We start from the raw sequence: 72,089 nt of genomic DNA, 5'->3' as shown, positions 1-72,089 counted from the left end.
TGACCTAAATGCCATACAGATTCTGTATAATCTTGCTTGGGGCTTGTAGAGAATGGACTTCTCTTTATGCTATAAACCAATGAATATCTTGTTTTTGTAGCGTATTGTGTATTTTTAATTTTTAAATTTCCACTCTAGATTGGTATGCATAAAGAGTTGTGAATCAGATTAGTTAACATAAAATGCTCATAAAAAGGTTGTTTATTGTAACCCATTTGGTGGAGTTCAATGCCAATAAATGAATTATAATGCAAATGTTGTAATCTTAGACAATAGGCTACAGATAATGGAACAAAAATGATTTAGAAAAATATTTATCTTAATAGGTACATTAGCTGGTGCAAAGAGGAACAACTGAAGGACTACAATGATACAGATCATCTTTAAAAGATTTAAATAAGCTTACATTTTAACCTAATCATAATTCGAATGTCGTGAATGTAGTCTTTCAATTTATTTCTACCTCAATTAAATCATCGTCGCCCTCTGGTGTCTGAGTCAGAGAATATCTATAAACTGTTTCAGGTACGAATCATGAATGAAGCGAATGTGTGCGTGTGTTCACATCCATGTACAATGTCTTACTGCCACCTTGTGGAGACTGAACATTATGTCCCCTTTCTACATAGTCTACCTACGAGTTAACTACAAAGACGAACATTTTTTAGAGCACTGTAAAATAGTAAATATAGTGATGTAGATGATGCTTTTAAACAATCTGGATACAACCTACTACGTTTTAAAGCTCCTCTTGAGCAGATTTCCAGATTGCTCTACTCAGCACAAACGGTGATAATTTATCAGTCAGCACTTGTGGAGTAATTAAGCATTTAGTCTTTTTAACATAAAACTGCTGTTATTATTTATCACTTTATCAAGCATTAAAATATCACAAATATGTAGGCCTAATTAAAAAAAAAGGTAACTTTTATATCATTAAATATTTGGCTTTTTTCAGGAACATATTACTAGCACATCAAAACTAGAAATACACTAATATTAACTACCCAGTTGACAAACTGTTGCTATTTAGGAAGGGGTGTGCTTCTCAGTTTTCATTGGGCAAACCCGATCCAGAGGTTTTTCACGAGGGCACAGTGGGAGGAGAGACTACAGCAGCGCTGGATATCAAAAATAAACCTCTCATTTCTCAGAAAGTATAAATACCAGCGCCTCAATCCGTGAGACAGTCCTGGACTTTACAGCTCACGCTCCTATTTAACTTAAATTCAATTTGTGTACCTAGTGATAGCCTGTTTGCATTAAATAATTACTTATTCAGTTTCAAACTAGATTTAAGCTAATGAATGCATGTGCTGGATAGTGATTTTAAACATTTATGATATTAACATTTTTCAGACAAGGAATGGACCATTGATTCAACCCAGTTTCTGAAAGTTTATCATTAGCCTATAGTTATCAATTCGTTATATTCATTATTTTCTATTTGGAATAGCAGCATTTTAATAAAATGTGGTCGTGTTTAGTCATATCTACTTTAATTGTTTGCCTCTTCGCTGAAACATCTGCCCACTCATTTGAGACTGAGGAGATTATACCTGTACGGCTGACTGGAAGAACCGGTGGACGAGTGGCAAAGAGGAGTGAAGAACATCCCAGCTTTAGACTCACGGCTTTCGGCAGGAATTTCACACTTAATTTGACACCGGACAGCACCTTTATGTCGCCAGCACTGAAGGTATATCGCATCAAAGTCAATCCACAAGAAAGACTCGAGTCAACCAGCAACCTGACAGATCTTTATAAGTCCTTGAATCAAACTGAAGAGACTGGAGCTGAATTATTAAAAGGTTGTTTTTACACCGGCTCTGTTGACTCCAATGAGGACTCTATTGTTTCTGTCAGCTTATGTCGTGGGATTTTAGGATCATTCATCACAGATGGTAAAGAATATACAGTCGAACCTAAACTTTTCGGCTTGGGAACATATGGAAAGTTAACCGAGCAGCTGCATGTCATTAAAAGAAGACGTCTTACAAAGTCCCCGCAGGTTTCTAAACAGCTGTCAGATATCAGGGATGATAATCGAAATTCGATGGTCCAGATGCCGTCTAGGCGCAGGCGCTTTGTCTCTACGCCCAGGTTTATTGAGACTTTGGTGGTCGGTGACGCTTCCCTGACACATTTCTATGGAGACGAGATCAAGGTAAGGGCTCACACGTGTAGATAAAGATATGTTTAGTTTTAGCAATTTTGACAGCTGAAAAATCTAGATGAAGTAGCTGGTCTAAGATGTTTAATAGATGGTGCAAGATGATCCAACCGGGTCATTTGCTGGTTGACCAGCTATCATCTTACAAAAACCACTTTCAGATGGCATGCCCAACTGGTAGCTGGGGTTTGCTGGTCTAAGATGGTCAAAATGTCTTTTTAATAAAAGACAAATAGCTTAAGCTAAAAATAGCTTAAGTTTTGACTTGCTGGTCTTCTCTGTTTTAAGGTGGTCTTATCTAGTTTAAGATGGTCTTCCAGCTTGTGTTTAACTGGTTTAGCAGGTCAGAAAGCTGGTCTTCCACTCTAGCTAATTGAAATTTGCCCAAAACCCTGCTAAAACCAGTCAACAGGCAAGACAGACTATTCCGGGAGTCCATCTTTGGTTTACAAATACTAATTCATATTATAGGCTACCCCACCCTTTTAAGTCAAATACTTGTTTTAATATCGAAAGAAGGATACAATTTTGAACAGTAAGAGCTATTTAGTGTACCTTGAGGGACATGTTAACATGTACATACCATAGACTGTACAAGAATGAGTCACAGTTCATATGAACTGTACTTTACTGATCTTCACACCCACTTATGATCCACCACCCCCTGAAATTCTCCTTCATCGAGTCATCGAAAACAAATGATTGGAAAAGCCTAGAGTTTGAAAAAAATGCACTGTCCGGGTCAGTATCATGAGGCAGATAGCAATCCAGATGTTGATTTTGGGATCCAAATTTGCAGCTGGAAACACAATGCCTCGTAAAGAAATCCATGGACAACCAGCTGCTTTACTGCTGACGTCAGGGCTTTTCAACAAACAAACAAACCACATATTGATGAAAAAAATCTCCAGAATAATCTCTAGTGTTTGGCTCTATCAGACAATAATTCCCCCATTTAAAGAATATTGAATGAGGTATTATATACTGTAAATGGGCAATCAGTACAGGTACACATTTTGATAAACCTGCTAACAGTAATCAATAATCCTGTCTCCTTTATCAAAATATTAACTTTTTTTCCACTATGCATTGTCTATTGCAGTGTACTGCATTTGAAAAAGCTGGAGATATTATTGTCCACAATAACTTGGAAAAATATGCAGAGTAAAAGCCGTTCCATTCCAGCAGTTCTGGACTGTCCTGCCAATGATGTCATGCTTTTACACTTAAAGGTGCAGTAAGCAATTTCTGAGAATCTTTGTTGAACACTGTTGATATTTGAAATCAACCCAAACAAACACACCCCTCCCTTCATTGCTCCGCCCCCAAAATGCATGAACATGCAGTGCAAGAGTGGATGTCTCTTTATCATAGCTGAAGCGAAGCAAAATAAGAAGATGACAAATGAACGATGAGAAAACACAAAAAATGAATATACAGTATACAAATATATACAAGCAAGAGTTCATTGTTAGTCGCCAGCAGCACACACTCAAAACCAAAGTTACTCGTGTATGGAGCAGAAATAACGCAACCTCTGCATTCGTTTTCAGGCCTTCTCGCTTAGGTCTCTCCAGTGCTGGAAAGCTTTTCTAATATTAACACAGGCCCTAAAGCTCTTTCCTGATCATAACCCTTTTTCTTTTTCCAGTGATATTCCTTGTTTGTAATGTCTCTCAGCCATCTCTCTTTCTACAGTCTCTCTCTCTCCTCCCCCATCATGAGTGTATACGCCCCCTACTGCCGATTTGCTACAAGTTTGTTGTGGTGCTCGGTCCAATCGACTTTCAACAGCGTTTCTCAGAAATCGCTTACTACACCTTTAACATTCTGCTGCACAGTTGTCGAATAGCAAGCTGTTGGTTTTCTCTCTTTAGCACTACATGCTGACCTTGATGTCAGTGGCTGCTCAGATTTACAAACATCCCAGCATTAAGAACTCCATCAACATAGTGCTTGTGAAGATGCTGATCGTGGAGGACGAAGAGGTTGGGCCGTCAGTCTCCAGCAATGGAGGCGTCGCTCTGCGCAACTTCTGTGCCTGGCAACAGCTCTTCAACCCGCCCAGTCACAGGCATCCGGAGCACTATGATACTGCCATACTTTTTACTAGAGAGGTGAGCAGTGATTTATTATGTATTTTATGGGATCATGATGAAGTGAGATTCTTGACCGTAGCTGAATTTAGAATCCCTTGTGAAAAAGAATACTTTTTTTTAATGGTGAAGTTGCAATTTATTACAATTAAACATACATTAAACTACATTTAAAATTATAGCTTTAGCATGTTAGTCAAAACATCAAAATAAGTGTATTAATAAATAAGTTTATTAAAACATAATGATTTAAAGGGTTAGTTCACCCAAAAATGAAAATTCTGTAATTTATTACTCACTCTCATGTTGTTCCAAACCCGTAAGACTTTCGTTCATCATCGGAACACAAATTAAGATCTTTTTGATGAAATCTGAGAGCTTCCATTGACAGCCTATGCAACTACCACTTTCAAGCGCCAGAAAGGTAGTAAAGACATCATAAAAGTACTCCATGTGACTCAGTGGTTTAACCTCAATTTTATGAAGCGATGCGAGTGCTTTGTTTGCGCAAAAAATTTTAATTTACGATTTTATTTACAAAATATAAACAAAGCACTCGTGTCGCTTCATAAAATTGAGGTTAAACCACTGGAGTCACATGGATTACTTTAATGATGTCTTTAATACCTTTCTGGGCCTTGAATATGGTAGTAGTGTAAGCTGTCAGTGGAGGGACAGAAAGATTTCAGATTTCATTAAATAGATCGTCATTTGTGTTTCGAAGATGAACGAAAGTCTTATGGGTTTGGAACAACATGAGGGTAAGTAATAAATGCCAAAATTTTCATTTTTGTGTGAACTAACCCTTTAAAATGTACTTTAATGCAATTTTTTTTCATTTGGCTTTATCGCAAATTGCACTTTTTAAAAGTCTGTTAAGAAACAGACTCGCTTTAAGTACAATATATTTAAGTTGCATTTATTTCATCAATAAAATACACTTTTAAGATTTGAAATACACTACAAGTGCACATTCAATACAGTTAAGCACAGTTCTTTTTTTTTTTTTACAAGGGGTTGCTTTTATTATACCACTAAAAATTGTGCATATGACCGGGTTCAGCAGCTTAAGTATGAGCTTGACCTGTCAAAAAAGTGCATTGAAAAGTGTCAAAAAGTTTATGGTGCATAACTCATTACTAGAGCAGACGTTATGGCATATTGAAACTGAAAAGGAGACTTAAAAGACAGACTACAGACAGCAGCTCCTCTGAAAGGTGAACACATGTGAGACCGGCTCTCGCATTGTGCCAAGGCCAGATGTGCCTTGAATCATGTGTGTTTTGTGGTCTTTTGCTTTGGAAACATTTGTCTCCGTCTCAGATATCTGGGCAAAGGATGGAAAAGACTCCAGTCATGTTTTTGAGATACATTTTCAGACGCCACATAGTTACATTTTCTCACTTCATAGGTCTGCTGTCTGCCAAAACTATTTATTTGCTTGGTTTTATGATGGAAACACTGGCAATATGTTTTTTGCTCTTACTATTAACCAGAACCCTGGAACAGCAATAAGAATTCTGTTTTTTTTTTTTTTTTTTTTATCCTAAACTGCCTTTCAGGACATCTGTGGACATCAGAGTTGTGACACATTGGGTGTAGCTGATGTCGGAACCATGTGCGACACCAAAAGGAGCTGTTCTGTTATTGAAGACAACGGCCTTCAGGCAGCTTACACGACTGCCCATGAGCTAGGTGTGGATGTCCTCTGGTAAACACTAAGCAATTGTTTAGTTGATTTGACCTTTCATAATGTGATTTTGTTCTTATTTCAGGCCATGTTTTGAGTATGCCGCATGATGACACTAAGAACTGTGAGCAGCTTTTTGGACATCTAGGCGAGCACCATATCATGGCCCCTGTTTACACTCAGCTCAATAAGACCTCGCCTTGGTCTCCCTGCAGTGCTTTGTACGTCACAGATTTTTTCGACAATGGACATGGTATGTGCACAAAATTTTAGCTGGGTCAATGACGTGACGTTATTTTTTTTTTCTTCAGATCCATTAATGGTAACAATTTATTTTAGGGTTCAATTCTCACTTTTAACTAGTTGCCTATTCGCTTGCATATTACTAGGATATTGGCTGTTTATTAGCACTTATAAAGCACATATTAATATTCTGCATGACCATATTCTACACCCCAGTCCAATGTGGAAATTTTAGCGGCATCAAGCAGATAGGTTGCGAACTGCAAGCAACGGCAGCTCACCCCTCCCTTTCGAAGCAAAATAGAGAAGCTACAGTGGCCGTCTGGCCGACACAAGTCAAAGATGTCATCGTCTGAGACAGCAGAGAGTATGTTAGCCAATCAAGCAATGACGTTTCTTCTTACTTCTAACAAAGAATGGATGCTGCTTCTAATAAACCAGACGACTACTACTACTTCTTCTTTGTGCGTATTCAACATAGTGACGATGCAAGCTGCCTCTAAAAACACAAACGATTTAGATGAACAACAACATAGTGATAAAACACGCTCTGTAGAGTGTTTGTCCGTTTAGTCCATTCTAAGGTAATAAAAACATAACTGTTCATTATGTACACCATTGAAAACATAGTTATGTATATTATATTGCATTTCTGTCAATAGATCCTCCCAAATTTTACACATTGCACCTTTACACCTTACTAACTATTAATAAGCAGTAAATTAGAAGTTTGTTGAGGCAGAATTTGTAGTTAATAGTGAATATGTGTTCCCCATACTGAAGTGTTAACCTACAGTGAATAGCATATATACTTGAATACATTTATGCTATGATGAACGTGTTTTTAATTTATGAATTAAAATTAATTTGACTATTTTGTGGGTTATAAAGTCAAAAATGTCTGATATCGTAATTAAGGAAAAATAATTAAAAGAATGATATTCATGAAAATAAGTAATTAACTTGGCATAATTTTATTAGAAAATGTATTTATTTATGATTATTATATATTATAGAATATTTATTATTTATTACAAAATTAATATTTAACAAAACATAAAACAAATTATATCATAGAGATATTATTAATGTTATATTAATGCAGACCCTCAAGATTACGGAAGAGGATTAGGGCCAAGCAATAATAAAAAAATAAAACCATCTCAAGATTAAAGTTGTTAAATTTCGAGAAAAATGCCGTTAAATTATGAGAACAAATTTGTAATTTAATGAGTTTTTCTCATAATTTAATGAGTTTATTCTCAACATTTTATCTCGACTTTTTTCTAGAAATTTAACAACATTTTTCTCATAATTTAACGAATTTGTTCTCGTAATTTAACAACTTTTTTCTTGTAATTTAATGAGTTTATTCTCAACATTTTATCTCGACTTTTTCTTGAAATTTAATGAGTTTTTTCTTGAAATTTAACGAGTTTTTCCTTGAAATTTAACGAGTTTTTCTCGTAATTTAATGTTTATTCTCAACATTTTATCTCGACTTTTTTCTCAAAATTTAATGAGTTTTTTCTCGTAATTTAACGAGTTTATTCTCAACATTTTATCTCGACCTTTTTCTCGAAATGTAACGAGTTTTTTCTCAAAATTTAACAACTTTAATCTCAAGATGGTTTTATTTTTGTATTATTGCTTGGCCCTAATCCTCTTCTGTACACGATTGTGAGTCAGGGTCAATACATTTTCTATACTATTATTTGATTATTATAAAATAACTAGGTTAGTATGATGTCATGTGGTGCGACTCTAAAATGTAATGATATTTATGAATTAATAACACAAAAAAATACTATTTGTCTTGAAAAGTACATATATAACCTATTTGAAAATAATGATTAAGATGTCTACATGTGTTAAAGGTGTAAGTAAAATATATATATGGTTACACCACATTACATTTTTAGAGTCATTAAATTGAAACGTTTCTTGAAAATCTCAGCAATGTTTTTTTTAAAACCAGCAAGGAGTACATTTGTAAGAATTTCGATCCCAATCCCGATTTTTCCTTTTCTTCATCATGGATACTCTTATTAGTTAGTCCCCCAGTTTCAGTAAGTGCAAATTTACAAAAGCACAGGAAACAGATTCTCGTGAATGCCATTAAAAAGTCAGCCTAACTTATGCAGAGAGCTTCGGGGGTTCCCCTCGTTTATAGTCAAACACTTTTACATCATCTTTTGCTTGTTATAATGTAGATTCATAATTTTCAGTTCCTTTCCATTGAGTCAGAACGAATGCATTCCTGTCACTTCACTCCAACTCATAAAAAGGGAATGTAACAAATGTTTTCTTTCCACCGGGCCACGTCTCTTTAGTATTGGTCTCGCACATTTCCTTTTTAACTGCTGTATCATTTGAAGTGGGCAGTGGCCCATGTTCCCCACGTGCATTTCTGCTCACTCGTGTTCCTCCTCACGGCTCACTCCCCCAGATGTGCATTCCTGCAAGTCTCCCTAAATGTCAGCTCCAGAAGCCTAATGTTCCCACTGTTACACAATCCTTTGATTTCAGGATTTACTACCCTCTAACTCTTCCTCTGGATAATAACAGGAGACTGTTTACTGGACACCCCTGAGACGATAGTGGCCTTACCCACTGAGCTACCAGGCATAACTTACAGCCTGGACCGCCAGTGCCAACAGATATTTGGAGAGGAGTTTTCGCATTGTCCCAACACTTCAGCCAGTGAGGTGTGCGGACAGCTCTGGTGCCAGCAAGAAGGCCAGTCTCTGTGCACAACCAGGAACGGGAGCCTTCCCTGGGCGGACGGCACAAGCTGCGGCCCCAACAGGACCTGCCTGAACAGTGTATGCATGTCCTCTGAGGAAGTCATGAGACCTAAGGTATTTGAAGCTACTCTTGCGTAACCAAATATAAGATATATTATTTTATCAGTATAGGGACACAAAAGATTATAAAGGACATTAAATTGATCAAAAATACAGTATAACAGTAATATAATGAAACATTATTACAATTTATATATTATTACAATAAAGCTCTTTCTGATTTAAAACAACTGTTTTCTATTAGAATATATCTTCGGTGTCACATGATCCTTCATAAATCGTTCTTATATGTGGATTTGGTGCTCAAGAAACATTTTTTATTATTATCAATGTCAAAAACAGTTGTGCTGCTAAATATTTTTGTGGAAACCAACATTTTTCCAGGATTCTTTTCTTTATCATGAATGTCAGTTGGGTGACATTAAAATCACACGCTCAGTAGTCTAGGAGATTCATTTGGTTGTGTGGTTCTTCTGGTTCAGCCGGCTGTGGATGGAGGCTGGGGTGAGTGGGGACCATGGCAACCGTGTTCCAGATCATGCGGAGGCGGAGTGATGTTCTCCTACCGAGAGTGTAGCCGGCCATCTCCTGAAAACGGTGGAAAATACTGTGTGGGCCAGAGAGTGAATTACCAGTCCTGCAACAAACAGGCCTGTGAGAATAACCAAGGTGAGTTGTTCTCTTCATTGTCAGTCATTTCATATTGTGTTATTATACTAGGTAACAATTCTTTACAATTGCAGGAAAAAGTTTCAGAGAGGAACAATGTGAGAAGTACAACAATCCCAATCACTTTGATGTGCATGGAAATGTGAAGCAGTGGATACCAAAATACGCTGGAGTGTCGCTACGGGATAGATGTAAACTCTTTTGCAGAGCACGAGGCAGCAGTGAATTCAGAGTATTTGCAACTAAAGTAAGTTGCACATTATTTTTGAAATCTACAATGTGAGCACACTTAAATTTGCATTTATACATTTGGCAGATGCTTTTATCCAAGGCAGTTTACATTGCATTCACAGCAGGGCTTGACATTAACTTTTTTGCTCACTATCCACTGTGGCGAGTGGTTTTCTAAAGTGAAGCATTTTCACTGGCCACAATTTTGACATTGATAGCATGGGAAAAAACTGCCATATAGATATTTTTAATATCTCATAATTTGGCAGCAGGTATATTAGGCTGCTGTCACTTTAAGAGCTGACGCACAGATCCATTATACTGTTATACGTGTTTTCTTTCTCAACTGTTTACGTTCACTTAAAACATAACTGATTGTGTTTATGTGAATACTCGCCAAGACCGGCATTTTAATATTATTTTGTGTGTATTTGACTGTTTAAGCGCAATAAACAGCGAAAAAGAACTCAATTTAGTACTGAGAGCGAGGTGGCTTTATGTGCGCGAGCATTGGGTGTGAGCACAAAATCTGCGGAAATTAGTAAAATTATGTGCAATACGTGCAATCCCACGCTGAAATTCAAGCCCTGTAACACCAAGAATATACATCTGGAGCAAATGAGATGAGTGAGTGAAGGGAGGCGGGTTTGTGTGTCATCTCGCTATCGGAGAAATTAGAGAGCGAGGAAACGCAGCTGTATCGCTTATCTATTCTGCGGAAAATAAGTATTGGAAGTTTCAGATATTTCAGAATCGATATGTATTGAAATATCTACACTTCATTGCACCTAGTTTATTATTCCAGATGCCTTTGGGAAAATTGAAATATATATTATACTGTATATAAAATTCAACCCACCAAACTGCGTTACACGCCACTGCTGTAATCCATTTTTTTTTTTTTTTTTAATTTTACACACAAATACAAAACACCATCATAGTTACACACATCATTAAAATAATGCAATAAACGTTAATTTAACAACTTAATACGTAACACAAAACCCTAATGTACACAACAGATTAGAAAAAAATAATAAACAGTTATTTCAATTAAAAAACATAAAATGTGAGCTGTTATTCTAGGAATGTCAATTTATGTTTTTTCAGTTTAAATTATGAGATGAGTTGTTCTTTTTCACTTCCAAAAATGTATATTTAACAGTATTTAAAGGATTAGTTCACTTTCAAATAAATTTTCCTGATAATTTATTCACCCCCATGTCATCCAAGATGTTCATGTCTTTCTTTCTTCAGTTGAAAAGAAAGGTTTTTGATGAAAACATTCCAGGATTATTCTCCTTATAGTGGACTTCAATGGCCTCCAGACGGTAGAAGGTCAAAATTACAGTTTCAGTGCAGCTTCAAAGGGCTTTAAACGATACCAGATGAGGAATAAGGGTCTTATCTAGAGAAACCATCGCTCATTTTAGAAAAAAATGTAAATGTGTAATCGCTGTATGTCCTACACCTTCCTTATTCAACTTACGGAACGAACGCAGCGCCAGTTCCATTTTTTCCGTAAGTAGAATAGGGAAGGCGTAGGACATACAGCGTAAGCTTTGTGAAGAATACGAAAGTGCGGTTTTGGCGGAACCACTTGAAAGGCGATCATTTGTTTATATAAAGCATATACGTTTACATTTTTTTTCGAAAATGACCGATCATTTCGAAAAATTTATTTGAAAGTGAACTAATACTTTAACTGTAAAATTACTTTAAATGTCCCATTAGATTAATTACAGTTTTTCAGCATGTAGAGTGAGGGAACTTAGCGCTAACCAATTAACAGGTCTTTTACTGTTAAAATGATAAATATTTTACATTGTTTTAATCTCAGGTAATTGATGGAACCCCGTGCGGTCCAGATACCACATCATTCTGTGTGCAAGGCCAGTGTATCAAAGCTGGTTGCGACCTGGAGATCGATTCGAATAAGAAGCTCGACAAATGTGGCGTGTGTGGCGGGAACGGTCAGAGCTGCAGGATGATATCTGGCTCATTCAATAAAGTCGTGTAAGAACATCTCACTGCTGGTTTTAATGAAAAAAGTTTGTTAATTTTGGCCACATTAATTTAAATCTCTCCTGTTTTTCTAGCCATGGATATAAGGACGTTGTGACGATTCCAAGTGGAGCCACTAACATAAACATCAAACAGCAGAGCCATGGAAGTATACCACACGATGGCCATTACTTGGCTGTACGGAGAGAAAATGGTGATTATATCTTGAATGGCAACTTCTCGGTCTCCACAGTGGAGCAGTATATTCCAGTGCTCGGGGCTGTGCTCAAGTACAGTGGCTCGTCCACCACACTAGAGAGACTTCAGAGCTTCCGCCAGCTACAGGAACCAATCACAATACAGCTGCTCTACACCGCTGGGGAATCCATCCCACCGAAGGTCAAATACACCTTCTACATTCCTAAAACCATGTCTTTCAGCAAACCTAAAGACAAAAAGATTGCTGGCAAACTGATCCATCCCTTTGGAGTGCCACAGTGGGTCTCGGGCGAGTGGTCTGAATGCTCCAAAACGTGTGGTTCAGGATGGTCCAGGAGAAATGTGGAATGTAAAGACAATGCTGGCTTCTATTCAAACCACTGCAATAAAGATCTCAGACCTTCTGATATCAGGCCCTGCGCAGACCTGCCATGTCCCATGTGGCAAATAGGACCTTGGTCTTCATGCTCACAAACTTGTGGCCACGGTGAACGCCAGCGTAGGATGCTCTGCATCGATTACACTGGGAAGGTTGTGGAACTGGAGAATTGTGACCCTGCCAAGATGCCTCAATCAGTATCTGAAAAGTGTTTCTACCAAGAGTGTTGAGGACATTATGCAGGCTTTCAAATTTTTCAGAGGTGATAAGACGTTCCTGTGAAACAATATACAGATTATCATTTAGACCGTGCTTCAAGTTGGAGCATAAAATATTCAGCCTTAGATGGAAAAACGGTTGAGCTGTGTCGAGTGATCTTGGTCATGAATGTTGCACGGACTGATCACTTGGGCTTTGGTTTTCCAAATATATATTAATAACCACTATTGAAGATTTATCCAATAGATATCTACCTCAGCAAGCAATGCTGTTTCCCTAACTTCTGTCTCCTATTTGCTTTTTCAGATCATTCCATATCAGTTATTTTTCATAATACACCAATCAGCTAAGCTTTCACATTCATCTCAGGCTGAATTTTTAAAATAAGGACAAAAATCATTTATTTCCAAACATTCAAAGCTTCTAAAAATTCAGATTTGAAAGGAATTTGGAATTATTTTAACTTGTAATCTGAAAATGTTACTAGGAACTGTCACTCGCTAAGCCACTATGAAGGTGCTATCATTTTTTATTGATTTACTTTGTGATTTGGTCAATAATTATTGATTTTACTTTTTTTTTAATTTATGGCTTGCATGTATCGGAGGTTATTTTCACTTTCAGAGTTGAAGTGTAGCAAGAACACTTGATTAAAGCATGATCATATAAATCTATTAGTTCATGTATATAGAAAACTGTATCAGAGGAACACAGTGGTTGAGCCTAATTTATTTTCTGGAACATTAATAATTACAATTAAATGTTAGATCTAGTTTAGAAACTACTTTTGAAAATTCCTCAACAAACATAATGTTTGTGTCCATTCAGAGGGTTATACAATGGTTATGTAATGTACCATTTACTATCGCTGTTCTTGTATTAAACACTGTTTTATTTCAAAAGTGCACATAGCAAATTGTTGTGAATTGCTACGTGAATGAAAACATGGAGGTTTGGAAAGATCAGACCTTCCAGTGTTTTCATGCTTCTTGAGTAGATATGTCTGCTGAAGTTTTGAAAGAGCTGTGTAGTTGAACGTTATTGAGAAGAAAAAACAGTACAGCATAAAACTAAACTGAAAATAGGTTATGCTCCTTTATAATGATTGTATATGAATGTTAATATGGTTTTGGCAATTCCAGTTGTGTATATTTCATATATTAGTCATATTAAAATGCGGCAAAACATATTATCCCTTCAGTGAAGGATTGTACTTGTTACTTCTTCATTGTAAAGCTATTTATTTTTGTAAATTTTTATTGTATAAAATAGATACAAATAATGCATTGTTTTCCAGATGCTGCTTTCTTTTTGTTTTGTAACTTATCAATGAAATGTCTGATAATAAAAATGCCTAAACATTACAAAATCTTCTTTTTGGATGAATGTATTTAATTAAGGCTACCAGAAAGATAAGTGCAAAACATAAAGCATCAGATATTTAAATTTAAAGGATTAGTTCACTTTCAAATAAAATTTTCCTGATAATTTACTCACCCCCATGTGGACTTCAATGGCCTCCAAATGGTTGAAGGTCAAAATTACAGTTTCAGTGCAGCTTCAAAGGGCTTTAAACGATACCAGACGAGGAATAAGGGTCATATCTAGAGAAACGATCGGTCATTTTCGAAAAAAAAATGCAAATGTATATGCTTTATATAAACAAATGATCGCCTTCCAAGTGCATCCGCCAAAACCACACTTTCGTATTCTTCAAAAAGCTTACGCTGTATGTCCTACGCCTTCCCTATTCTACTTACGCTGCGTTCGTTCCGTAGGTAGAATAGGGAAGGCGTGTTTGGAGTCCATTGAAGTCCGCTATAAGGAGAATAATCCTGGAATTTTTTCATCAAAAACCTTCATTTCTTTTCGACTGAAGAAAGAAAGACATGAACATCTTGGATGACATGGGGGTGAGTAAATTATCAGGAAAATTTTATTTGAAAGTGAACTAATCCTTTAACATGAATGACTACAAAAGTGCATAGACCAGCATGACACAAAGGCTCTAATTTTCTTGATATTACAGAGAACGGATCTGCATGCTAAGATGTGGTTTGTAAAGTTCAGCTGGATGTCAAATACGATAAGATTCCTGGCTAGCTATAGTGTTGTTGACCTCAGTAAGGTTGAGCTAGAGGCGGCATTCCTTCATCAAGTACAAAATGTCAAAGATTTCCTGAGATATATGCTGAGATTGTGAGGTTGTTGGACCGGAATAACTGTGTATCATCTGCACAGCAGTAATAGGAAAATCATGAGACTTTATAACAGGGCGCAAAAATGTTACAGGGCGAGAAAAAGAGAGGGCTAAGCACCGAACCCTGAGGTTCGCCAGCGGTAAGCTGGAGTGATTCAGACACCTCTCCACTGTACAAAGCCTTGAAGGATAGGTCTAACAGACAGATACTTAAAGGTTTAGTTCACTTTCAAATTAAAATTTCCTGATAATTTACTCACCCCCATGTCATCCAAGATGTTCATGTCCTTCTCTCTTCAGTCAAAAAGAAATTAAGGTTTTTGATGAAAACATTCCAGGATTTTTCTCCATATAGTGGACTTCAATGGCCTCCAGACGGTTGAAGGTCAAAATTACGATCCCAGATGAGGAATAGGTCTTATCTAGAGAAACCATCGCTCATTTTCTAAAAAAATGAAAAATTATATACATTTTAACCATAAATGCTCATCTTGAACTAGCTTTTTTCTTCTTCTTCTCTATTAGAATTCTGGCAGTGTAGACACTGCTAAGTGTATTAACCCTTAAATGCATACCTCGGGTCTTTAGTGACCCGGGACGTCATTCACTACCCTCCTCCTCGTTCATTTTTTAAAGTTAGACATCAACCTTCTTGGTATTTCTCAATCAATTCATTATAAAGAATATAACAAGAAAAAAATCATAAAATTGTAAAAGAATGCCTATTTTTGTATTCATTTTTTGTAAAAATTGTATAGGGTCGCAAACGACCCGAGGTGTGTATGAGTGTACATATATTTTTTTCTGCACGACAATAATTGAATCTTAGATGACAGAATAAGTGCAATTCATCTTTATTCCACAAGGTGGCAATGTCTGATACACAATGCTGAAGTGATGACTCATTCAGACAGAAACCGAAATAATAAGAGAAACATGAAATGGCTCAGCGATTTACTGCAGAGCAAGTACTGAACGCAATCAAATGACTGTAACTGTTACTGGATGGATCTGGTGAAGCTGTTAGCGATCGGAATATTGATTTTGAAGATGTTGAAAATTATATAGTTCTGAAAATATGTTTGAGATCGCAAATGGGCTCATATCCATGACCTCAAACATAAAACTAGCCCATTATTTGCTGAATTTACTGGGAAATGAGCTCTGACGAGGACAGTAATGATGGCATAAAACATCTGCTCAAACGGAGCCCTTTCAAGCTCCAAAAGGTAACAAAATAAGATTTATTTTATTCTTCTGTAATTGTTATTCTAATATCAGAGGAGTTTTATATTATCACGACAGGTAGAGATCCTTTCGTGTTAGATATAGATCCGGGTCGATAAAGACCCGAATATGTAAGAATGATTGGCGAAACAGTCGTGCATTTAAGGGTTAAAACGCTTTGAAGCTGCACTGAAACTAATTTTGACGTTCAACCGCTTGGAGGCCATTGAAGTCCCCTATAAGGAGAAAAATTCTGGAATGTTTTCATCAAAAACCTTAATTTCTTTTCGACTGAAGAAAGAAAGACATGAACATCTTGGATGACATGGAGGTGAGTAAATTATCAGGAAATTTGAATTTGAAAGTGAACTAATCCTTTAAAGCATCTGCTTGTGGTTTTTGATGAAAACATTCCAGGATTTTTCTCCATATAGTGGACTTCAATGGCCTCCAGACGGTTGAAGGTCAAAATTACGATCCCAGATGAGGAATAAGGGTCTTATCTAGAGAAACCATCGCTCATTTTCTAAAAAAATGAAAAATTATATACATTTTAACCATAAATGCTCATCTTGAACTAGCTTTTTTCTTCTTCTTCTCTATTAGAATTCTGGCAGTGTAGACACTGCTAAGTGTATTAACCCTTAAATGCATACCTCGGGTCTTTAGTGACCCGGGACGTCATTCACTACCCTCCTCCTCGTTCATTTTTTAAAGTTAGACATCAACCTTCTTGGTATTTCTCAATCAATTCATTATAAAGAATATAACAAGAAAAAAATCATAAAATTGTAAAAGAATGCCTATTTTTGTATTAATTTTTTGTAAAAATTGTATAGGGTCGCAAACGACCCGAGGTGTGTATGAGTGTACATATATTTTTTTCTGCACGACAATAATTGAATCTTAGATGACAGAATAAGTGCAATTCATCTTTATTCCACAAGGTGGCAATGTCTGATACACAATGCTGAAGTGATGACTCATTCAGACAGAAACCGAAATAATAAGAGAAACATGAAATGGCTCAGCAATTTACTGCAGAGCAAGTACTGAACGCAATCAAATATGACTGTAACTGTTACTGGATGGATCTGGTGAAGCTGTTAGCGATCGGAATATTGATTTTGAAGATGTTGAAAATTATATAGTTCTGAGAATATGTTTGAGATCGCGAATGGGCTCATATCCATGACCTCAAACATAAAACTAGCCCATTATTTGCTGAATTTACTGGGAAATGAGCTCTGACGAGGACAGTGATGATGGCATAAAACATCTGCTCAAACGGAGCCCTTTCAAGCTCCAAAAGGTAACAAAATACGATTTATTTTATTCTTCTGTAATTGTTATTCTAATATCAGAGGAGTTTTATATTATCACGACAGGTAGAGATCCTTCCGTGTTAGATATAGATCCGGGTCGATAAAGACCCGAATATGTAAGAATGATTGGCGAAACAGTCGTGCATTTAAGGGTTAAAACGCTTTGAAGCTGCACTGAAACTAATTTTGACGTTCAACCGCTTGGAGGCCATTGAAGTCCACTATAAGGAGAAAAATTCTGGAATGTTTTCATCAAAAACCTTAATTTCTTTTCGACTGAAGAAAGAAAGACATGAACATCTTGGATGACATGGAGGTGAGTAAATTATCAGGAAATTTGAATTTGAAAGTGAACTAATCCTTTAAAGCATCTGCTTGTGGCAATATGGATATCTAAGAAAGGTTAAACTGAGAGCCAGGAAAGGTTTGAAACATTTGACCTAAACTCCTTACAGACCTTCAGCATTCAACAGGCTATAGTGTCTCAAATGAAAAATTGAAATCATGACTGCTAAAAGTGCCTCTGAAACCCATCACTGCCAAAGAAACCTGATGGTCTACTAACACTAACACTGTGGCCCTAATGTGCGACTTGGAGTTGTAAGAAACACATTTTGGCACGGCATTCAACTAGTAACAACAACTCCAAACTTTGGTCTCTAATCAGATTGGATTTTATTGGGCCAACATAGCCTCTGAGATTTTTCCCTAATTTTGAAGAGGTACTCTTTCCTAAAAGAGGGCCCCTTTGAGAGAATGTTTGTTTGATGGAAAATCCTATTCCTCAGAGAAAGCACATGTCTGAGAGGCAGCTGCTCTCTATCTCTTAGAAAGGGTTTTGCATGAGTTTGGCTCAGAATGAGATGCATCTGCTACAATTGTTACATAAATTCGCACTATATCTTCTGTCTAGCTCTTCCTTTCCACTGATAAAATGAACAGAACTGCACTTTTAAAACAAACCGTCATCTCTAATAGTTTCACATATTGTCAAACTTGACTAGTAAAGCGCTGTTGTACTGTCTGCTTAATTTGTAATTATTCATAGAAGTATATACTTTCATATGGGCTGAACGCTTTTATACCAACATGATAGCGTAAACAAACTTTTTCGTGAACTGTTAATTGTTTCTCAAGACATCATGTTCTCATAAACTGCTGCATTAGAACAGGCTGCATATGTTGTGCAAATCTACCTTAAGGATGTGGAACAGAACTTTCAACCACAACTCAGCCCAAAAACACAGAGCAAAAAAACACACACATTGTTCTAATATGTGGGTGTTATTTACAGGTTACTATTTAGCCAGCACTTTTTATCCAAATTGAATTATCCAGATTATGTGCCTGACTTAGTAAAACTCGCACAGTTGAGAAAATGAATCAGTGGAAATGTTCAGAAACCAGGCCAATACAAACCCATTGTGTCTCACTGTGAGCCAATGGAAATGGCCATCAATAAAAGAAGATTCATTTATTTTCACCTGTTGTTATCCAGCAGACATCATTCTCTAGGGTGCACGTCTTCGGAAAGTGTTCCTTTTTAATTACATTAGTTGTTACAAGCTGTTCTAACATGCTTATGTGATTACTGGCTGTTGTTTACCAAGCACTTTTTTTTTAATCAAAAGTGAATTACGATGCTCTGCTTATGTGCCTTGCTCAAAGGCTCAATGGTGAAGATTTGTATTGTGAGCTCAGAAAAACTCTCACTAATTGCTACTTTCATGTAGACCCTTGAGTGTAAAGATTCCACACACACCCTTATTTGTTTCTAAACAAGGCCACACATTGAGCTAATGCAAACTGCATACAGAAATATATAAATCTGGCCATTTTTAAGGGCTAGGCAAACAGCATGAGAAAAGTTTATTTTTGCTATCCAGTGAGGTTTAGAAAGCTGTTTGCACTCCCATTCATCTCAGTGGCACTTTCTGAAGTAGTAGTTTATTTAGCGTTCAGTTCTGTTGCCAGGAGCCAATCACCTGAACCTAAATGCCATGTGATTAATGACTCCAGGGCTGCAGGAAAATGACATCATGACAATGCTGATTGCCTGATGGCAACCCTTCACTTTGACTATGCTGGGCTGTGATGCCAAAGGCAGTAGACAGGGAAAAATATGTCAGTCTTCCAGAAATATTTTTACTTTTTCTATTTATATACAGTATTATTTAAACGCTGCTTCCCGAAAATGATATTTTTGAATGGCTGTCAATGAAGAAAGATGCTCTATGCAGCCAGATAGTGGGCTAATGACAGCTCTGGGCTGTCTGAAATGAAGTAACAACAATGCAAAAGAAAGGTCAGCGCAGGTCTTCTTGTGTCTTTTCTGAGCCAGAGGAAATTACCATCTATCTATACACAGGGGTTGGGCAATGAAACTGAAACACCTGGTTTTAGACCACAATAATGTATTAGTATGGTATAAGGCCTCCTTCTGCAGCCAATGCAGCATCAATTCGTCTTGGAAATGGCAGATACAAGTCCTGCACAGTGCCCAGAGGGATTTTGATCCATTCCTCTTTCAGAACAGTGTCCAGGTCATGTTGTGATGCTGGTGGAGGAAAATGTGTTTTTTGGCTTGTTCCTCCAAAATACCCCCAAGTGGCTCTAAAATATTTAGATCTGGTGGCTGTGCAGGCCATTCATGTTCATCAAACCATTCTGTCACAAGTCTTGCGTTATGTATTGGTGCACTATCAATGCTGATATGACACCCCTTCAGGGTACAATGTTTGAACCATTAGGTGCACATGGTCCTCCAGAATGGTTCGATAGTCCTTGGCAGTGACGCGCCCATCAAGCGCAGTAGGGAACGCCATGATATTGCAGCCCAAACCATCACTGATCCACCCTGTGCTTCACTCTGAGCAGCAACAGTCCAGGCTCTTTGGTTCTTCTCCACAGTGTAAATCCCACAGATGTGGGAAAGACGGTGAGAACAATACATGGTTCACAATGTCCATAGCCCAAGAATTGCATTGTTGGCACCAATGAAACCGACATTTGGCACTGGCACGACTGACCAAATGTTTGGCTATAGTAGCCTGGCCATGAATATTGACTCTGTGGAGCTCCAGACAAACAGTTTGGTGGAAACAGGAGAGTCAAGGTGCGTATTTAATTCTGCAGTGAGTTGCTCTTGTAGCTGTGGTTTTATGTTTTTTGGATACAATTTGGGTTAGTACCTGGACATCCCTTTCAGACAGCTTCCTGTCCTGGTCACAGATGAGCCACAAAAACAGATTCAGTATTCCTCAAAATGAATAAAAACAGTGAAATGCAAACACAAACCTGGGTAACACTTTATTTTACAGTGTCATTGTTACATGTTACATGTAGTTACTGTAGTAATAACTATAAATTATGAATAATTGCATTCAATTAACCCTAAACCAAACCCTCGTCCTAAACCTAACACTATAAAAAGTACATGTAGTTAATTATTATTACTCAGTACTTAAATGTATAATTACGTTGTAACAAGGACACCTTAAAATAAAGTGTAACCCAAACCTGCAATAGGCTAATTAAATATGTTAAATAACACAAATATTTAATCTCACTTTATTAACCAATGTCTTTGCTGCTGACCTTCGATGATCCAATTCAACCATACTAATAAGCAAAAAATTATTTATTTTTTTATTGCTGAAGTAAGAAAACATTATTCTCTTGTGTCCTATTCTTCTGCAATCCAAAATGGCAGCACTGCTGAAAGGTTTGAGCTGCGCCCTCTACTGTACAGGTGTGAATTTGCATTTCCTTCAGCCTGAGGCTTATTCATTTCACTTTCCCCCGGATTCACAGACAAATTATGAAAAATTACAGTAATTCACATTTTTTTTTACAGAAAATGTATTGTATTTTTATACAGTATTTTTTTCTGTTTTCTTAAATTACAAACAAATGTATGTAAAATGACAAAAATAATCAGTAATTAAACAGTAACAAAACAATTAAAGGATAAAACGGTCAAAACCCATAGAATTAAAGTAAAATATCCTAATTTAAATAAACCGAAAAACACTTATTTTACAGGTATTTCCTGATTTGATTCAAATGACTGAACAGAACATCAAACACTAACAGATCTCTCAAGATCTCTGCATCTTCACTTATTACAGTCCAGACTTTGTTTCTTTTATACAAAGGTTCTTACTGAAATTAACAGATTTAGATGTTGATGTCTTATTGCTTTAGTTGGGCTCTTGACCCTTGACTTATTCATGTTAGTTTTTCTCTGACTGCTTTAACTGTGTGTTTCTATTGTATGTTTGTTATAGTAAAAATGCAGGAGAAACTCTGATCAGATGATTTTGGGTGCTTGTTGATGATATAGTTATCATGAAGTGGCCTGATTCACTGATATCACATAAAGTCAAATTTCTGAGTATATTAACTGTTAATTTCATATGATTTACTGTAACCTTGTGATATTGTGGAATCATATTACGATAACCTGGTATTCTGATTTTTAAGTCACTTTGCAGAAAAAGTTTTCAATTCAGAAGGGAGGCAGTGAAGAAGGCTTACCATCAGCTAATGCTGGCAGGCAGACCAATGCTGATGAAAGGTAAGCTAGGCCGTTGAGTTTCCCATTATAACTCTGGTTAATCCCAGGAAAAGGGAGTATGGAAAATCAATTGAATCAGAGCACCTCTCCACAAGTTCAATATCAAAGGAGCATTTTAATACTCAGCATTTGAAATGTTCTAGCTAATCAGTACAACAAATATATTTTAGGTAAAACAAAATGTACAATACTATTTCTTCTACCCAATCTGTTACCCAAAAAGTAGACAAATTACAAAATAAATTTGCTTTCATATAACAAATGAAGCACATAAAAAGCTGCAGTGTTTTGTAGAGTACAGTGGACTGCATCATGCATGTAATATTAACAGATTATAAATCAACCATTGTTTAGATCCTGTTTATACTTGTGCAACTGATATGACTCTTTAAAGATGTGCTGGCCTTAGTAAAGTTAACAACTGTCTCTGTGGCCAGATTCGACTTTTGGTGGAAATATACCTTGGAATTACTTCTGCAAACCTTGCGGCAATAACTTTAACAGCTCAATCAGTTTAATTAACTTTCAAGCTGTTGTTATCTGAAAGTGTGGCTTTCTCATTGACCAACAGCCTTTATAATTTACAACACCGTCTGTGTGTCTTAAAGAGACAGTGCCAAATTTGCATTAAAAATTCTGTTCAATTCACATCATCGTTAATAATAAAGTTAATGCACGCATTTATTTTTGTTTTTTTTTGTTTCACCTAATTATTGTCTATGTAATTTTTCATGGCTCTGAACCTAAAACCTTACAGACATTATGCTATTCTAAATCTGCCAGAAGGAAAGATTTACTTACAAACACTTCAGCTTTGCAAAATTCCTATTAAATAAATATCTTTGCACAGACTTCTGGAAAATCCTGATGATGATTTTGGCTTTACTTTCTCTTTATGATCACACAATAAAAATGGTTTATAAGCTCAGCTCTTGCCTGTGTTGAAAAAGTAATTTGTTTATTAAATTCCATTAATGAGAATTATTCTTTTAAAGCCCTTATTTGAATTGTACTCTTTTTTTATGGCCACATATGTGCATGTTACCCTGCAAGATGTTTTTAAACTTTACAGTTTAGAGTTTAAATGTCATTAAAATGTGTTTATATATTCACTTACATTTTATACAGCAAATTGCAGAAATTAGCATGGTGATTTCCATTAGCTAGAACGCTCTAATCTTTTTTAGTCAGAATCTGAGCCTGAGACAGAAGTGAAAGGTCAGGTTTTGATCAGGTTTTAATTCTTTGCTCTTGTCCTGGTATTTCTTTTCCTTGAGTAGTTACAGATTTTGTGTGTTTGTGTGTTGATGCACAAAGTTTTTTTCATTTAACCCGCATCTCATTTTGACAACTGTGTCCTATTTAAACAACTAATACCACAAGGTTACCTCAGGCTTAGTTCCACTCTATGAATATGCAGAAAACACTCAGATATCTTGGTCAGTGCTCATCATTATGAAACATAAGAGATTAATAACAAAGACATTAAAAATGGATTTAATCCATTTTTACCTATTTAATGGTGTGTAGCAAGAATATGTTCTACATTTGCTTCACTCTGTCAAATGAAAGAAGTGTGTTTGCTCGGTGCCATGCGAACAACACACTAATGAAATAAAGGCATAAAACAGCAGGAACCCTTTTTATTTAGCAGCTCTAATTGAAAACGTGTGTATTAAAAACACATTATAGAGTAATTTTATATTAATAAGGATTTTTTTCCTAATAAAGACATGTTCTTTACACAGTTTATACAGTTTAAAACACTCATAGTACTTTTATGTTTTTTCTTCTGCTAAAATTCCGTTTGTAATTAATTTTACAACTTTTTGTTGTTGTTTTTTTTTTAATTAAGAACATGGAAATTTTGCACGTTCATGTTTTATGCTGTAGACTTTGTAGAACTTTGTAAACTTTGTGAAGGATTCCTGTATACTCTGAAATATTCTAAAATCTGTACACAAATATATTGGATATGGATATATGATATGATACAGTGCAGATATTTAGAAAGTTTGGAATGCCAAGGATGGTTTTAAATCACATTAACATCCATCAACCCACCAAATGTGGGTGGATTTCAGCAGTGGCGTGTAACGCAGTCACTCCTACTAGCCATTTTAGCAGGATGAATTGTATATACAATATATATATGCAATAGTATATATATAATATATATATATTTTTTATTGTAGTCATTTAAAAAGGCATCTGAAATAATAAACAAACTGCAATGTAATGTTGTCAAAAATATTGTTTTTTCAATACTGAGATATCTGAAACGCTTCCAATACTCATTTCCCACAGAATAGATAAGCAATACCAGCTGTGTTTTCTCACTCTCTTATCTCTCTGATAGCGAGATGACACACAAACCCGCCTCCCCTCACTCACTCATCTCATTTGCTCCGGATGAATATTGTTGGTGTTACAGGGCTTGAATTTCAGCATTGGGATTGATTGTATTGCTCCTAATTTTACTCATTCCCGCAGATTTCATGCTCACACCCAATGCGCGTGCACATAAAGCCGCTTCTCAGTACTAAATTGAGTTGTTTTTTGCACGGGCAGTCATTGCCTAATGGTTAGAGAGTCCACGGTTTGCAGTGCGCACTAACTTCACTCTAAAAAATGCTGGGTTAAATATGGACAAACCCAGGGATTGGATTGTTTTCACCCAGCCATTTTTTTCAACCAATTTTGTATTTATTTTTTTAGCCCACAATATAGTGTGATGGAATTTTTGAACTAATTAATAATGAACTAACATTTCTTTTCTTCTACAGGCCTAATAATAACAATAATCTAACTTAGAAATAGAGAAACAGTCACTAGGACTGAGTGTTGTGATTCAGAAACATTCTGCTGTGCTGGCTAGACAGCATCCTTCTGGGGATAAAAAATAGTCTTTGAGAGGTTGTTTTGACCTATTGAGTAATCTGAACTATTAACCCAGTGATATTTTTTGATGATCCTGTGATTCAGTTGTTCTAATCTAAATTTACTCCGGCAGTAAGCGGGACAGAGGAACTGAGATGTTTTTCTTAAATCTAAACTAATCATATTGAGACTGATGATAATGAGTAATAGATCATGCCATGCTGACTATGAAGTGTACCTGAAATCCTATAAAACCTGTTGTATTCCTTTGTTCGGAGAGAGATTCTCTGGAATGATGAGAACTCTCCCGGCCGTGATTAAAGCATATTCTGAGGCATAGACTGGAGTCTGTTTGGTTTTTAGGCTGCAGCAAACCTAAGCACTAGAGATCTTTTTCTATACTATAGTGATAGTGTTTAGTGGTGAGGAGCACTAAAGAGCTTATTATCAGGTGATAGTGCCGGTGGGGAGCACTAAAGAGCTTAGTATCAGGTGATAGGCCCCCAAAACAGGCCGAGACGTCGGCCGACTCGAACAGGTATTAAAAGTACGCTCAGTAGAGTATAAATTTATTGGTTTATGGTGTCAGGGACACCCAGGTTTATTGGTTGATGGTGTCAGGGACACCCAGGTTTATTTGTTTATGGTGTCAGGGACACCCAGGTTTAACTAAGTCAGGTGCGTAGGGAAAAATCTACCACAATAGTAATATAGTAAAAGGCATGTTTTTGCTCACCCCCAAAGTGGCAAATTTGTGGGCTATTTTAAGCTGAAACTTGACCAGACCAGAGACTTATATCACATCTTGTGAAAGAGGGCATAATAGGTGCACTTTAACCCAACCTGCTGGGTTTGTCCATATTTAACCCAGCTTGGGTTGTTTTTAACCCAGCATTTTTTAGAGTGTTGGATGGGTTAAATGCCAAGTACAAATTCCAAATATTGGTTACCATACATGTGTCACATAATGCACAGAGATAAACAGGTAAGATCCAAATGCAGCTTTAATGGGGTAATCCAAAACGTAATCCACAACAGGCAAGGGTCAAAATCCACAGAGCAGTCCAAAGAGAAAACAAAGTAACAAACAGAAGCCGGTGACATAAAGTGAAACCACAATCACAAAAGCAGAAACAAACACAGTATAAATAGTCAGACACTAATGAGCAAACACAAAACAGCTGGGTGCAATGAAACGGGGATAATGAGTCCGGGAAGTGAGTTCTGGGAAATATAGTCCGAGTGATAAAACAAGAGTCCGGGTTGGAGTGCCCTCTAGTGGCTGATTAGGGCACTCCCACTAGTGATCATGACAACATGAGAAAATAAAAACATGTGTAACAGTATAATGGTTCTGTGTGTCAGGTCTTAAAGTGACAGCAGCCTAACATACCTGCGGCCAAATTATATTATAATATTAAAAATATCTATATGGCAGTTTTTACCCATGGTATCAATGTCAAAATTGTGGCCAGTGAAAAAACTGAGTGGCTAGTAACTTTGAAAAACTATTAGCCACAGTGAGCCCTGAGTAAAAGTTAAGATAAAAGCTAAATTTATATTTCAAATGGTCACCTGTGACAGTTCAATATTTAAATGTTTAAAAAAATACTGAAAAAAAATTACAACAGTAATTTTACACATAGCTGTGATGCAAAAGAAACTAACAATTCCTGAGATATAATGGACAGGTAGTTTCCATCATGAAAAGACTTATAGGAAATTCGTTTTCGTCTTTCAAATTTCATTCTGGATTAAAATGTCATAGTTGATCAGCCGCAATAAGTTCACCCCTTATGGTAAATGCACACTGAATTCACCAACAAAAATGCAATGATGAAATGACCGAAAGTGTGTGCACTTTCAAGCAGATTCATTCCACTGCAGTGATGAGAAGCAATGGTAAACCCAACCTGACACGACACCAGTAAAAACCCCTGTGACACCTGTGACATTTTCCAGTAGCCATTATTTAATCCAACACGTGCAGCACATATGCAGCACATCATCTCCTGAAGACTGCGAAAAATTGCATATAATTCACTGGAATACAGAGCAAGGAACACCATGTGCCTCATATCATGCCTCAGGTATAGCGTATCCCCTTAAAAACAGACTGTTGTGTTTAGAACAAAGGAGAAAAATGAATGTTATAGACAGACCTGGCCAGATTTTTGGACTAAAGTGTACAACTGGCATTTGTTTAAGTGTTATGCAAGTTGATAGCTCAGGAAAGATATCAGATTTAAGAAAATTAAACATAAATTTTGATCACATATGTTTCACACAACATACAGCAAAGGTTAGATGCTTTTAAAAACTATTGTTTATGGCTCGCACATCAAATTGTTAACTTTATTTTATTGTTTTTCTTAATTTTTCAGTATTGGCTGCCCTCTCACAGGCCTGCACTTTATGGGGCTGAATATTCAAACAACGTTTGTAGTAGCCTAAGACCACACTGAAATACACTTTCATTTGGCATAACTAATTTGTTATGATGGGAGCCTGGATAATTTTATAAGCAACTGAGAAGAAAGTTATTCATCTGATCACTACTGTGCTGAAATCAGCCCACTGTAACCATATTTTAGATATGTAGTTTCATTTACATGTTTGTTTTAATCAAGGACTGGGAAAACGATTTACAAGCAAAAGTTACAGTTTTAATGCATGCAATAAAACTTTATGTTCCCTTAAATCAGGATAAACTCTGCCACAGGAAATTGTACAGTTTCCCTTCCTTGGAAAAGAAAAACTTTTTTCCTAGAATAATGTGGAGATATCACAAACTAAGCCTGATAAATGGTCATGGATAACAGTCTACCACTGGTCAGGTCATGCACCTCACAGGACTAAAGTATTGGACTTAATCAAAACAAAAGACATGATCCTACTGTGAGTTACTTTAGGCTTCTGTAAGTCAAGGCTGCAAATAAGGATAAAACAGATGTTTTCAAAGTGTTATACCATGTAAAACAGAACTGGTGTAATTTGATTGATAAAACTTAACTTACCCATTACAGAAAACTTTCTGCATTTTTAGATTTTCAAAACACTTCATTACATATGTTTTTTTAAGCTGTTTTCCTCATGGGGACCAAAAAATGTTCCCATAAGGTCAAAAATGTACTTGTATTACTATCCTCGTGGAGACATTTAAGGGATTACCAGTACACACACACACATTTATTAAGAGAGACATATTTAAAATATTAGAATGTTAAAGTAGGCAATTTGTTTTATAATCACTTGTTGTTATAAGCCGTTTGAAACTCTCTTCACATCCTGACAGCAATCAATAACAGAAGTGGTCTAAATATTAAAACATGTACATATACCTTCTGTGGAAGTCTCAGGACCAAAAATAAATAAATTACAATGTCCCACCTGCCTGTCAAAGTATTTCCAGACATCACACGTCATCAGCGCGTTCTCTAAGGCTGTGCTAGACAGACGTCACCAAGCGCCACAAACAAACAGCAGAAGCCTTTTTACAGATCCTCCTGAAGCAAAACAACTTATGCTGTGTTCACGCCACGTCGTAACTTTAATTACCCGATGGCAACCCGTGACGTTCTACCGGGAGTTGTTTACGTCCTTAAAGGTGCCCTCGAATGAAAAATTGAATTTATCTTGGCATAGTCAAATAACAAGAGTTCAGTACATGGAAATGACATACAGTGAGTCTCAAACTCCATTGTTTCCTCCTTCTTATATAAATCTCATTTGTTTAAAAGACCTCCGAAGAACAGGCGAATCTCAACATAACGTAACAGTCGGGGTGTACGCCCCAATATTTGCATATGCCAGCCCATGTTCCCAACATTATGAAAGGCATTAGACAAGGGCAGGCAGTAACGTCTGGATCTGCACAGGTGAATCAACAGACTAGGTAAGCAAGCAAGAACAATAGCGAAAAATGGCAGATGGAGCAATAATAACTGTCATGATCCATGATAACATGATATTTTTAGTGATATTTGTAAATTGTCTTTCTAAATGTTTCGTTAGCATGTTGCTAATGTACTGTTAAATGTGGTTAAAATTACCATCGTTTCTTACTGTATTCACGGAGACAAGAGCCGTCGCTATTTTCATTTTTAAACACTTGCAGTCTGTATAATTCATAAACACAACTTCATTCTTTATAAATCTCTCCAACAGTGTAGCATTAGCCGTTAGCCACAGAGCACTATCAAACTCATTCAGAATCAAATGTAAACAATATAACAGTATACAATACTCACATAATCCGACGCATGCATGACGAACACTTTGTAAAGATCCATTTGAGGGTTATATTAGCTGTGTAAACTTTGTTTATGCACTGTTCAAGGCAAGCGCGAGCTCTGTGGTCGTGGAGCACGAGAATTAAAGGGCCAGTAGCCCTGAATCGGCTCATTTATAACGATGCCCCAAAATAGGCAGTTAAAAAAATGAATTTAAAAAAATCTATTTTGAGCTGAAACTTCACAGAAACATTCAGGGGACACCTTAGACTTATATTACATCTTTTTAAAAAAAAGTTCTAGGGCACCTTTAAGCCGCGCACACACTTAACGATTGTAAGGCTGATTATGAATGTAAATTGATACTTATGACTGATCATGCTCAAACGCGTCCAGTCAGAGCCAGTTGCATTCAGTCTGCGTTTACAGTCGGTGTTCAGATTCCATGTGTAAGTATTTAAATCGGCTTCAGTCGCAGGAAACAATCGCTGTATGCTGAGAACAGTCTTAGAATGTTTTAGATAGTCGTTAAATGTGTGCCCGGCTTTAGACTTGGATTTATGCTTTTCTATGGCAACACGATCAAAGCTGAAATTAATCTGCAGCAGTCAGGGGCCGGATTCACAAAACATTCTTAAGAATAAAATTCTTCTTAACTGCTAATTACTTCTTATTTTCAAACTTAAGAATGTTCTTATCTTTTTTCTTAAGATTGTTCTTAAGATCAAATTTAAGAAGTATTCATATTCCCGAAAAGAATGTTCTTAAAAATCATCGTAAATAACTTCTTAAAGTTAGGATAACCTCCAACCTGTCTTAAATAGATGCTCAACAAATGTATTGGGTCGTTTCAAATGTTAAGCATACGACATAACACTAGCTAGCTAAATATAATACATATTACTTGTACCCTGAATGTGGACGAGCACTCTAAAGTCTGAAATTACACTATTGATCATTTGCGCATACCTGTATGTGATGCGCTCCCTCAAGCTTGTACGGAGAATGGCACAAGATGTTAGCACGATTTATTAATTTGTTTCCTCGATTTATAAACAGTGTGCATGATTTAGCAAATCGAGGGAAAGAATTAGTAAATCATGAGCATGATTTAGCCTACAATTTTTTTCCTGCATGTCATGTGCGGGGCTCCGTAAGCTAGAACTAGTGAGGCAGCACACACAGGTCCACACACTGCCTAATGTGGGACACCTAAGGTTTAGTGTTTGTGGGTCCCGCATAAATACATGAATGTCAGTGAAACTATAGGTTATCTGAAGCTGTGATGCCATGTGATCAAAATCACATAGCCTCTCAAATGTCCAGTCATATATGAGACTGTAGCAATCATCAAAAAGAAGGACCTTGTGTGAAAGCCACCCAAAGGTCAATGACATAGAGTTTTGACAAACTTGTTATGAAGGAGTATAAATTAATTTTAAACAAAAAAAATCATGATATCTTTTGGCCTAATGTGCTTATGAAATGTATGAAAAAATACATCAAAAAATACTATAACATTGTATGTGTAAACTATATATTTTATATTTTTATCAAATTTCCTAGTGTCTCACTTTAGGAAATGTGGTTTCAAAATGTGGGACAGTAGGATTCGCCTAATGTGGGACAGTACTTCAGTCAGTCAAAAATGTGTGGTGAGGCATGGTTTGTGGGACAAAAATTGTTATTTACAGTGTTTTAGTGTTGCTATGCAATAATAGAATGATTATGTGTGTTTGTTGTTTAGTAAAATAGAAAACATTTGGCCAAATGGTCTTAAACATTTATGCAGTTCACAACATTTTAATTAATTTTGACTCTAGGTTAAATCTAGCCTAAAGTTTGTTCAAGGCTTTTTTTGTTTTTGTTTTCTCCAGGTTGCAATATTTTATATTTTGCATTCAAATAAGCCTAGGCTATGCCTGTTGAAGAGAACATCGAAGAATTCTGACGGTGCATTTAACTCTTTTCTATATATAACATAACATAGCCTATGAAAATAGTTGCCTAATGTCTTTACAATAAATGCATCAAAACTATTATATTGTATTATTTATCTGATGATGTTCAATTATCAATCAATCCATCCAAAACCAAGAGAATTACTAACTTTAGAAGATTTTTACTATTCTGCATGAATCAAATGATTTTGGCCTTTTATCATAGACTTTGGCCTTTTCATAGACCTTTTATTATTATGATTATTATTATTATCATCATTATTACTATCATCATAATTATTATTAATATCATCATCATAAATTTTGGCCTTTTATCATAGAATTTTCAGTGTCCCACATTAGGGACACAACTGTCCCACATTAGGAAGCACCAGATTGTTTTAGACGACTTGCATTAAGAGCACTAATATGTCTATAATTTCTTTTATGAATGTGTTATCTCCATATTCTCTTTTGATTTGATTAGGAGACATCCTGGGGTTTTTAACATGGTATTGTGTGTGAATTTAATGTTTTGGCTACAAATCACAATATGTCACAGAAGTCTGAAATGCAAAAAATGTCCCACATTAGGGCAATTCACCCTATCTACGGTAGCCTAATCTACAGGCAGTGACAGGCTTTGAGGTGTTTTTCATTCAGCGAGTCTTCAACAATTACCCCCTTTCAATCAAATAAACACCATTCATTTTCTTCTTAAGTAAAAAATTAAGATCTTGAGAAAAGATTAAGTTCTTAAAAAAATATTTCAGAACTTCCTAAGAATTTTTCAAGAATTGCACTTAGGAACATTCTTAAGAACTTCTTAGAATTTATCTTAAGAATTTTCTTCTTAAGAAGATGTTTGTGAAACCGGCCCCAGGTGGTACAAGTAAGAGCTCTGTAAGTTGTTCATTATTATTGTAATGTTATGTGCTTTGAGACATGAGGTAATTTAACGCCGTCTCTCGTCTCGTGATGCTATGCTACTCTCAGGCATTCTAAGCTAGTATCTTTAGTTGAGATGTGAGCCAGCTATATATCAATATAATATTTGGATGCCTGTGATGCTGCCTTACAGGTGGGGTTAGTTGGCACATGGAAAATAAAATTAGAATAATCAGTAATTCATTGCTGACCATTGACTTCTAAATGTAATTTCACAAAGTACGACAAGTTCCTGGATCAACATCTTTGTTGATCCTGGAATAACATTCAAATCATCAGATTTGAGGGACAACTTTACCATTTATGTCAAGTTTAGGCTTGCAACCAGGGATAGGCATGCTTCTACATCAGTGTTATTCACATATCTTCCCCTCTGATTTTAGGGATAAGTTATGGGTAGGATTAGGTTTAGGGGTAGGAATAGGGTTAAGACTAAATTTTCGGACAGGATTGTTGTTCCAGGATCAACAAAATATGTTGATATAGGAACATGTCTTACTTGGCAAAATCACGGTGACCGCATACACACCGGGCTGTCGCTAGAGGGAAAAAGGATAGTGAATTCTCGGGTCCCCGGAGATGCGATTCCAACCAACCCCACAGCGACAACATGCACCAGGCCCTGACTATCACATTGTTAAATTTGGTGTCTGTTTTTTTGTCTTACAATATGTTGATTGCATCCAAGTTCTGCCTACACAAGTGTAGATTTGTTAAAGTTTCTCCATGTTTTGAGGCATTTAAAAATTTTATTTAAAACTAAAAAAGAGGAGTGCATTAAGGCTCTATAAATTACTGGCAATATATAGGCTATGGATTAGAGCACTCTTGCTTAATTTATAAACTAACAGCCTCTAGACATGTTTAAGCTACAACATATGCAGGTACATATAGCAACATTATAAAACATGCAATTTTCTTAATGTAGCAAGTTCCTTTCTTGAAACAACACACATTGGCTACACATGGAAACATATTGTTTTACTACATTTCATTACTGGAACTATTGAGTCATTGTAGAGAACTAAATAATCAGTGCTAATATAACTCTAGATATACAGTAAGATCAAAACGCACCCTGAAGGTTGTAGTACTGCAAGGCTCTTTACGCAGAGTGCTGGAAAATTCCTTTGAGTGAGCCAAGAGAATGTTCCGGTGATAAGACAAGCCACTGCTCAGGGTGACAGACAAATAAATGATTCCAGATCATTTCCCTGCAATCTACAGAGATCACACAAACTGTGTAATGAGATGCATAACCACAAACTTCAGCACACATTTATCATTACACATCCATAATGTGTGTGTGTGTGTGTGTGTGTGTGTGTGTGTGTGTGTGTGTGTGTGTGTGTGTGTGTGTGTGTGTGTGTGTGTGTGTGTCTGAAAGATGCCCTTATAAGGCCCTTTTAAACACTACTGTCAAAAGTTTGGAATAATTAAGAATTTTTTGTTTTTCTTTTTAGCTTTGCTATCACAGGAATAAATGTGTGTGTGATATAAAATATATTCAAATAGAAAACAGTAATTTTAAATTGTAATAATATTTCACAATATTGCTGTTTTTGATCAAATATGAAGCCTTGGTGAGCAGTAGGTACATGTATACTGCGCGTAGTAGGTCATTTGCTTGGGTCATTCATTCTGTGTCGACTTAACCAGAGGTCCCCAGCTAAGAATTTTGATTTTTTTTTTCTAGTGAAAGAAATATATACATAAAGATGAAAGCCAAAAGAATTAAATGGATGTATATTTACTGAGTAATCCACTATTTTGTAGAGGGGTGTCAAAATGACAATTTTCACTTGAGATTTGGAGCCAGATTACAGGGGGGTAAAAATGACAAAAGATGGCAGCATCATTATTTTATTTTTTACAGAGATTGGTAGGTCTATTAGTAAAATCTGTTGACAATAACCTGCTGACATAACCTTGTAGTCTATCTTTGGGGAGACAGTCAAGTGCTTTGCCAGTGAAGAATGAGTACAGGATGTTCCCTGTATAGACCAGGAATATGAAGCCAGAGAGTGCTTGAGAGCTCATTAGAATCATTAGAATCATCTGGTCTCAGAGGAAGAAGACCATTTAATTTCATAGGTTGTCAAACTTTCTCCATCTCCAATCTTAACACTTGTTTGTGAAGCAAATGAAAACTGTTATATTTCATTCTGTTGGCCACTTTCCTGGGTCTAGAATGTCTGAGTAATCAAATTGTCTGCCATACTGCTTTTGAAGGTGTTCAAAGATAAAGGTGATCAAAAATTGAAATTGTTAGCTCATAGAGTAGCACTTAGCAAACATTAAATCAAACTGTTGTAAATTGACCCATTTTTTTTCTTTATTTTTCTTTGTACTACATTTCCCATAATTCCTGGTAACTTACATTACCATATATGGTGCACTACATTACCCACAATTCCCTAGTCAAGGTCCATAAATAGACCTCATTTCCTTTCTTTTTTTTTTTTTTTTTTTTTTGCATTGGTGAGGAGTGGGTGTTTGAATGGACACCCAACCATGTCCTTTGAGCCTTTTCCTTAGGATGCGTTAAGTAAGTTTGTTTTTGTCAACTGTATGGTTTGAATTTGTTTATTTGAATTATTTGGATTGGGTTTAATAATTATCTTGGATTGAATATATATTGTTAATGTTTATTTCTGAATTGTTTGTATGAGTCTGATTTATCTGTTTGTATGATTTGTAGTGACTAAAGGCCATCCTGTTCATCCCATCCTTTTAATCCTGCCCCTTCTCTTAACATCTGTCATGTGAATTTGCTCCCTGTATCTCCATGTGCTTTGGGTCCTTCAAAGAATTCAAGACTTAAGCATCCTGAACTCAATAAATTAAAGACTGTAAGGACTAGAACTTTTTCCAGTGTTTTAATCAGACACACCACCAAGTTTCTACAACTTTTGGATATTTAACATCTGATATCCAACACAAACAAACAAAAAAAATATTAAAAGAAAGATGATAAATGATTTAAGTAATTTTTAGCTTTTGAACAAAAAAAAAAGAAAAAAGAAAGAAAAAAAAGCAGAGGAGGTTGCAACGCTATGGTATGAATTCATACAAACTCGTATGAATGACTGTCTATTTGGCAACTCGCAAAATACGTATGATTTAGCAAAAAGCATATGAATTTGTGCGACCTCACTCATACGAATTTGTACGTTTTTTGCTAAATCATAGGTAATTAGCCACCTCGTAAAATACATACGAATTGCTGTGAGATAGATAGCAGTGAAACAAGTGTGCTTTTTTTTTGATCACAGAAGCTGGTTGTGGGCAAGTGAGGTTCATGTGTCTTACAGGATTTACTGTAGCACACGTTGGCAGATTTATTGTTTTTAAAGGTATGACAACACCTGTTAAATTGTATTTTTTTTTTATCTCTTTGAATCTAAGAACTGATAGCTGTATTCAGTTGTCTGTTGTAATTCAATGGAAATTTCTCACATATCATTTAGCACGAATCACTCATTTGTCAAATGAAAGAACAGTTTCTTCATTTAAGATTAAGTAATTTTTAGCTTTTGAAGAAAAAAAAGAAAAAAGAAAGAAAAAATGCTGAGGAGGTTGCAACGCTATGGTATGAATTCATACAAACTCGTATGAATGACTGTGTATTTGGCAACTCGCAAAATATGTATGATTTAGCAAAAAGCATATGAATTTGTGCAAACTCACTCATACGAATTTGTACGTTTTTTGCTAAATCGTAGGTAATTAGCCACCTCGTAAAATACATACGAATTGCTGTGAGATAGATAGCAGTGAAACAAGTGTGCTTTTATCTATGTTCTCAATAATAAAATAATAATAATTCAGATTAAAAATAAACGCTTTATATATTTTCAGCTTTATTTAATCAATGAAATGTTATTTAATGTAATAAATTATTGGTTACACTTTAGATTAGGGTCCAATTATCACTATTAACAAACTATTAACTATAACTTTTGCCTCAGTAAACTCCTAATTTACTGCTTATTAATAGTACGGTAGTTGTTAAAGGTGCTAAAGAGGATGTTTTGTTTTATACATTTTTGCAATATTACTTGAAACTGTCTTTACTAACTGATAAAAGACTATTTATTAGGTGCACTGAAAGTAATAATATTAATATACATCATCTGTGCACGAGGTAGGGCCTTAAAAACATCAGCCAATCGTTTACGCGATCATTGCTTAAACGATTGGCCCTCTGGCTTGTCAATCACTGCCGTGACATTCCTTGTGCGAGACATGCGCGGCTGCACGCTCCAGTAACTTTCCACACTCCACAGGTGCTGCATGCAATGTTTTTGTCAGGAGACAGGAGTAACAACTGCAGATTATGAGTTACCTGCGGTGAGTCCGACATAATGAATCCACTAACACGACACAGCGAATGCCAGTGGTAAACACTCGTGTTCCAATACTCGTGCACGAGTTTTGGGAGGCGTTCCCTCGAAATGAGCTGTGAAGGAGGGGGGCTGTTCTTACGCATGCACTCATTTCAGAAACTCAGTAACAGTCTTTGGATTCTCAGTCGACGAAAAAATCCTCTCTATCACCTTTAAGTTTAGGTATTGGGTAGGATTAAGGGATGCAAAAGATGGCCATGCAGAATAAGTATAATAGAATAAATGTGCTTTATAAGTACTAATAAACAGCCAATATCCGAGGAATATGCATGCTAATAAGCAACTAGTTAATAGTGAGAAATGGACCCTAAACCATTTTAGGGTCTTTTAACTAGTTGCTTATTAGCATGCATATTACTAGAATATTGGCTATTTATTAGTATTTATAAAGCACATATTCTGCATGACCTTATTCTACATTCTTATCCTACCCAACACATAAACTTAACAACTACCTTACTAACTATTAATAAGCAGTAAATTAGGAGTTTATTGAGAGAAAAGTCCTAGTTAATAGTAAATATGCATTCCCTATACTAAAGTATTACCACCAAATTATATATATTTTTAATTAAAATCAATTTAAATTTAAATAAATCTCCACTGCACAGTGGTACCTTTTCATTCAAGAGTTAAAAGTGAGAAACGTAATGTCTATCATTGTCCACTAGAGGACAGTATTGATCACAAATTTGATCACAGAACCTGGTTGTGGGCAAGTGAGGTTCATGTGTCTTACAGGATTTACTGTAGCACATTGTTTTTAAAGGTATGACAACACCTGTTAAATTGTATTTTTTTTTTTATCTCTTTGAATCCAAGAACTGATAGCTGTATTCAGTTGCCTGTTGTAATTCAATGGAAATTTCTCACTTACCATTTAGCATGAATCACTCATTTGTCAAATGAAAGAACAGTGTTACTATTGCAAAGATTAGCTTTGCATGATCAGAATTCCAAAATTAGTGACCATACAAAGAGCATTTGCTTATGGATTTTTGACAGCTTGTCAATATTTAAGTTTTATATATATATATATATATATATATATATATATATATATATATATATATATATATATATATATATATATATATATATATATATATTATATGTTATTATGGTTACAAAATTGTCAGTCAGATAACCCACCAGATGGGTTATACAAATGGCTGACTGATTTGTATACAGCAGATAAACACTGATTCATGTCTGTCAATATAGAATTAAAGTAAACAGTGAAAAGGCAGGATCCCTGAAATGCCCCTGGAAGTCAAAATCTTAAAAGATCAAATCTATCCCAGTCGTCAAAAGTAATTGACTTGTGACCTTTCAGTCAGGCAGAGTCAGAATTTGCATTTTTCTATATTTAACAGCAAGTCATAAAAAGACCTGTACTGTTAGTCAAAAACTGCCTTACATTGTGAATTTTTACTTTAAGCTGTGCATAACATGATGTCATTTCATGCATGTTAATTATTAAGAGTACTATGCCCTGCTGCCATTAAAGTTCTTTGAAGTATTTTGTTGAACTGTTTTCAGTGAGTGTCCATGAGATAAAGTTTTTACCTGTTCATTGATGTGATTTTTCAAGTAATGATTTTTATCATGTTTTATTTACCCGCTGTAGTTACTTTATGGTCCTTTTTAAAAAGAGTTTTTCATGGGTTTTCATGTTCAGTTCAGTGGGTGGCACTTACCAAACTGAGCACATGAGCACAACTGATGTCACAAAGATTGGTGACTTGTCAGCCTGATATTTCTCCCTAACCATTTGCACATAGAATATCTGTGCAAGTGCCAAGTTCTAGCAGTGTGGAATGCTGTTTGAACAAGTGGCTCCAGATAAATGGAGTGACATTAATGTGCTTTGTTTTTATCATCATATCGATCTTCTCTTCTTCTTCTTCTTCTTCTTTTTTTTTTTTTTTTGACTGCTCAGCTTTTCATGTGCCATTGCCATATTGGAATTGAGAGATGTAGTAGCAGGAAATTACATTATATATATATATATACCGATCAGGCATAACATTATGACCACCTTCCTAATAATGCTTTGGTCCCTCTTTTTCTGCCAAAACAGCCCTGACGCGTTGAGGCATGGACTCCACTAGACCCCTGAAGGTGTGCTGTGGTATCTGACACCAAGATGTTAGCAGCAAATCCTTTAAGTCCTGTAAGTTGAGAGGTGGGGACCTCCATGGATGGGACTTGTTTGTTCAGCACATCCCCACAGATGCTCGACTGGATTGAGATCTGAGGAATTTGGAGACCAAGTCAACACCTCAAACTCGTTGTTGTGCTCCTCAAACCATTCCTGAACCATTTTTGCTTTGTGGCAGGACTATTATCCTGCTGAAAGAGGCCACAGCCACCAGGGAATACCGTTTCCATGAAAGGGTGTACATGGTCTGCAACATTGCTTAGGTAGGTGGTACGTGTCAAAGTAACATCCACATGGATGGAAGGACCCAAGGTTTCCCAGCAGAACATTGCCCAAAGCATCACACTGCCACTGCCGGCTTGCCTTCTTCCCATAGTGCATCCTGGTGCCATGTGTTCCCCAGGTAAGCGGCGCACACGCTCCCGACCATCCATGTGATGTAAAAGAAAACACGTTTCATCAGATCAGGCCACCTTCTTCCATTGCTCCGTGGTCCAGTTCTGATGTTCACTGTTGGCACTTTTGACGGTGGACAGGGGTCATCATGGGCACTCTGACTGGTCTGCAGCTATGCAGCCCCATACGCAACAAACTGTGATGCACTGTGTATTCTGACACCTTTCCATCAGAACCAGCATTAACTTCTTGAGCAATTTGAGCTACAGTAGCTTGTCTGTTGGATCGAGCCATGCAGGCCAGCCTTCGTTCCTCACGTGCATCAATGAGCCTTGTCCACCCATGACCCTGTCGCAGGTTCACCACTGTTCCTTCCTTGGACCACTTTTGATAGATACTGACCACTGTAGACCGGGAACACCCCACAAGAGCTGCAGTTTTGGAGATGCTCTGACCCAGTTGTCTAGCCATCACAATTTGGCCCTTGTCAAACTCACTCAAATCCTTATGCTTGCCCATTTTTCCTGCTTCTAACACATCAACTTTGAGGATAAAATGTTCACTTTCTGCCTAATATATCCCACCCACTAACAGGTGCTGTGATGAAGAGATAATCAGTGTTATTCACTTCACCTGTCAGTGCTCATAATGTTATGCCTGATCGGTGTATATATATATATATATATATATATATATATATATATATATATATATATATATATATATATAATATATCTATCTATCATATATTGTGTGTGTGTGTGTGTGTGTGTGTGTGTGTGTGTGTGTGAGCACCAAATCAACATATTAGAATGATTTTTGAAGGATCATGTGCCACTGAAGACTGGAGTAACGATGCTGAAAATTCAGCCTAACCATCACAGGAATAAATTACATTTTAAAATATATTTATAGAATATATTTATAAATATAAAAGAAAACAGTTATTTTAAATTGTAATATTTCACAATATTACTGTTTTTATTCTATTTTTGAACAAATAAATGCAGCTTCGGTGAGCATAAGAGACTTCTTTTAAAAACATCATCTTAATGAACTTTTGAATGGTAGTGTATATGGGTCAGTGACGTGATGGGTAATTTTTTTGTCCAAATGCATTAATAATAATAATAAACAAAGATATGACATCCGAAGTATGTAAGGTAGTTCAACTAGATCTATTTTTAACTATATTTTGCTACATATAAAGGTATTTTAAAGATTTTGAAGTATCAAATGGTCATTCGGTTTAACCGTCCATAGGCCAATACAGACATTTAGTTTGTGATTCAAATATCTTAAAATGTAATAAATGTATATTTTTTATTCTGGCATGATTTTATAAAATCATACATCAACATAGTGCAAAATGGTATTAAAATTATGTGTAGAAGTCGTTGCTTTGTTTTGAGAAACAATGTCCGGTGAAAATGAATTTCATTGATGTCATTCGGTGTAGCGAATATAAAGGGACCATTTTGGATCAAATCATGCAGTCAACAGGATGTGACATCATTTAGACGCCTGCAAAGGACCACAAAGTAACTAACTCTCTCTTAACTATTTGAAAAATTCATGTTTTCACTTGCTCATACGCATGTCCCGAAACTTCAGGTCATTCGGTACAACCGCGATAAAACATGGAAAATGCTGTAATATTTTAAAAACTTGTACTAAATATAAAATGTTTGATTGTCCTTTTGCTAGCTAGCCAGCAAGCTAACTAGCTAGATATCAGCCTGTTAGCATTGTTTGAAAATATCGTCATTCGGTATAACCAAAAGTGTAATTCGGTAAAACCGAAATTTTGGTTAAACCGAATTATTTTTTTGGTGACAAATTTTGTCCATCTTGTAAAACATGACAAAAGCAATGTTAATTGATTATAAAAACCACATAATCTCATTTTTAACACTTAATAAAATTTAATTATATCTCCATTATGTTTTTTTACACTTTTAAAAACCTTATTTGTCAATTACCCATATACATAATATGTTATCTGTGTGTTCATATGTTCATCTCACAAAGCTATTGTGTAACTTCAGAAAACATTCATTCTGTTGGTTTGAATCTGTTTATCCTCAGTTTAATTATACAAAACTTTACTTTCTAAACACCTCCAGCATTGTTAATTTTTAATTTTATTATCTCTATTCTCTGTTCAATCATTTTAAAATCAGTATTCCTTTTAATAAGGTTTATAGTGTGAGAGCTGTAAGCATTGTGTCATGAATGTTGAAATTGATTGATGGATTTCTTATTAACCTGACACAAGCAAAATAACCTGCTGACTTTATTTTTTTAAGTTAATCAAATATTTTTTTAGGACACTTTTATGACCACATTCTTATTTACATTTCTAGCAATGACACAGTTGAGCGTGAGAGATTGAAGGATATCCTGGCTGGCACCCATGTAGAAACAGGATGAAGAGTGCTTTTGGAGTCATGAGGCACTTACAGAAAGGGTCACAACAACCCAACATGAAACTGTACAAACTCCAGGGCCTTTGAGATCACTGAGTGTAGACATCTTCACCAGAGAGTGCTAAAGTATCTCATCTTCATTTTTGGTCCACAATTTTCCCTCTGAAATATTGTACATCTATTACTATCAAGCCATCTATCTAAGATAAATCTGAGATAGTCCTTAGTGGCTTTATAATATAAGTACTGTAAGTGAAACACTCCCAGTAAAACTTGAATGACGATACAATGCTAAGCAAAGGTATATGAGATTCACACCATGCTTACTTGACTTCATGGCTATAAAAAACACCAAATGATCAGCAAAGGTTAGACTTGACATTACCAATGATGATGGCGTGTCATTCGTGCTTGTTTCTCGCTAATCTAGAAAGTTGATGCAAATGCTTGAAAACGTCCTGCCAGTTATTTGCATGCAAACAAATGTGTGAGGGTCATTTCAAAAGCTGACTTCTGATCAGCATCTATAGTATAGTTCACTAAAGCGGAGTTGGATTTCGTGTCTTTGGTATAATGATCAAATTCAGCTGGAGTTTGGGAGTAGACACAGTTGTTTCTCTGGGATAGGTAGCTGAGTATATTTCCTGCCACTTACAGCTGAGGTATCCGCATCATGGAAACTGGTAAGATATCATTTTACCTGTTATTGGTGTTTTAAAACTCTGTAGCTTGAGCTCCATTTTTGTCGTGCTGTTTAATTTTTAAGTTAAGATTAATCTCGGAATGGTTGAACTATGTCATTTAATATTTAACTTTAACGTTAACTGGTCTGATTACTTAATCACAAGAAATGATAGACCAGGCTCAGTGTACTTTGAGCCAGATTAAAAGCACTTTTAATGCTGCAAAAATGGGATAAATGTAATATTTCGTACACAACCATTTTTGATGCTTAAATACCAGGGGAACTTCTGAGGTCCTGAACTTCATTCATGAAGCTGGGGTCTTTTACATAACACTACAATGATTTTTGCATGCAATTTCCTATCACAGACATTTTAAATTGCAAATACACTGTTGTGTTGACTATCTGTGCTTCCCAGGAATCATCTTTATGTATTTTTCGGGAAATGAACTTTAAACGCAAGATCGTTTCAGGGTAACATCAATGCTGAGTGATTTTCCCTCACCTGCATCCTCCTCCATTACTTTGAGTCATAACAGCAGATTTGACTTAAACATAAAATGATAATCGGCCCCTCATGATGTTTCAACTGGACAGAGTTAGTGTTTGTAAACTGACCAATTTGCATTGACCAAAACCAAAGATAATTTCCATGCCAGTTATAGATGCACGCCATAAAACTGACTGGAGACTGTACCTGCTCATAAATGAATCTGCAAATGAGAAATAATGATGTAAATTACGTAATAAATGCACAATTATTACACAAATCTGAACATCTGAATATCATTAACAGTTTTATATTCAAGGCATGCTATTTGTGATTTGTGTGCAAATGATTTCACGTGAATTTATCTGACAGACATTCATTTATGGTGCTGTATTGATATTCTACACAAACTGTATAACATCAGCCATCCAGAGTTAATCAGCACACATTTTAAAGTGCTTTTACTTGTACTTTAAACTCCTATCTCTGTGTATTTATTCATTTCTTTTTTGCAGAATGCTCAAAAAGAGTGTATCAGGGAGTCCGTGTCAAGCACACTGTGAAAGATCTGCTGGCAGAAAAGAGGTCACGGCAGACGAGCGGGCCTCGCTACACAGTAAGTCCACCGCTTAATCTTACCTGGTCAATTCCCTCAACTGAAATGTACCCCGCCCTGTCATTCACAATGCTTCCTTTCAGTCCATTCACACCGCCACTCTGCTCTTCTTTCATATATGCAAACAGTCAGTTTAAAACAGTTGGTATTTTCTGTGCCCCACCACTTTATTTGCTCATTGGCTTATCTTTTTTATTCTAATGATGAACCTATGGCCTCTGATACAGTCTCTCAGAGTCTTGTCCTTTTCTCACACGGGTGGGACGAAGCAAAGCCCGTTAGTGAATGGCTGCACATTAGCGGCAAACAATAGCAGCAGTGCTGATGCTCATGAGCTCCTGAGGTTTGGGAGTAAATCATCCTTTTGCTGCTGTAGTATGGCTATGCAAAGTCAAACACTCGCACACCTGCTCCACTGTATTGTTCCTCCTGCAGACCACAGACAAGTCGCCTGTTGTCACTCTAGACAAGCACAAATCAGACTTGCAGACATCTGGCTGCACAAGAGGGAAAGCTTTTCTCTATGTCTATGGCACACTGAACTCGCTTTTGTTTGAATAAGTAGCGTAATGACTTGTCTCGTCAATGTACAGACTAATAGTATTAACAGTTTAAAAAAAAAATACTTCAATTTTACACAAACGTTTCTATTAAATTTTATATATATATAAAATATATATTTATATATGCTAAGAATTAGAGAATTAGAGATAACCAGTGTCATTTTCTCATATATGAGTTTCGTGACTTTGTGACTTCAGATTTCCATGTGTGATGTATTATTGGTTCTTTGAGCCGTGACTGGTAATTAATCTTTTGTATGTTATGAAAAGTAACAATGTTGAAAAGTAACTATGTTTTCAAAGCATAAAAAAGTGTATGTAGGTGTCAATCATTGTGATCCCACATGGACACGACTAAGACCAAACACATACTACAATGGCTGAGCAGGGGGAGGGTTGCTCAGGAGAATTGGAGCATGTTGAGGCCACGCAGAACAAAAATAGCTTTATAATAAGCTTACTTCTGTATCTATGGCCTTTTATTTAAGTAGAAGAGCCATCTGCAGACTTCAGTAAACGCTGTCCACAGAAGTCATGTCCAAACACAGGACCAAAACAATACAGACACTTGCCAGAGGTTCCAGATGAACAATAGTAAAATACTACTCTTATGTAATCTTTGCTTTTAAAAAGTTGAAATTAAGACAAAAAAGTGAAAAAAGTGGCATTAAGAGAATAACAACCCTTTTACAGAAAGAGAGCTGATGTTACAGAATGTTATTAGATTTTTATTTTTACATATTGTTTTAAAGGTGCCCTAGAACTTTTTTTTTAAAAGATGTAATATAAGTCTAAGGCGTCCCCTGAATGTGTCTGTGAAGTTTCAGCTCAAAATACCCCATAGATTTTTTTTAATTCATTTTTTTAACTGCCTATTTTGGGGCATAATTAGAAATGAGCCGATTCAGGGTGTGTGGCCCTTTAAATCTCGTGCTCCACGCCCCAAGAGCTCGCGCTTGCCTTAAACAACATAAAAAAAGTTCAAACAGCTAATATAACCCTCAAAATGGATCTTTACAAAGTGTTCGTCATGCAGCATGTCTAATCGCGTAAGTACAGTGTTTATTTTGATGTTTACATTTGATTCTGAATGAATTTTAGGCTGTGCTCCGTGGCTAACGGCTAATGCTACACTGTTGGAGAGATTTATAAAGAATGTGAAGTTGTGTTTATGCATTATACAGACTGCAAGTGTTTAAAAATGAAAATAGTGACGACTCTTGTCTCCCTGAATACAGTAAGAAATGATGGTAACTTTAACCACATTTAACAGTACATTAGCAACATGCTAACGAAACATTTATAAAGACGATTTACAAATATCACTAAAAATATCATGTTATCATGAATCATGTCAGTTATTATTGCTCCATCTGCCATTTTTTGCTATTGTCCTTGCTTGCTTACCTAGTCTGTTGATTCAGCTGTGCACATCCAGACGTTCTGCCCTTGTCTAATGCCTTTCATAATGTTGGGAACATGGGCTGGAATATGCAAATATTGTTACGTAACAGTCGGTGTTATGTTGAGATTCGCCTGTTCTTCGGATGTCTTTTAAACAAATGAGATTTATATAAGAAGGAGGAAACAATGGAGTTTGAGACTCACTGTATGTCTTTTCCATGTACTGAACTCTTGCTATTTAACTATGCTGACGTAAATTCAATTTTTGAATCTAGGGCACCTTTAAGTATTGTGTTATAAAGATAGCTTTCATGGCAAAAGGGTTGAAAACAAGACTGAAGTTAGGCATTGATTGGTTAAGATGTATTAATTGGTAAAGTTGTATTTTGTACATAAATTTTGTATTTTTTATTTTGTGCAAATAACTTCATTGAATAATAAAATAACTTCACTGTCAGAAGGCAGGTGTGCCTGGGTTTCCTGGCTGTGTGCATTAAGCAGGGAACCTATAAAGCCACCAGTCAAGCACACCCAGATGCCAAAAATCAAGTGGCCAAAATTCAGTGATAAACACACATGGGCAAGCTTTGACCAGAGCCTGTACACCACTCTCCAGTCCATTCTAAGAGGCAGTTAAATACCATTGGCCTCATTATATACAACGAGGGCAAAAGCAGATTTGGAAAGTTGCCCCAGATGAGGATTACTCCCAAACAGAATGGGAGATGGGAGCGGGAAATCCTCCAGCTGGTAAAAGAGCAAGGGCTGCTTTGGAAATCATGGCGCACCACCAGCAACAGTGAAAAAGAGGGCCTGCAGAGCCTGTGAAGCCAGATAAAAACACGGCTCAAACACCAGAGATGAGCAGAAGAAATTAGGAAACACAGGGAGAAAGCAAGGGCTTCATCTGGGATCCCTTCAAGCATGCTAAGGGGTTGCTAGAGAACAAAAAGTCTGGGACACTGTAGTCAATCGAGCAGGAGTTGGAGAAATACTGCAAAAACCAACTCAGTGAGTCAAAAGGAGAGCCTGCTTGGATCCCCAGGGCATGTACCTCAGCCACTGGAACCTTCCTCTCAGTTTGACACCAGCTCCTCTAAATGGGCATAAGTCAAGCAGGTGGTGGAGCGAGCAAGAGCTGCATCAGCCGTTAAACCAAATGGCGTTCCCTATAGGGTTTTCAAGAACTGCCCCAGGCTCCTGAAGCTGTTATGGAAGCTAATGCACATTGCCTGAAAAACCCAATCCATCCCACCAGCATGGAGAATTGCAGTCACCATGTTCATTTTAAAGGAAAAAGACTCCCAAAGCATCAGCCAATTCAGAGGCATTGCCCTACAAAATGTTGAAGGGAAGATTTTTTTCTTTGTGGTGGCAAAACTTATCACTGACTACATCTTAGCAAATAACTTCATTGATATCAGCTGTCAGAAAGAAGGTGTGTCTGGGTTTCCTGGCTGTGTGGAATATTGTGCCATGATTTGGGAACAAATCCAGACAGCCAAACGCAATAAATTAGATCTCCACGTAGTTTGGCTGGACCTTGCAAATGCCTACAGGTCTGTTCCCCACCAGCTAATTTTCTTCATGCTGAACTTTTTCCACATGCCATCAGGTATCCAGAAGTTAGTAGCAAACTACTTCAACAACTTTTATGTCTGCTACACAACCCAGGATACCTCAAAACGTTACAGAAAGGGATAGTGATGGGTTGTTCGATCTCTGCCATCCTTTTCACTCTAGCTTTTTAGATCATCCTAATAGGCCGGAAGACAAATGGTTTGTGGAGTTAGATCGCAATCAAGCCAGCGGCTTCCAGCCATACGGAGCTACATGGATGATGTCACTACACTTCTCCAAATGGCAGCATGTACCAACAGGCTACTGCGGAGGCTGAATGAGCTGCTACTGTGGGCCTGTATGAAGGTAAAACCTGCCAAGTCTTGCAGCCTATCAATCTGGAAAGGAGTGAGAAATTACAACATTTCCTTTTCAGTCAACAGTGAGAGAATCCCATTGTTGGCAGAAAAACCCATATGAAGTCTTGGAAGGCTCTGGACTGCTGAGCTATCTGACAAGCACATGGCCGCCTCGGTGACATCTCATTTGATGGATTGAGCAAAATCGACCAAAGATTTCTACCAAGAAAATTCAAGGTCTGGTGTTACCAGTTCACCCTATATGTGGCCCTTGAAGTTGTGTGACATCACCTTGACAGCAGTTGAAAAGACGGACTGCAAAGCCAATAGCTACATCCGTAATTGGCTGGGCCTCCCACGGTGCCTCTCCAACACGGCACTGTTTGGAAGAAACACCTTACAGCTTCCCCAGAAATCCATCAGCCTGGGGTTCAATCAGGAGAAGGTGAGGCTCTTGTTTGAGCTCAGAGACTCACCTGACCCCACCATCCAAAACTCCAAGGTTCAAGTCCGTTCTGGAAAAAAGTGGAATGCAGCAGTAAAGTAGAAGGTAGTAGATCAGGCTATCAATCAGCTGAAACATCAGGAGATCATTGGGTGGCTGTAGACTGGCAGGGCTGGCCTTGGATGTGGAATGACTCCCAAGTTGTGGTCCAAAGCCACAAAAAAGGGAGGCAGTCATAGACAGGACCATAACATGGACGGACATGTGGAGAATACCCCAAGCAAGGTTGAGCTTTACCACCCAGGCCACATATGACACCCTTCCCAGTCCTCGGAATCTACACCTGTGGTACAGTTCTGAGGAGTCCTGTGAACTTTGTAAGCACAAGAATCCAAGCCTGTGGCACATACTATCCTCCTGTAAAGCAGCACTGACGCAGGGCAGCTACAAATGACAACCGGTTCCTGCACAAGCTGGCCGAAATCCTGGAAGTATGTAGGCTGGAGGCACTTTGAGATGTTCCGGGATTAAAGGAGCGAAACATCAGTGAAGGGTGTCATTTCTGCGTCTGGCAGAAATGCCTTGCAGGTCTACCCCCCTGTGCTTTCAACCAGATCAGTGCCCAGCTTCACACAAAAATACAGATTGAACAACAGATAGATAGACAGATAATAGACAGATACATAGAAAGACAGAAAAATACATAGAATAACATACAGATAGATAGATAGATAGATAGATAGACAGTATCTATAGATAGACAAATGTCACTTTTTAAGCAAATGTTCTCCATATAACACAATCATCTAGTGAGCAATTCAAAAGCAAAGTCATAATAAATTTTAGACATAGAAATTAAGTTTTATGAGGACAGAAAAAGTGTTTGCATAGTATCGAACTTCATTTTACTCTATCCCACTCTTGTACAGTAGAGCTATTTCATTGCTCAGTTGACTCAAGCGGCTACAAACCACCAACCCCCTCACTTCCACCTACTCCAGTGTGGTTTATCTTGAGGCTGAATCAGGTGCAGTGCTACAGCCTTGGAACTCTTCAACAGCCTGATTTCCATACCATGCCTTCAAAGAGGCACTGAGGCGTAGGTTGTTCACATAGGACAGTCTTGGAACGAGCAAATGACATTCAAATGCTAGCCTCAAAATTTGTTTGCCCTCCAGCCAGTGCTGCCTTGATATCAGCTCTTTTATGCTTGCAGTATGCAAAAGAAAAAGAGCATGTGTCTGTCTGCATTGCCGCACCAATAGCTCTCAACCATTCAATAACAAAACTGTATGCTACAAATCTCTAGGTCCCATTGTCGTTTTGGTCATAGAATAATTGAACCTTAACTAGTCTCATCCTCTAGTCCTGCAAAACTAGGATGTAGGCTAAGAGAAAGTGAGATATACAACATATTTTATTCGTATTTTAAAGGCTGCCCTGATTGTGTTTTTGATTTTGGTTATTCATCGGATCATATTGTTTATTTTGAACACTTGGATTATAGTGAGACACTCTTTGCAATCTCTCTAAGATTTGGGGGCAGTTCAATAGATGTATGCAAATATTTCATGCTTTAGCTTGTCATGTGCTATTAAGACTAGATTGCATTAGTCAAACGAAGCGATTACAGAAAACTCATGATTGATGGGAATCATTCTGACTTTTTTCCAGGGTGTATCCTCTCCTCCGAGTCAGTTTGTTCAAATGGCTGGTGAGTCTCCTACACTTTGCAAGTATATTAAATTCAGAAATGTGCAATGCCATTTCTAGATACTCTAAATACTGTATCAGTCATAAATTATTTTCATGTATTAATCAAAATTTTTGGGTCTCTCCAGGTTCTCACATGCTTCCAAGTTACTACGGCATGAGAAGACCTTTCATTTCAGACACAGAGTTTTGTTCCTCAACGAAACCATTTTCTGCTGACGTCTACCCCTCGTCGCTAACGGGAAAGTCTCTCTCGTGCGACACCGGATGTGTGTCTGGTTATTCCTCTCTTATAGACAGCTACTACCCAGAGTCTTTTGGAGACTACCGCAGTACACCTTTCTCCAGCGGAGGAAGTACGATATTCTCGCCCTCTGCATTGTCTTCTTTGCTCCCTCCTTACTCCAGTGACCCTTCACATTATTTGCTGGTAAGATCAGGCACATATAGCAAGAAGGCACAGTCAGAAAAGATGTCCATTTGCACAAGTCTATATGTGGGGGACAAAGTCTGTTCTGCTTTGTATTGGAAATATTCAGTAGTTCAGCTATTTCTAAGCTATAAAGGGCATATTTTTCTGAAGTTCTGTAAAAGTTATATGAAAAAATGTATATGAAAAAGAATGCCACAGAGAGTTCTATGGGAAAAAAATAAGAAAAAGGAAAAAAGGCCAGTATGATGTTGTCAAGGCCGGAATAAACCTATATAAATATGGTTTTCTGTTTTCCCAAAAAATTGGGGAAGATGGGGAAAGATGCCCCCCTTAACAATTTTTAAATTTTAAAATATGTAACAATATAAAATTTGCTTTTATATTGTTACATATTTAGATATAAGTTTAGCATGTGCAGGACGATGATGCATCCCCCAATGTATTATTATAAGAAAATATATATAATGATTTGCTAATTTAGTTGTTATTGCACAAAATGTCAAATATTAAAAGACCTGGGGTAAGAAACCCTGTCTGCATAATGTAGAAATGCCTTTTGATATAATTTTATAATATTTATAATATCATAATTCTATAATATTTATATTTATTTTAAAGTGTCATTAATGTAAAATACTAAATAAACTATTGTTTTTTTTTTGTTTTTTTTTAAATAAACAATTTAGTTGATAAAATCAAATAACCAATGACAGACAAAGCAGAATCCCAGTGAAAGAGATTAATCTGAAAGGTCAAAATTTTCTATGACTTATATTCAGGCATATGAATATTTACATATGTAATTGCCCATAGTTTAATAGAAGATATAATAGCAACACTATGAATGCAAATTAAAAATATTCCACTAACTCTCAACTAACCTAAAGCTTTTGATCAAAGTGAAAATGTCTAAAATGTAGCCTACATCTAATTCATGGAAATACTGAATAACAACCCTATTAATTACAATAAGTATTACATTTAAAAATAATATCACTAGTAACAACATGCCACCTGGGGCCTTCTGTGCCAATTCTGGTGGTCATCTTACACCAAGGAAAACCTGGACTACTGCCTGCAAACTTATTTAATTTATTGATTTATTTGAACTGTGTCAATATGCCCATAAAATACAATTGAATTAAAATATAGAAACATTTCTTTTTATCCTGAAAACCTATAATACTTGGATGAAATGGAAAAATGAATGAAATATTAAAAAATCTATTGTCAGGAGAAAAAAAAATATGGTTGGGGTTGGGCATCTTAACCCGACTTACCTAATACTTTAGAATTAAACTGTTTAACTGTTTGTCAGCAAAAATTTGTTTTATATATAATTAAAATATTAAAAATATTTGTTAAATTACGTAATTATTTAATTAAACAAAACTCATATTACTTGGATGAAACTGCAAACATGTTATTTAATTTATTGATTGAACTTTGTCATATATATATATATATATATATATATATATATATATATATATATATATATATATATATATACACACATGCATATGTGTGTTTGAGTTTTGAAAATTATATAAAACATTATGTTGTATATATTTTAAATATTTAAAATATATTTAAAATATATACCAGTCAAAAGTTTGGAAACATTACTATATTTAACTATTGTATATTACTATTGTTTAAAGTCTCTTATGCTCATTAAGGCTGCATTTATTTCATACTAAATACAGAAAAAACAATAATATTGTGAAATATTATTACAATTTAAAATTGTAGTTTTCTATTTTAATATACTTTAAAATATAATTTATTTCTGTGATGCAAAGCTGAATTTTCAGCATCATTACTCCAGTCTTCAGTGTCACATGATCCTTCAGAAATCATTCTAATATGCTGATTTGACACTCAGTTATTATCAGTGTTGGAAACAGTTGTGTTGCTTAATATATTTTTGGAACCTGTGATACTTTTTTCAGGATTCATTGATGAATAAAAGGTTAAAAAGAACAGCATTTATTCAAAATATAAATATTTTCTAACAATATAAATCTTTACTATCAGTTTTTATAAATTTAACACATCCGTGCTGAATAAAAGTATTAATTTCTTTCAAAAAAAAAAAAAAAAAAAGGAAAAAAAATACTGACCCCAAACTTTTGAAGTGTATATTGCTACAAAAGATTTATATTTTAAATAAACGCTGATATTTTTAAATTTTTTATTCATCAAAGAATCCTGAAAAAGTATCACAGGTTATAAACTAATATTAAGCAGCACAACTGTTTCCAACATTGATAATAAATCAGCATATTAGAATGATTTCTGAAGGATCATGTGACACTGAAGACTGGAGTAATGATGCTGACAATTCGGCTTTGCATCACAGAAATAAATTATATTTTAAAGTATATTAAAATAGAAAACCATAATTTTAAATTGTAATAATATTTCACAATATTATTGTTTTTTTTCTGTATTTATTATACAATAAATGCAGCCTTAATGAGCATAAGAGACTTCATTCAAAAACATTAAAAATAGTTATATATATATAATTTTTTTTTTTTTTTTTTTTATAAATATAGAGGAGTACAGAATCTAAATATGTTACAATTTAAAAGTCAACCACATCTTCCAACAATTTATATAGGTTTATTCTGGCCTTGAAAAGATATATCTCAGTATACTGGCTGCTTCTTCTTCTTTTTTTTTCTCTCTGTGCCATTCTTTTGAATAGACATTTTTCAAACTACTGTCTGTTGTCTCTCTCACTTTCTGTATTCACCTGTTTTAAAGGATATTGGCTTTAGTACAAGGAGGTTCAGTCAATTTTTGCATTTAGTGTCTTGTCATTTGAGAATATTTTTAAAGGTAATGAATTTTTGATGTTGACTGCAGAGGGACTCTTGGGAGCCCACGGGGACCGAGGTAGTGGAGGGTTTGTGTGGAGATGGTCTGGCTCCCATGCCCCTGTCTACACCCAGTTCTCTGGTCAACCCTGAGACCGCCAGCCCGACCCAGTTCCGCTCATCTTCCCGGGGTTCAAGCATGACGTCTTCCCAGTCATACTCTCTCCATTCACTGGATGAAGTCAACTATCACTCCTCGTTTCAGTCCACGCCTGGCAGTTTTGCTTCCCCTTCATTCATGACTGAGCCTGCGACCAAACTAATGCCAGTTCTACCATCAGAAGATACAGAAAGTGCACCTTCAGCCTTGAGTGACAGTCAGGTATGGGGGAAGGAGGACACTGGTAGCACTTGGTCACAGTATGAGGTCAGGAGGGCATTCTGAGATTGAACTGTATAAAGAAGTAAAGGCTTACAAGCCTAGCAGATCAACACCTCTTCAAAACACAAGACAATTAGCACTAAAATCTTTTTTGTCAGTTTTACTTAGCACAGCTAAGGAGTAACATTGGGGAACAAAACATACTATTATATCTTAATGTTTTATTTGTATCATTTATTATAATGGTATCTTAGATTTTCTAGTCATCACAAATTATATTGACTCAGCAGGATAATTAGGATAACAATCAGTATAAGGCATCTGTATGTCAGATTTTTTATTTCTATGACACATGAAGTGATTGTGAGTCTATTTAAATGTATATTATCTGCAAAAATTAAGTGTTAAAATATTTATAGTTGATGTGTAATATCTAGCTATTTCTACTTCTCTTCTTGTGAATCTTTCATTCAAAATATGTTGTGAAAACTGTCTAAAAGATAAATAAACTAAAACTGCAAAAAAGTATTCTTGTAACTCAACAACACAATGGAATTCACAGGCCAAATGCAGTTTTGCATTTGAGGCACAAACACGTGTCTCGTGTAAACACAACAGAAAAAACTTTACATGCAATGAAAACTCAAACCTTTTATTAAAAATTAAATGTACAAACATTTTCAAGACAATTACACCAAATCATTAAATCAAGTTTTAATGCCTCACAGATTCACAGTATATTCCCTGTATATTCACATACAACATTATAGAAGAAAAAAATCTAAATAAAATAAGGGGGGAAATCTTTTACATTATTATTTGATTTTTTTCTCTGTTTTAATTCTAAAAAGTCTCACAGGAATTGTCAGTAAAAAAATGTACCATATAAAATGGAGAAATTGGTAACCTATGATATATTATGTGCTTATATGCTAATCAACCCCTTATGATGATTCCAATTAATCCAGTTATCAGTCACACCCCCTGTTAAGGCAAAGTCACACAAGTTTTTTGTTGCGTATTGAGGGATTTATTTGGTAAATGTGTTTTCATCATAGTTTATGCGCATGAATAAAAACATCATCTCAATTGAGCACATACATTTTTTTTGTGCACATTTTTAGAATTTGTGCGCCTCTTGGCATTTCCATCCAGAATTTTTTATGTGATAACATTGCTAGTGACTGAACCCTTATGGAACACTAACACTCACACAAACACACACAGCAATTGTTTTTTATACATTGGGGGTTTTTTTTGTGTCATTTTAAATTGTTCACTTTATTCAAAACTAATTATTATTTATTGTTCAAAAACATTCTTGCATGAATTTAGATTCTTCCTCTAGTTTATATCTTCAATCCAGTAGAATTTACCTCTGCATGGGAAAAATTTGGAAAATTTGCTGATTTTTTTATTATTATTAAATGTATTGCCAAACTGAGTGCATTAAGTGACTCTTAATAAACCGTGTCAGACCAGGGGTGCGTTTCCCAAAGCGAACTATGGTCGTAAGTTCCGTCGTTACCAATAGAGTTCAATGGGACTTACGACCATAGTTCACTAACGATGCTTTCGGGAAACGCACCCCAGCATAGTTAGATGACATATAAATGGAGGTCTGGTGACAGGACCTAAGCGTTCCCCGGTTTAATCACCAGGGGGCGACATTCAACTGGCCACATCTCGTAAGAACCGACCTCTCCAACACGGTTGAAGTGTTTCTTGGAGGTTTCTTGGAGATTTCTTAGGATTATAAAAGATCTGTTCATCAAGGTGACTGATAATAAGAGACTGGTAATTAAGTAATATTTTGAAATTGGAGGTCTGTTTGCAGCGGTTTAACTTTTCAAATCAATTTCACAAAGGACATCCTTTAGAAATCCCACCAAGACACAGTTGAATTAGGACTATATTCAAGATGATTAAAGACGTGTTTATAAAGTACTCCATGTTTTATCCATAATTTAATTTACAAATATTCTGCACTTGCGAACGAAATGTTCAGTTTGTCTGTACTACATGTCACAAGGACCCGACTTCTTTTCTAAGACAAAGAACACCTGCATGTCATCAATTCTGCCCGCTTTCAGTCTTCTTAAATACGCGACCATTAAATATGACACATGTAAATAATCAACAGCATTATGGTATAAGAAATGTAAATATGCCTCTTGGAGCTTTTTCGTTTAAATTAGGCCTAAATTAGGAGTAAAATCAGGTGTGTGAGATTCTGTTTGTGATGAGCATCACTCCGCATCAAACCACTTATATTTATTTTGGGGATCTATATGATGATGGTGATGATGATAATGTTGATAAATTTGCATTGATTAATGAATCTATTGCATTGAAACAGAAAATACCGTGAGAAAGGAAATTAATAGCATATAAGTGTTGTGAACATCGCTTTCAGTTAACTTGCTTTTGACCTTCAACAACTGCAGCAACTGACCCTTTGAATTAAATATATAAATATAACTGAATAAATTTCATATTTAGCCTTCTTATACCTGCCTCCACTATCCCAGTAACCTGACTTCAGCAGACGTCCCAATTGTTCTAATGACAAACATGGCTGCTTTCATATGCCACGCCCACAACTCCAATAATTCTTAAAATACTGCATAAATATGATCTACACGACGCAATAATTAATTTTTTTTCCAAGACTACGTATTAGAGAAGCTATTTACAATGTGTCATGGCATGTAAAGCTTCATTTGTGCCTTCAGTCTCACTGCAAAGTTGAAATATTGCTTCTAAGGGAGACTCCAACCACCAACAGCAAAAGGATGATAAAATGTTAAAAATATATATTTGGTTGATGTCAAAATGTGAAATAACACAACATTCTATTAAAAGAGATGTTATTATATGCACTGTAATAGCGAATATCACTCAGAAATAAGTCTTTTTACGAAGCCTTTGAATATTCAAATTGAAAGTATCGCGCAATCAAATCATTGTCAAATCATTGAGTTCTTGGGGTTTTAAATAGTAGGGATGAGAGGAGAAAAACTCAAACTAAAATATCCCTAGCTATATTACTGTATAATTGTATGTCCTGAGAGTGTTTTGAGGTTACTTTGTTGAGACTTTTTGAGACTTTTGTGAATAATTCGTTCTTGCCCATATAATAGAGCAAAGAACTGACGTTGGGGTATTTCACTGTAGTTCTTCCAGAGTTTTCCTCCTTTTCAGGCCAATATGTCTGGTAAGTAAATATTCTTTTTTTCTTTCGTATAAGATGTTTTGTCTTCAGCAACCTGAAAAACATTGAGAAAAAAAAAATATTAATTAAAATCAATAAATACATTGGTAAACTTTGCTTGGAAATGTATACTTCAAATGATGCAGCCTTGCTAATATTTTAAAACAGCAAACAAGTATAAAGGATTACATTCAAACAAATTGGTGATTTTTACATGTATAGCCTATAGTCTATATTTTATATTAATTGGGATTTCTTGCAGTTTAAGGGAACAATATCTCTGGTGATTAATTAGAGCTCGAGTTTAGCTTGAATTTTCTGTCTGCCTTGTATTTTTACTCAGCTTTTCTTCAAGCAAAACTGAACGGGTTTATCTGAAGATTTATTTATTGTTTCGTTTTAGACTTTACGAGGTCGACCAGCGTGTCCAACTGAATGCAATGACTTTCGAAATAACCAACAGTAAACGATGAATGAACATAATTTCAACATTTTGACCAGAATTCAAACTTTGCTTCAGAGCAGCTTATATGAATATTTATTAGAATAGGTTTAGCTGTCAACGAACACATCAAAACACTGCCGAAGGACGCTTTTGCTATCTTATTAACATCAGCGCACTTTTTGCCCTCTGTAAACTCAACTGCCTCCATGAACTCAGCCATGGCGTGGCGTTGTTTGGAATCACTTAGTTTCCGACAGAATTTTATATAGCTATATTAACACGGATCAGGAAGACGTCCCACTGTTTATGTCTTCACAAGGCTGAGCAACCAATTAAAAAATTAGAAAAGAAGGACAACTGTTTTTGCATCTATTTTTTACACATTTCATATTGGGAGGAAGTTATTAGGCGCGGCTTTACTCATGTAGGAAGGGATCAGAGGACTGCCCATTAACTATATCAAGAAATAACTTTACATCTGGCGAGGGGATCGCAAAAACTAACTTGGACTCTGGACGTTTTTAGGTGATTTAAAACAAGAAATTGTCGCTAGATTCGACAGCGCGCTCGTGAAGAAATCTGGCTTCTTTGCACCAAATCTAATCGGGTTTTCTGTTGGACACTGACTTTAACATCTATTTCCCGCTGTATATTCTCAGTCCGCGTGTATGCGGCTTTCGCTATTATAAGAATACTTTACTTACGTTTGTAATTTGTAGTGGCGTCGACCGAGGAAGCCTCTCATTCTCCTCGCCTCGCAAGCAGCGTTTTACAGTGCTTTCACTTCGCTTCCCGCGAACCAACTTCGTGCGAGCCTTCTGCTCTCCAGTGAAACAGTCAATAATTAGATTAAGCTACTCTCCAGTTTAGTCGGGTTTTAATTTACAGCTAGGCTACCTGAAACTAAACTGCTTAAACTCCAATTTAAAGCTGTCGCTCCGTGCCAAAGATGGCTGGAGAGCATGTTTCTCGAAATTCACTACTGTCCATTGTTATGCGAAAACTAACCCATTCACTGCCGGATCACTGGTGCACCCAGACCAATAGAGGCTTAACTTGGAAGAAGAGCATAGTTTTTTAATCTTGAGTGATATCTTTTCTTGTATGTATTTACTGATATATATAGGCTCTATCTTATATCTTATATTTTCCACTGGAAAATGGGAAAAGTGCAAAACTGTGTGGCTAAACAAGAGGGGCAATGACAAATAAGGATGTCCAAGAAATCTTTTAAAGATCTATGTATAGCCTACATGTGCCGGTGTTCTGTATTCCTGTTGTTTCATTCATTTTTTGGAAAAACATGCATAATATTTTATACAAATATTTGGATTCAATGACTAAAAATGTCAAGGACAAAATAGCTACTTTCCTTGCAACTTCATTATTTTGGCAGCCAAATCAAAACACATTTTTCAAGGTAAAACAAATAAATTCATAAATTGCTTATTGGATACGCCACACTGATTTTTTAAAAATTTATTTGTATAAAAATGTATTCATATAAATCTTTTAAAAAAGAAAGGTTGAGATACTACATCTTTGACTTTGAAGCCCCTCAAAAATGTGTGTATTTTTGAACAACGTAGATCCATTGTAATAAGGATTTGTGTAAAAACTGATTTCAATAAGTTAGAATTTCTCTTTTGGGAAATGAAAATGTTCTGTTCACATGAAAATACTTTTCTGCACAGAATCATTTACAAATGTACATTTGGACAAAAAACTATTGAAAATCAATGCATACCCTAGTGGTGAATGAAAATAAACCGAAATAAAAAATGATGGGGGTTCTTTTTCAGCAGATAAACCCAAGGTATACCAGGGCGTGCGTGTGAAGACCACTGTCAAGGAGTTACTGCAGAAGCACAGAGCCCTGCAGGCACAGAAAACCGCAACGGTAAACAATGGTGTTGGATACACACTAAAAATCATAAGCAGACATTACTGACTTGTGGTAGCCAAAGTAAAGTGAAGCGCGGTCAGTCGACCAAATGTAAAGCACCACGCCCCCTCAGGCCTGCATGAATTTTTACATAATAGTCCTACAACGTAAGATTTCTGCTGTTTTCCAAGTAAAGATTAATGTTTTCCCAATGCTTCTCTCTGTCTTACATTTCATCCTGTAGAAATCACAAGCCATGGCTGGTCGCGATGTCTGCTCTACGACCTTGAATAGTAAGTTTAAAATAGCAAATGAACTGGACGACGATAACCGATAGTGAAAAGGCAAAAGATAATAAACCTTCTCCCTACTAACATGTAAGAGCTTGAATTTTAATCAGGAAACCTGAGAACAAGACAAAACAAAGTATACTTGACTGCATGCAACTTACTCCAAAATAGAAACCATTTTCATCCACCGTCAGGGATCAGCTCTACATCTACAATTGTAAGGAAAAAAATAAAAAATAAATAAAAGAACAATGACACCTACATCTATAGGTGTTCCTTACAGACCCTGGAATGATCTCCTATTTATAAACTACTATTCAAATGTGATTTAGCTGTTGGCTGATGGTCTCGTGACATCATCCCAAGTCTTACTGGCCTAATTTAAATGTTCTCCTGTGCTCAAGCCAGCATTTTCTTCTGTGTTCCCAACAGCCCACCTTGATGTCTTCTCTGGAATGCAAGCTCCAGAGCCTTATTTCCAGACACGTCCCTTTACCGAAAATGCCAACATCCCGATGGAGAATGCTTATGATCATCAACAGATGATGCACATGATGCCACCTGAGACTTTCAGCGGCAGTAATTTCGTGTGTCCCACTTCATCGCAGTGGTCTAATGGATATATGCCTTCAAATACGGACCTCTATGGTACTAGCCTGGTACGTGTTTGGTGCTTCTTAATTTGAAATAAAAGCTTTCGTCTGTACTACAGTTATAATGGTCAAATATATGTTTTCATCACGAGTGAAGTATTTTTTAATAAGTGTTTCGTGCTTTTGCAATCTGTTTCCTCAGGTATCGAGGTCACCTTCAGACTCCTTCAATCTCCCCAGTCCAGTTGACTACAACAGTTACTCCCCCCCTCAGTCCCACTCTTCTTCTTCCTCGTGCTACAGCTCCCCGACACGGATGGATTTGAGCTCCAGTTTCTCTCCAGAGAATTACCACTATCAGCATTGCAACCTTCAGCATTGTTTTTGTCTGTCGCACTGGTCCAATGCGCAGGAAGGCATGGCGACTTCGGAGTATGCGCCCTACGGCTCATCAGACTGTTTGTTTTCATATAGCGACGACAGTTATTTCAGAAGGGATACCTCAAACTCAGAGATGTGTTACTTATAAAATGCAGATTTTTTAAGCACTTTGCGCGAAAATTCAGTGTCATAATTGATGCATTTGAATGCATGTGTTGTATTTTAGTTTAGATCAAAGAAAAAGAAATGATAGAATGCATGATTAGGCTTAGGTTTGGAGAGTTGTTTGTTAAGCAACAAGGTTGATTGCAGAGAGCTAAATATGTGTGAGTATAATTTACAAAATATTCATTTATCTTTTCTACAATAAACATATTTTTCATAATTTTACTGGAATCTTTTGTTAAACTTGTTTAGATGTATTAATAATGGGGAAACTATTCCCGATTTTCAACGTTCAGTATCTGTTTCTCACTCTAGAAATGCACATCGGAGCTTTGACAGTTTTTTTAAAACGTGCAAAACAGTTTTAGTAGCTACTAAGGGCACAACTATTGTTTTGCATATCAACATTCAACAACAGGAAAAGTAGGGGGGAAAAATGTTTACACAGCATATATTTATAAAAACAGTTTTGATATTAAACAATGCTTTTATTAGGCTATAGTTTATAACTGTTAACATTTTTTTTGCTCCTATAACAAACACTAAAATTGTCTAGCTGTCTAAATTTTATTGCTGCCTTAAATTTTTTAAAAGTAAAATCACAGCTTGCATTGCACTTTTCATCATCATCATCATCATCATCGTAGAACAAGAACTTTCATTATCACACACTTTCACCAAAAGATGAAATCGAAAGGAAAACGCAGCACCGTTAACTTCAGTTCAGACGATGCAAAATTAAACAAAGAAAATGTATCGCATACATATAATATAGAGGTATCTCACGGGGTTCAAAAATATAGATGTATGAAATGGTAAACAGGTCTGGGATAATCGTAAAATTATCAGCTCATGTAAAATACGAGTCCCAAACTATAAGCAGTGCATTTACAGTGTCAAAGAAGTCTTTAGAAATTAAAGATAGAAAACTATATTCATGCTTGAATATCGTTTTTAAACATGCTCAGACATCAGCTTTCATTCATTTAAAGTAAATGTCCCGTATCTCTTTTACCTTCGGAACATGGCACGACTTAATCATTTAACGGTCATGCAATGGTGTATTCATTAACTACAGAAACAGGGAATGTTTTGCAGTCAAACAGTAGGGTGTGTACAGTTGGCAGAAGCACATGTTTTGTGCCTGCTGTGCACCAACTTGGAAATCCCCAGGAGAGCAAAGGACAAGGAAGTTTTCCTCTATCCACACTTTGGCTTCTTGTTTCCTCAAACGGAGTCCCTCCCACTTCTGCATAACGTGATGTCCGAGTGCAATACTGACTCCAGCACACATTTCTCTGACCTCTACTCATGTTATCTTTGAGTCTGAAAATTGTTATTCTTCTAAGTAAGGTCCAATCTTAAGCAGGATTTTCCAACAAACTGACATTGCCACTTCCAGTGATAAGAAAATCACATTTTCTCATTTTCTTTACAATAAATGTAGTGAGAAATGTACTCTTGTTTTGCTGTGAGTGCACATGATAAAGTTTTTACCCATGCCACTGTAAGAAATTATGTAGTTTACCACTGTAATTGTTTTGAAGTCACTACAATGGTGATCAGTGTTCAATTTGTTTGGGATCTTGCACAGTGTATATTCATAGTCAAATTTTTGATCTAGCCAAGTCAGAACTTTGATAAATTAAAACATTTGTTAAAACAATGAATATTAAATAAGCTATTTGGCTGATTATAACTTAGTCAAACTATATTAATGTTATTTCATCATGAAGATTTACCAATATCTTATTTCAAATTCATAATTGTTTGTAGATGGATATTTCACAATAGTGAAGCAGCTGCTGAGATACATCTTTGATACGAGACAAGATTTTTTTTTTCTTCCATCAACTAATGATGCACAGACATCAATACTCGACATACAAAACACAACAACGGTGACACTCAACAAATAATAACAATAAAAACTAAAATAATAACAAAACAAAACTAAGTTCAGCAGCACAGATAAAACCAAGAAGTATCAAAAAACTCATGCTGCATTGCATGCTGGGTACCTTCATAGTACATATGCACTGAGAAATACAGTATAATATTGTTTACAGGAACTTTTGTTTTACAATACTGTAAACTCACAGTAAAGCTGAGCCTTTTTTTATAGCACAATTGTAAAAACTAAAGTTGCATAGCAGTAAAGCACTGTATCACTTTTACAAGAAATTACCAAGAGTGCAGTTAGATACAAGAGAAGTCCTGCTGTGGAATTACTGTACAGTGTGCAGTTACATAGGGGAAGGGCTGGGGGATGCGGTGGAACTGAGTCCGGGGAGTGAATTTTGGGTGGGGGCAAGGTTTCAGTTCAAACTGGTTATATTTTTTTGGGCAATGAAAAGGAGTTTTGCCGTCTATCCACTCAATAGCAAATGTAACGGGATTGTGTTTGTCTGTGATTGCGCAATGCTCACTTTTGTGAATGGCAATACATGAAGCCAATGAGAATGCGCTTCTATTAGTGCTTGTGGCAACACTTTATTTTAGGGTCTTTTAACTAATTGCTTATTAGCACGCATATTTCTAGAATACTGGCTATTTATTAGTAGTTATTAAGCACATATTAATGCCTTATTCTGCATGAACTTATTCTACATTCCTAATCCTACCCAATACCTGAACTTAAAGGTACAATTTGTAAGATATTCGCAGTAAAATATCCAAAAACCACGAGGCTAGTGTTATATATTTTGTCCAGCTGATTACTAACAATATCTCTAATGTTTTCCCATTCTAAACAGTGACACGGGGCAGTGCAGTCGCCTGTCAATGACGTCAGTTACCCTTTGTTACCGCCTTTACTGACGTAGAAACCACATGACAACAGTGTCGTGGACAAATGCGGAAGTAGTGTCTAGCGTCCAGCAAACCACTAGCTTGCTTCAAGCAGTTCCTTATTTACTTCTTACACGTTTTATGGTGGATTGTGTTACTTATTTATGGAACATAAATACTGTTTACCATCTGCCACTAGTTCTGTCGACAAGGACAGTTCCCGTAAACGTAAGCGTACGGGCCAACCAAACGACCCAAGAGTTTGGGACAAGAGGATAGAAAGAGCAAGGATCAATATCGGTGTTGCATTTTGTAGATAGAGAGAGCTTCGCGACAAACTTCACCTAGAAAGAGATGGCGATCTCGCTTGTGTTTTACTCGACAGGTGAGTTGTTTTGATTCGTATCTTTACAGAAAACGTATGCCATTATAACGATCAACACGATTAGTATTATGGGGAATACACGCCAAACGCGGGGCATCGCGTCTCTAGACCCGCGCGAGGACGCGTCTGATCCATAGTTTATACATTTATAAAACTTTACCTCATCCGTTAAATCCATGATTTATCTTTCCGTCTGATTGATGGCCGTCAGCAGTTGGGTAGAAGACGACAAATCCCATCATTCCACGCACCTTCTTAGCGTCATCAAACCACGCGATTGTTATTGTTTTGGTAGTGCGCCCTCTAGTGGCAGGTCCTACAAATTGTACCTTTAACAACTGTTAAGCAGTAAATTAGGAGTTTATTGAGGGAAAAGTCATAGTTAATAGTTTATATGTGTTCCCTATACTAAAGTGTTACCGTGCGCATCTAGCAGTTACGTCAGCTTAGTTTACAGGGAGTCAAGTCATTTATTTAACATCTAATACAGCGTATAAATTATCCAACAATGATGTAAACTTTTTTCAAATATGAGATGAATTCAAATGTTCTAAGACAGTATACATTCAGTGTTAGTTCAGTTCATTTCAATAACTGTTCAACAACAGGTGCTGAATTGTATAGCACCTTTAAGTTTTTATTATTATTATTATTATTATTATTTTCCTGAAATTTTCCTTAGACCTCTTAGCATCCCCTTGCAGTGCACTGGGGGTGAACTCTGAACCCCAGGGCACACCATTTTTCGTTTGGTGTTTACGTTAATTCAGATTCCACTTTTTGAGGAATAATAACATTTCCATTAAATCCATTGAATCACTTCCGAAATACAGTAAATTTGGCTATTTATATAGCATATAAATACATATAGGCTATTTTTTCCACCTACTAAATCAATTTGCATATTCCACACAGTTGTAATGTTTTCAAATTGTGTCCCATATGAATGTATCTTCTTAAAATGAAAACATTTAAAACTGTGATGTATTGCGAAAAAAGGCTGAGGTTTAAAATGCACCCCCTCTCCCCACACACCCTGCTTTTGTAGGATATAGGCCTACCGTGATCCTATCCAGAAGGTTTTTTTTATGTAGCATATTCATCCTTTCTGATGACACTACCATCACTGATACCATGATTCATTAGTTTAAACAAGAACATTATGGACTGCTGTGGAACATTATAAGGATTAATTGCACCAGCCAGTTCTCATCTTGGAGGTTAATCTGAGTGTAGAGGTTTTGTACTCTGTTCTGATGATAGATAACACCACTATCAGACGGTGTCTCAGTTGGTGGGAAAGGTGCCAAAATACTTCAGTAATGCCATTAGGAATTTGAATTCAACAGTTTCACACCTTGTTGAAGACATTGAAAGTATTCTGTTACAACAGGCTGACTGCAATTCAGCATCATAGGAGGGAAACATTGAAGCAACTTGGTGTTATTTACAAGTGTTATTTAGAGCTGTTTTACACTTGAGATTTATTTGTTTGTCTAAGTTTGCATAATTTGACCTAACTTGTCAAATGACTTTTCACCAAAGGTTTTTTTGCAGTATGAAGGAAACTATAATGTTCATGTCTGTTGGTTAATTAGTACAGAAAAAAGGAAATGCGGCTGCATAAATCTTTTTGTGGTTATGTTTGATTCATTAAAGAAGGTTAATGAACAATCACTTACTGAACCTTTTTTTGTGTATGTGCCAGGAGTGTCTATCCCCATGCAGAGACCAAGAAAGATTTAAAAATAAAAGAGTAAAGCAATTGATAATTGATAATCTCATGGTTATTGTGCATTTTCCATCTGAATCCAGTTAGTTTAGGCCCTGTGTGTTGAATAAGATGCGTTTTGGTCAATCAGATCACATAGACGAGGAGGACACATACCCGTTTACACCTGGTGTTTTAATCCGCTAAATACAGGTGTAAAGAGGGTCTAAAACGTTTTGAGCTTGTCCACTTTCGACCACTTCCAGAGGTAGTCGAAAACGCATTTGACCGGATTGCTTTCGTTGTGTAAACGTTCATGTGGTCGAATGTGTTCGAACGGCCACAAAAGACCACCGACTGACCTAATGCGTAAACGTTATGGGAAGCGTGCTAGCCAGACAAGATTTAAACTTTGTCAGCTGAAGACCCACGTTTGGTTTGAAGACAAAAAACGTACCAAGAGCAATGTTTTCTCACCATTCCTGATTTCTAACACACACTCACAGTGTTCGGCATGGTATTCCAGCTATCAGAGCAGACAGGGGAAAGCTCCTGCTCTCCGCATGTTGATATGTAAATTGCGCAAGCTTATTTTGCATCAAAAGATCTGAAAAAACCCATACATTTACTTGCCCATAGAACCTCCCCTTGAAGAAATCTGGACAAAAGTGGTTGAAAGTGGACAAAAGAGATGGTTTAAAACACCAGGTGGAAACGGGGCCTCAGATGGAAAGCAAATAAATGCATTTTCTTAAAGGGTTAGTTCACCCCAAAATGAAAATTCTGTCAATAATTACTCACCCTCATGTCGTTCCAAACCCGTAAGACCTTTGTTCATCATCAGAACACAAATTAAGATATTTTTGATGACAGAATGCTGTCAGATTTCCTTCCATTGACTGCCTTTGTAACTACCATTTTGATGCTTCAAAAACTTTATTAAGAGATTGGAAAACTAATCCATATGAATTGCACGGTTTAGTCCAAATTTTCTGAAGAGAATTGAGAATCGCTTGTTATGATGAACAAACTGAATTTAGGCTTTTATTCACATATAAACATTGATTAGCGAACAAGCTCAACCTAACCTGAATAACACACAAGAACAAACCTCTTCAGGAAATCTGACAGCATTTTGTCATCAAAAAGATCTTCATTTGTGTTCTGAAGATGAACAAATGTTGGTCCCACTTTATATTAAGTGGCCTTAACTACTATGTACTTACATCAAAAAATAAGTACAGCGTACTTATTGGGTTCATATTGAATTGCAAAACACTTTTGCTGCTATTGAGGTGGGATATGGGTAAGGTTAGGGACAGGTTTGGTGGTATGGGTAGGTTTAAGGGTAGGGGTAACGTGTAAGGGATGGTCAACAGTGTAATTATAAATGTAATTACAGAAATTAATTACAGATGTAATTACATGCAGGTGTTTTTCAAATATAAGTACAATGTAAAAACATGTATTTACACAATAAGTGCATTGTATCAAATGATTAATTCAAATGTAAGTACATAGTAGTTAAGGCCACTTTATATAAAGTGGGACCCAAATGTTTTATGGGTGTGGAACGACATGAGGGTGAGTAATGACAGAATTTTCATTTTTGGGTGAACTAACCCTTTAGGCCTTCTGCTTTTCATATTTTTTTCTCATCCCCTAATGATCTTGGCCTCAGAAGTGTCTCTAAAGTTTAGGAGTTGTTTTCATTTCATGACATCATCACACTAACAAACGTTTAATTTGAAACATAACAGTGAACACCATGCGAGCTATCAAATATCAGTAATAAAAAACAAAACAATTCTCAGGAAAACTATAGAACTTCAGGCCAAACATTTCACAAACACCAACGCAGGCAGAAACTGAAATCTGTAAAAGATGTCTTAACAGAAACCATGAGTGTAGGTCAAAAGGGCAAACATGAAAGTGTTACATTTTTTATGGCAACACTGAATTATGATCAGAAATGAACCCTGTGCCGACTATGGCCTGTAGCCAGCTAACTTGACCTCTACTCCAATACACTGTATATTGTCTTCAGCCTCTCAAAAATCAATGATGTCATTTTCAATTTTAAAATTAAAGCACATTTCTATAGGATAACTATAGTTTTGCTCTAACTTTGAATCAACATTGTTTGAGGTAATCATAGATAATTAAGAATACTGAAAAAATGATATTGAGATAACTAAGAGTCTGATCCTATGAGAAGAGGAGAAAGATCAAAAAGAGCAAAGAGCCAAAGGGAAAAGATAAGACTGCAGTTCATGTTTCTCACAATATATATATACAGGTAAACATCAAATGAAATGGAAATTTAAACTTAAAAATATTTAAAAGCATCCAAATTCTAGACAAAAGGCTTTTTGACTTCTCATTTGAGTTGAGTGCATGCCACTGATAGCCTCTTTTTTGTCCTTCTTTTATAGAAAAACACATGCATTCAGCATAAATCAGGTAGAAGATATAACATCTACTCTAAAATACCAGTAATGGTCATTCCTGAATGACACTATCATAAATTACTTTCTCATTATAGTGAGAGGTCAAGATTGAAAAGATAAGCAGATTTATGTCAACAGAAATGACAAGATATACCTTTAGTTAAACAGCAGCTATGACAAAAAGACACATATTTCTAGGAACTCTAGCAATCAGCTGAAACTGGAAAGCTATTCTATGATGTAAAGTAACTTGAATAGAATGAACATAAGGTTATTAAACTTGATGTGTTTTACACAAAAATGCAGTATAAGTAAAAGGTATATTTGTTAATAGTATTCAATTTACCTCGCATTTCACCTTTTTTTTCTAGTAGTAATAAAACACTCTGTTCCTAGAGAAATTGAGGGCAAGTTGTATCATGCCCCTCTCAGCTTTCTCCTAATACATTTCTCAGTTGTTGGTGTTAAGTTTTTCTCATAGACTCTTTGCCAACATGGATTGTCTAGACCTGTTTGTGTGGTGAAATCCCCCCAACCCCCCTCCCCGAATTTAAACCGAGAAGGTCCCAACCCCCCCGGAACGCGACATCAACCGTGGAGGAGTTAGTCTTGGGTGGCATCAGGAAGGGCATCAGGCATAACATTTTTGGAAAATTACTGTTTGGATGATTTAACTTCAATGACCTATGGCAAGTATCAGCCAAAAGAAAGAGAGATACAGAAGAGACTTTCAGAAGACCAAATTCATTAATTCAGTTCCATTGGCAGTTCTTGAAGTTTATTATGACTCCTTGTCTAAAGAATTCATCTAGAGTGTTTCCTATCTCTCTTTAAAACCAGAAATTTGGGTTTTCTTCACTTTTCACAAGGAAATAGCAAGACTGTGAGATCTTTCTACTGTGTAACGGCCATTTGATAGGAGGAGCTTGGAAATGCTGGTGTTTTTTTCAAGTCATGATGTATCACTGGGATCCTGGTGACATTTCAAAATTGTGTTTGGAAATGATTCATGTATTGGAATATGAAGTGAATATAATTTACTGTTCATGTTTACCAATACAAACTTACAATAAAAATCTAGTTTAGTAATGGGTCTCCAGTGCACACTTCTCCACAGTATTTAACTTTGACCCGTTTCACTGCTTTCTCATTCTAATGTTGTCCCCCTCCAGCACACACTTTCCCTGCTTCTCACGCCTTGTACTGTTCTTCCTTCCATCTGTCAACATTTGTGCAGACATGCCCCTGGATCCTGTTGGACAGATTCAGCGGCAACTTAAAGGTAAGAAGAAGTATCTTGGCAGCACAGTGTGTGTTCTGAAGAATCATGAACAAAAATTTGTGCACAAAGGGAATGTTCATTCAAGAAAAACAACAGTGTCAGTGTCTTACTTGGTTTCATTCACTCATAGTGCTCTTTATGGTTTGAAAACACCCATTTTCACCAATTTTGTCTTCTGTCTAAATTTAAAACAACTGAACTATGACCAAGCTTTTCACACGCAGAAAGACACAATGTAGAGTTTCAGTGCAACATACTGTAAGTGAAAAGGTCTTCTATGACCCTGAAGCATGCGATTGTTGGCAATGCAAAGCAAACATATGTTTAAGGACAATATAAAGATAGATTGTCAAATAACCTACCTGATCTGTCTCAACTGCTCAGTGTTCCCATAAACACAAATGAACTTGATGAAATGACTAGCAGTATGGGCACTATATTCTCTAGTACATCAGAAACTGATGCACCCATCAGATTAAAAAATGTTAGACAGAAAAATACTATTTATGTTCGAAATACTAGAAAAATTTGTCCAGTCAATTGTGCTACTCCCTGCAGAAATTATATCTATTAAAATTACAAATGACTTACTTCTAGCTTCTGACCAAGGTTGCATCTCAATACTAGTTTTACTTGATCTTAGTGCTGTGTTTGACACTATAGATCAAGACATACTCTTAGATCGATTGGAGAATTACACCAGTATTCAGGCACAGCCATTAGGATGGTTTAGATCATTCCTATCTGACTGTTACCATTTTGTTTATTTAAATTAAATTATGGAGTGCTGCAAGGTTCTGTTTTAGGCCCTCTGCTATTTTTAATATAAATGCCTCTTGGTAATACTATTAGAAAACATGGAATTAGTTGTAGCCACTGTTATGCTACTCAGTTATATATTTCATCACGGCCAGATGAAATCTCAAAACTATCCAAGTTGGCAGAGTGTGTTAAAGATATAAAATAGTGGATGACCAGTAATTGCCTTATATTAAATTCAGATAAGACTGAAGTATTACTTATTGGACCAAAAACCATGTACACAGAATCTCTTAGAATACAATTTGCGTCTTACTTCATCATCTACAGTTAAAGACCAGGGTGTTATATTAGACAGCAACTTGTCTTTTCATATTTTAAATGTTACAAAAACAGCCTTCTTCCATCTCAGAAACATTGCTAAGCTATGGAACATGTTATCTATTTCTGATGCAGAAAAGCTAGTTCATGTATTCATGACTCTGGATTACTTTAATACATTATTAGGTGGTTGTCCTGCATCCTCAATAAACGAAACCCGAAAACTAGTCAGTATCAGGTGTGACCACCATTTGCCTCACGCAGTGCAACACATCTCTTTCGATTTCCACATGATTAAGTTGCTTTATTTCAGCATTATGCAATTCTGTTATTCCAATTTAATGTACTTACGTTGGGTCAATTTAATTTATTAAGATTGATTCGACTTATTTACTATGGTTGGGCACAGCTTAATTTAATAGTGTCAGCCCAACTAATTTGCAATGTTATGGACCAACTCATTTACTTAAGTTGATCCAATCTATGCAATTTAAGTTAGCATAACAAAAGTGCTTAATGCTGAAAGAAAGCCATTTAATCACACGGAAATCCTTTCCATGATTTAATTACATTAATTCAAAGAATAGCTTTTGAGTGTTAATAAATTAAAACCTTTTTACCATAAACTATCTCAAGTCAATTATGGACAGTGTTCTGTGTTAGAAATCTAGATGCGACATAGGATTCATCCTAAACTGCCTTAACCAAAAACATTGTAAAGCCTAAATTGATCATAAGTCCATTGGTGGCAATGCTTTTGAGAAATACAATCCAGAGCACTACCACAGTGATTACTTTTTTACTAAAGTAATTTGAAAGTTTGTTAGCAGGTTCTCAACCCAAGCACAAGTGCAACACTTCACCACAATGGTAACCCTAAAACTATTAATTAACAGAAATTTTTAAATACCAACATAATAGAACTGTAAACATTAAAAAGTCTTTCCATTTTCTCATGTTGCTAAAAACTGCTTAAAATAGCACTTTATTTCAACATTTACACTCCTAGTTCAGCCCCTTTGCAAAGCATGATGGGAAGTGAAAATCCTGTTTGATTGAGTCCTTGTTGGGTTTACTTGATTGAAACATGTTATTTTAATATAAAAACATCAAGTTAAGTCAAAAAGTAATTGTTTCAACTTAATTTAACATGAAGCAATTGAATTTGAAACAGAAACCTAATACAATGGTGTTGAATCAAAATAAGTTGCTTAAATAAAGTGAACAGCATCAAAAATCATTTTTTTCAGTGTAACATACACCTGCCCATGCCATGGGCCACTTGACAATGTTGACATCAGCAAACTGCTCACACACACGATGCCATACACGCTGTCTGATATCTGCCCTGCAAAGTGAAAACTGGGATTCATCCGTGAAGAGAACACCTCTCCAAAGTGTCGGACGCCATCAAATGTGAGCATTTTCCCACTCAAGTCAGTTACAACGATAAACTGCAGTCAGATGAGTACGATAAGCATGCAGATGAGCTTCCCTGAGACGGTTTGTGACAGTTTAGAACTTCAAAAACTCTAGCCTACTAACAGAGATGGAGTGTTTTTTACATTTGGCTCGTAAATTCTTGAACAGCCTTTCTGATAATATTCAGGGCAGTTTACCCAGCCAGCACAGATATGTGGGGCCCAGATGGCTGTCACCTGGGCTGTCAAACTGGGGCCAAGCCGGTTTTGTCCACAGTTTCCATGGAGGCCCCACATGGGTTAGCCCAGATAAAATGAACACTACTCAGTGTGCACACTACAGGCTGTTAAATGTAACACAGAAACATGCTGGAGTTAATGAGATAATTAGGTGATAACGAGCAGAATCACCGAAGGACAGAGGAACAAAATACGACTTTGACTTCAGCCACAGCCTTCGATGAAATCAACTGAAGATAAAAGACATTAAATCTCTCAAGATCTGATTAAACAACTCCACAAACAGCATTACCAGCTTCACTAATTACTAACCAGATTGACTTTATTTCTGACATATATCTACAGAAGTTTTTATGGAGAATTACCAGAGGTTTAGATATTGATTTGTTGAAAATAAGTTTGGTTTGATGTCACCATGAACAAGGTCAGTGCTTACTTCAGTTAGGCAGTTTGACTTGACTTTTTTTGATATTGGTTTTTCTCTGGCTGCTCTAATTGTTTGTTATGGCAAGAAAGGCAAAAGAAAATGTGTTTAGCTGTTGTCAGCTGTTTCATGATACTAATATAATTGTCATCATGTTGTGGCTTTATTTGCTAGTCTAATGACTGATCTTTATATTAAAAAATTATTATTAACTTTGAGCTGGCACTTTTCTAGAATAATAACAAAACAGTTGAATAAATCAGATCAAAATAATAAATCTGAAATATACAATGTACACTAAACACTTTAAAGGTGCCCTAGAACCCTTTTTCACAAGATGTGATATAAGTCTAAGGTGTCCCCTGAATGTGTCTGTGAAGTTTCAGCTCAAAATAT

General features: G+C 36.2%; 3 protein-coding genes and 1 long non-coding RNA gene across 7 annotated transcripts; 3 read left to right on the top strand and 1 right to left on the bottom strand.

The window, feature by feature from the left end:
- Positions 1–1,033: 1,033 nt before the first annotated feature.
- Positions 1,034–14,117, top strand: LOC125248341 (A disintegrin and metalloproteinase with thrombospondin motifs 8). Its single transcript, XM_048160091.1, has 9 exons — positions 1,034–2,167; positions 4,051–4,290; positions 5,832–5,964; positions 6,045–6,212; positions 8,771–9,063; positions 9,492–9,678; positions 9,753–9,925; positions 11,750–11,925; positions 12,009–14,117. The coding sequence occupies exons 1-9, from the start codon at positions 1,472–1,474 to the stop codon at positions 12,739–12,741; spliced, it is 2,799 nt and encodes a 932-aa protein (XP_048016048.1). The 5' UTR covers positions 1,034–1,471; the 3' UTR covers positions 12,742–14,117.
- A 27,882-nt stretch (positions 14,118–41,999) lies between these two features.
- Positions 42,000–53,481, top strand: si:ch211-213d14.1 (uncharacterized protein C11orf53 homolog). The gene is made up of 5 exons (XM_048161503.1): positions 42,000–42,142; positions 43,150–43,250; positions 49,256–49,295; positions 49,423–49,724; positions 52,605–53,481. Exons 1-5 carry the CDS (start codon positions 42,133–42,135, stop codon positions 52,998–53,000), a joined length of 849 nt encoding a protein of 282 aa, XP_048017460.1. The 5' UTR covers positions 42,000–42,132; the 3' UTR covers positions 53,001–53,481.
- Positions 53,482–53,568: 87 nt separating this feature from the next.
- On the bottom strand, positions 53,569–57,593 carry LOC125249256. Its single transcript, XR_007180522.1, has 2 exons — positions 57,301–57,593; positions 53,569–56,206 (listed from the first exon to the last, which is right to left on the bottom strand). It is a non-coding gene; the product is annotated as an uncharacterized LOC125249256 (long non-coding RNA).
- Positions 55,991–60,130, top strand: linc.pou2af1 (lnc RNA pou2af1). 4 transcript variants are annotated; one of them, XM_048161505.1, is made up of 5 exons: positions 55,991–56,154; positions 58,402–58,496; positions 58,726–58,774; positions 59,204–59,430; positions 59,567–60,130. In XM_048161505.1, exons 1-5 carry the CDS (start codon positions 56,148–56,150, stop codon positions 59,891–59,893), a joined length of 705 nt encoding a protein of 234 aa, XP_048017462.1. In that variant the 5' UTR covers positions 55,991–56,147; the 3' UTR covers positions 59,894–60,130. The 4 variants fall into 4 exon arrangements, with proteins under 4 accessions (XP_048017462.1, XP_048017461.1, XP_048017464.1 ...); XM_048161504.1 differs by having other exon boundaries at positions 58,399–58,496; XM_048161507.1 differs by lacking the exon at positions 55,991–56,154 and adding an exon at positions 56,892–57,121.
- The last annotated feature ends 11,959 nt before the right edge of the window (positions 60,131–72,089 follow it).

Source organism: Megalobrama amblycephala, linkage group LG16, assembly GCF_018812025.1.
Source record: "Megalobrama amblycephala isolate DHTTF-2021 linkage group LG16, ASM1881202v1, whole genome shotgun sequence".
Taxonomy (NCBI): Eukaryota; Metazoa; Chordata; class Actinopteri; order Cypriniformes; family Xenocyprididae; genus Megalobrama; species Megalobrama amblycephala.
This window is presented reverse-complemented; position numbering and strand designations above follow the sequence as displayed.

What these genes read in the sequence shown, in the direction of transcription:
- LOC125248341 (XM_048160091.1), top strand. Translation starts at nt 1,472, where the DNA reads ATGTGGTCGTGTTTAGTCATATCTACTTTAATTGTTTGCCTCTTCGCT. An exon ending in TCTATGGAGACGAGATCAAG is followed by an intron (nt 2,168 to 4,050) that starts GTAAGGGCTCAC and finishes TTCTCTCTTTAG; the next exon opens with CACTACATGCTGACCTTGAT. An exon ending in GGCCTGTGAGAATAACCAAG is followed by an intron (nt 9,679 to 9,752) that starts GTGAGTTGTTCT and finishes TTACAATTGCAG; the next exon opens with GAAAAAGTTTCAGAGAGGAA.
- si:ch211-213d14.1 (XM_048161503.1), top strand. An exon ending in CGAGCGGGCCTCGCTACACA is followed by an intron (nt 43,251 to 49,255) that starts GTAAGTCCACCG and finishes ACTTTTTTCCAG; the next exon opens with GGTGTATCCTCTCCTCCGAG. An exon ending in ACCCTTCACATTATTTGCTG is followed by an intron (nt 49,725 to 52,604) that starts GTAAGATCAGGC and finishes TGTTGACTGCAG; the next exon opens with AGGGACTCTTGGGAGCCCAC.
- linc.pou2af1 (XM_048161504.1), top strand. An exon ending in AGGCACAGAAAACCGCAACG is followed by an intron (nt 58,497 to 58,725) that starts GTAAACAATGGT and finishes TTCATCCTGTAG; the next exon opens with AAATCACAAGCCATGGCTGG. An exon ending in ACCTCTATGGTACTAGCCTG is followed by an intron (nt 59,431 to 59,566) that starts GTACGTGTTTGG and finishes CTGTTTCCTCAG; the next exon opens with GTATCGAGGTCACCTTCAGA.